General features: G+C 44.9%; 1 protein-coding gene across 2 annotated transcripts; it reads right to left on the bottom strand.

The window, feature by feature from the left end:
- Positions 1 to 834: 834 nt before the first annotated feature.
- On the bottom strand, positions 835 to 29,465 carry LOC112249994 (rho guanine nucleotide exchange factor TIAM2-like). Of its 2 annotated transcripts, none has more exons than XM_042321536.1 (24): positions 29,300 to 29,465; positions 27,398 to 28,699; positions 23,379 to 23,868; positions 22,884 to 23,059; positions 19,811 to 20,035; positions 18,223 to 18,408; positions 17,836 to 17,976; positions 14,928 to 14,990; positions 13,781 to 13,948; positions 13,067 to 13,171; positions 12,830 to 12,908; positions 12,579 to 12,668; positions 12,130 to 12,345; positions 10,702 to 10,805; positions 8,252 to 8,464; positions 7,263 to 7,331; positions 6,701 to 6,826; positions 6,333 to 6,441; positions 5,871 to 6,050; positions 5,509 to 5,627; positions 2,548 to 2,656; positions 2,356 to 2,414; positions 2,079 to 2,257; positions 835 to 1,940 (listed from the first exon to the last, which is right to left on the bottom strand). In XM_042321536.1, the coding sequence occupies exons 2-24, from the start codon at positions 28,691 to 28,693 to the stop codon at positions 1,295 to 1,297; spliced, it is 5,148 nt and encodes a 1,715-aa protein (XP_042177470.1). In that variant the 5' UTR covers positions 28,694 to 28,699; positions 29,300 to 29,465; the 3' UTR covers positions 835 to 1,294. The 2 variants fall into 2 exon arrangements, with proteins under 2 accessions (XP_042177470.1, XP_042177469.1); XM_042321535.1 differs by having other exon boundaries at positions 13,034 to 13,171.
- Between the last annotated feature and the right edge of the window lie 34,367 nt (positions 29,466 to 63,832).

Here is a 63,832-nt window from a genome sequence, read left to right on the forward strand (position 1 = left end):
GATGCTCCAGAGTTCCTCTGTGGAGATGGGAGAACATTCCAGAAGGACAACCATCTCTGCAGCACTCCACTAATCAGGCCTTTATGGTAGAGTGGCCAGACAGAAGCCACTCCTCAGTAAAAGGCACATGATAGCCATTTGGAGTTTGCCAAAAGGCACCTAAAGGACTCTCAGACCATGAGAAACAAGATTCTCTGGTCTGATGAAACCAAGATTGACTTTTTGGCCTGAATGCCAAGCGTCACGTCTGGAGGAAACCTGGCACCATCCCTATGGTGAAGCATGGTGGTGACAGCATCATGCTGTGGGGATGTTTTTCAGTGGCAGGGACTGGGAGACTAGTTAGGATTGAGGGAAAGATGAGTGGAGCAAAGTACAGAGAGATCCTTGATAAAAACCTGCTCCAGAGCACTCAGAACCTCAGACTGGGGCGAAGGTTCACCTTCCAACAGGACAACGACCCTAAGCACACAGCTTGAGTGGCCCATCCTTAGCCTGGACTTGAACCCGATCGAACATCTCTGGAGAGACCTGAAAATAGCTGTGCTGCGATGCTCCCCATCCAACCTGACAGAGCTTGAGAGGATCTGCAGAGAAGAATGGGAGAAACTCCCCAAATACAGGTGTGCCAAACTTGTAGCATCATACCCAAGAAAATGCAAGGCTGTAAACGCTGCCATAGGTGCTTCAACAAAGTACTGAGTAAAGGGTCTGAATACTTAAGTAAATGTGATATTTCAGTTTTTTTTAAAGTATACATTTCAGAAGATTTTGAAAAACCTGTTTTTCTTTGTCAGTATGTGGTATTGTGATGTCATTGTGGGGTATTGTGTGTAGATTGATGAGGGGAAAAAAACAATTTAATATATTTTAGAATAAGGCTGTAACATAACAAAATGTGGAAAAAGCGAAGGTGTCTGAATACTTTCCAAATGCACTGTATATACTGTCACAGTGTGATCTTGAGGCCTTTGCTCCACTAGGAGATAAAAGGATAAAGTCAAGTAACTGTGATCAGAGCTCAGGTCTTCAGTCGTAGCCTACTCACCAGTCAGAGTAAACACATTAAGGAGATTCATCTTCTAGTCCATAGTACCTTGACCAGGCACGAATGTAGTCAGTGTGATTAGGGTCGAGACAGGTACAGGAGTGTATCTTCTATAGTGTTCATCAGCTCTCCGGGTGAAGTTTCCCTTGGTACAGATCTAGGATCAGCTGTCCCCCAATCCTATTGTTAACCATTAGTGGGGAAAACTGACCCAAGAACAGCGTCTAGGGGCAACTTCTAGGGCCCCTATAGTGTTGGAATGGCCGCCTTCTGGATCCCCATAACTGTGTCATAGAAGCAGTTCTCATTGACCACAGAGGTCAGGCTCTGCACACTGAAGTCCCTCCCCAGCAGGGCATTAAGGTCCACACACTGGGGGTCATTATCCTGCCCTCCTGGACCCTGCAGACTGCTAGCCCTCCTCTGGGCAGCAGGATGGGGCTGGTGGGGCCCCGGCCTGAGGTGCTCCTGCTGGGACGCAGCACTCCTCGGCCCGGGCTCCTCTGTGAAGTTGAGTCTCTGGAGCTGGGCCTCCAGGGCGCTGGTCAGGGAGCACAGCCGGGCCCTCTTGCCCAGCGTGGCGCCCTCCAGGCTGGGGAGGCCCATGGTGGAGCGGCTGTGAAGCTGGGGCTCCGAGTGTGTGTCTCCCGGGCAGGGTTGGGTTGCACCACTGGACACACTGCCGTCGTCAGAGTGGTGCTGGTGGCCTGCAGTCCTCATGGCCTGCAGTTCCTGTTGTCTTCTCCAGGAGCCGGCTCTGACCGGTGCAGGCTGGGTCCTATGGAGGGAGCCTAGGTACTCTCTAGACCCTCTCTCTGATAGGAGGGGCCTACAGGTCCAGTCTCGAAGGGAGCGAAGAGCTTTCACTACACTGGCCTTATTCTCCAAACCACTGGAAAAGACACATATAGATCCATCTGAGATCAAGTCAATTAGGCACTGCCATGTTAATTCCAATGTATATATTTTGTTCTTCTGGCTTTTTCATGACAGATAAAACATTCATTATCTCTGTCATTTTCAATGTCACCTGCTGCAGAGCTGGAACACGGTCTCTGGTCTCCCCTCCACCTGAGACTTGGTATGGACCAGCTCCCAGATACATGGGCTCTCCGTTCCTGCTGCGTTCCCCAGGCGGACCTGCACCGCCGACACCGGGACGAGCCAGCGGAACTTGAAGGCCTCCAGGTCCCCTGAGCGTGACGTGGTCTGGAGCACATGAACTCATTAGAACTCCAATGACTTCATATCACATGTATACAGCATGAAGTCACCAGTACAGTTTATCAGATGTGCTTGAGACTCACCATCCTCTTTCTCATCTTGCTGCGCTCACGGTACACCAGGATCACCGCTCTCTTGAAAACTGAGCAGAGAGGAAGGAGCAACTAGATTTTAAGTCAGATATTTTTGATTTTTGTAATAAACACACATTTGAACAACATATCATCCAGTCAGTAATTCTGGTTCAACTCTTCATTGTAAAAAGTCCCACTCACCAAACAGCATTAGCTCAGGATGTTTCCTCATGCGACCCAGGGAGGGGAGAGGGTTGAGCCATTTTAATGAGGAGTGGATGAGGAACTCTCCCATGGAGATCTCTGTAACCTGGAGAGGAGAGAGGATGACACAGTCTGGGACGTTAGTGGTTTAAAGGGTTCACTCTGTGATTCATGTAATTGTATAAAAATACTATAATATAATGTATATACCTACATGACCAAAAGTATGTAGACACCTGCTCGTCGGACATCTCATTCCAAAATCATGGGTATTAGTATGGAGTTGGTGCCCCCTTTGCTGCTATAACAGCCTCCACTCTCCTGGGAAGGCTTTCCACTAGATGTTGGAACATTGCCGCAGGGACTTACTTCCATTCTGCCACAAGAGCATTAGTGAGGTTGAGCACTGATTGTTGGGCGATTAGGTCCGGCTCACAGTCTGCGTTCCAATTCATCCCAAAGGTGTTCGATGGGGTTGAGGTCAGGGTCTGTGCATAGAATGTCATTGTATGCTGTAGAATTAAGATTTCCCTCCACCGGAACTAAGAGGCCTAGCACCAACCATGAAAACAGCCCCAGACCATTATTCCTCCTTCACCAAACTTTACAGTTGGCACTATGCACTTGGGCAGGTAGCGTTCTCCTGGCATTGAAACACAGTCCGTCAGACTGTCAGACGGTGAAGGGTGATTAATCACGCCAGATAATGAATTTCCACTGTTTCAGAGTCCAATGGTGGCGAGCTTCACACCACTCTAGCTGGCGCTCTCCCTGCACATGGTGATCTTAGGCTTGTGTGTGGCTGCTCGGTCATGGAAACCCATTTCATGAAGCTGCCGACAAACAGTTCTTGTGCTGACGTTCCTTCAAGAAGCAGTTTGGAACTCGGTAGTGAGTGTGGCAACTGAGGACAGACAATTTTTACTCGCTTTCAGCACTCGGTGGCCCTGTTCTGTGAGTTTGTGTGACCTCCCACTCCGCAGCTGAGCTGTTGTTGCTCCTGGACGTTTCCACTTTACAATAGCAGCACTTACAGTTTTAAGTGCTCTAGCAGGGCAGAAATTTTACGAATTTACTTGTTGGAAAGGTGGCATCCTATGACAGCGCCACGTTGAAAGTCACTGAGCTTTTCAGTAAGGCCATTCTACTGCCAATGTTTGTCTATGGAGATTGCATGGCTGTGTGCTGTGTACATACCTTTGAATATACAGTTGAAGTCAGAAGTTTACATACACTTAGGTTGGAGTCATTAAAACTTGTTTTTCAACCACTCCACAAATTTCTTGTAAACAAACTTTAGTTTTGGCAAATCGGTTAGGACATCTACTTTGTCTCACACATTATTTGTCTCACAGATTATTTCACATACACTCAGAATTTTACATACACTAAGTTGACAGCTTGGAAAATTCCAGAAAATTATGTCATGGCTTTAGTAGCTTCTGATAGGCTAATTGACATCATTTGAGTCAATTGGAGGTGTACCTGTGGATGTATTTCAAGGCCTACCTTCAAACTCACTGCCTCTTTGCTTGACATCATGGGAAAATCAAAAGAAATCAGCCAAGAAGAAGAATTGTAGACCTCCACAAGTCTGGTTCATCTTTGGGAGCAATTTCCAAACACCTGAAGGTACCACGTTCATCTGTACAAACAATTGTACGCAAGTATAAACACCATGGGACCACGCAGCCATCATACCGCTCAGGAAGGAGATGTGTTCTGTCTGCTCGAGATGAACGTATTTTGGTGCGAAAAGTGCAAATCAATCCCAGAACAACAGCAAAGGACCTTGTGAAGATGCTGGAGGAAACAGGTACAAAAGTATCTATATCCACAGTAAAACAGGTCCTATATCGACATAACCTGAAAGGCCGCTCAGCAAGGAAGAAGCCACTGCTCCAAACCCGCCATAGAAAAGCCAGACTACGGTTTGCAGCTGCACATGGGGACAAAGATCGTACTTTTGGAGAAATGTCCTCTGGTCTGATGAAACAAAAATAGAACTGTTTGGCCATAATGACCATCGTTATGTTTGGAAGCCGAAGAACACCATCCCAACCGTGAGACACGGGAGTGGCAGCATCATGTTGGGGGGGTGCTTTGCTGCAAGAGGGACTGGTTCACTTCACAAAATAGATGGCATCATGAGGTAGGAAAAGTATGTGGATATATTAAAGCAACATCTCAAGACATCAGTTAAAGCTAAAGCTTGGGTCTTCCAAATGGACAATGACCCCAAGCATACTTCCAAAGTTGTGGAAAAATGGCTTAAGGACAACAAAGTTAAGGTATTGGAGTGGCCATCACAAAGCCCTGACCTCAATCCCATAGAAAATTTGTGGGCAGAACTGAAAAAGTGTGTGCGAGCAAGGAGGCCTACAAACCTCACTCAGTTACACCAGCTCTGACAGGAGGAATGGGCCAAAATTCACCCAACTTATTGTGGGAAGCTTGCGGAAGGCCACCCGAAACGTTTGACCCAAGTTAAACAATTTAAAGGCAATGCTACCAAATACTAATTGAGTGTATGTAAAATTCTGACCCACTGGGAATGTGAAAGAAATCAAAGCTGAAATAAAAATCTCTCTCTACTATTATTCTGACATTTCACATTCTTAAAATGAAGTGGTGATCCTTACTGACCTAAGAAAGGGAATTTTTACAATGATTAAATGTCAGGAATTGTGAAAAACTGAGTTTACATGTATTTGGCTAAGATGTATGTAAAATTCCGACACTATACAGTTGATGTCATTTAGCAGACTGCTTTACTTTTATCCAAAACGATGTACAAGCAACTTACAATCGCATACATTTTCATATGGGAGGCCCCAGCGGTAATCAAACCCACAACCCAGGCGTTGCAAGCACCATGCTCTACCAACTGAGCCACAGAGGACCTATATCTTTTGTAATATCACTCATATAATGGTATGACTGGTGGCTATGCTCTACCTCTTTCTCAGGGCCACTCTGCTCTGCCACCAGCTGGTCAAACACAGTTCCGTAGTCCTCGTAGATCTTCTGCATCTCATTGATGTGACTGGCCACCTTCTCCATGGCTCTCAGAGCCTCTGATGGAGAGAGAGAGAGAGAGAGAGAGAGACACAGACAGACAGACAGACAGACAGAGAAGTGTTACAGCACACACCAATAGAGCTCAAGTCTAGCACATCAGACAGACCTGGCAATGGGTGTGTGCTGTGCGACTTATGGTTTCTGTGTGTGTGTGTGTGTGTGTGTGTGTGTGTGTGTGTACACGTCCCTGTATGAGTCTATGCATGCTCATACATAAGCCCTGTCATATGTAGTCCTACCTGTGAGGTGGCTGTGCTCCTCGCTCTCTGAGTCGGTCAGGGAGACCAGCTGTCTGAGCAGCAGGGGGTACTTGAGCACCCTCTGGACTGGCTTAATGAGGTAGGACTCCAGGGTGGATGAGTGCTGCTTGGTGGGGTTTCTCGCCTCCAGGAACTGCTTGAAGGCCCGGTCCGTCTTCGCTGTAAACCGGAAATTAGGACTTAGGCTAAGTGTGTGGATGAATCGCAAAAGCAGGTATTGATTCCCTGCCTTTGCACTGGCTTTTCAGATGGCATTTATGATTAACTGAGTAGACGGGATATTTTGGTCTAGTGTAGATGAGAAAGCAGGCTTTTGATCCTCAGAACTTTCACTGACTTTTCACTTAGATGGCATTTTCTAGCCTGTGGTTGAACAGGGTACTACTGTAAGTGGGATGTTCAGATTTACTGTACATGAGGTAGCATAGCTATCAGCCTTACCTCGTTCCAGAACCTTTTGGACTTTGATGTGGTTGGCACAGAAGCCGCTGTAGAGCTTGAAGTGGTCGGCGTAGTAGAGAAAGGAGCCCCCCAGCGAGAGAAGAAGTTTCTGGATGCAGAAAGAAAAATAAGAGAGAATGCACAGTCACTTCCTGTAAACATCAAACAGGCCTACCTCTGACTAACACTGCAGTCAGTAGGCTAAGTAACATCCTGTTAATGAAACGTGAAGCTTTCCCACTAGACCTTCAATATGTGTTCCAAATGGCACACTATTCCCTAAATAGTGCACTACTTTTGACCAGAACCCTATGGGAATAGGGTGCCATTTCACACATATCACCAGACTTGTTGTGGATATACTGTACCTTGAATTGTTCCGGGGTCTCCAGGGAGCTGAAGTTAGGGGAGGAGGCGATGCGCTCCTCCAGGGTGTGTAGGAACACTCTCTGGAAGTCCAGCATCTCAGGCAGACTGCCAAACAGAGACTCCATCTAGTGGAGGGAGGAGATGACAACAGTTAGAAACGAACCAGAGGACAGAAGATTATTGATCATTAGAAAGCCTTTATGGGCACCATTTAGCTACTGTACATACACTACATAGCAAACTAAAATGCTACAAAAGTACAGAATAGAAGATGGAAAGACATTTACAGATAATGTAACAGAGGTGGTTGGGAACCATGCTCAAGTGATGGATAGACTTGTCTGAGATCTGAAGACTTGAGTTAACTCCCTAACACCCGGGTTCAAACCCCGGTTGTCACATTAACATACAGCTTACTAACAAGTCATAATCAAATAAGCACATACTGTAATGTAATGTTATTGTATTTGACATGTGCTTAGACATGTAAAATTGCCTAAATTTAGACATTTTACATGTAGGCTATATTTTTTATATTGCCCACACCCATCTGTACTGTACCTCATCGTGGCTGAGGAAGGTCTCACTCTGTAGAGGCGTTAGGTAGATGTCAAACAAAGAGCCCAGGTCCTGAGGGACAGAGACAGAGAACAAACTTCATTAGACTGTGACTTCACCACTAACCGACAATAACATCATCACTATCAGAATAAAACATAATCACTATCAGACTGTGACATCATCACTATCAGACTATGACATCATAACTACTAGACTGAAACATCATCACTATCCGGCGGTGACATCATCACTATCAAACAGTGACATCGTCACTATCCGACTGACATTATTGCTTTGACATCATCACTATCCGACTGTGACATCTTCACTATCCGACTGGGACATCATCACTATCCCACTGTGACACCATCACTGTCACATCATCACTGTCAGACTATAACATCATCACTATCAGACTATGACAACATCACTACTAGACTGAAACATCATCACTATCCGACTGTGACATCATCACTATCAGACAGTGACATCATCACTATCAGACTGTGACATCATCATTCTCCTCAGCCTGACACATGGGCGTTAAAGAAGAGGGTAAGTAAATATGCATTACACTAAATGCTACTAGAGATCATTAACAAACAACCACTTAGAGACCATTCATTAACGGGCAGAGACCATCAATTATAAATCCCCAGAGAGGATGTTCCAGCATTCTCTTAGATAGGGCAGCAGAATGTGAGGGACCCATGTTCATAAAGTGTATCAGAACAAGAGTGCTGATTTAGGATCAGATCCCCTCTGTCCATTCAATACTATCTAAAAGGCAAAAGTGATCCTAGATCATAACTCCTACTCTGATACATGTCGTGAATAGGCCCTGACCTCTCTTTTGTGTAGAAGTGCTGATCTAGAATCAGGTTCCCCTTGATCATATCATCTATTCATCCTTATCTAAAAGGCTAAACGGATCCTAGATCATAACTCCTACTCTGAGACACTTGGTGAATAATGGGCCAGGTGTGTACCTTGACGTAGGACTTCTCTGTGTCCACCAATTCCTGTATGACCTTACAGAGCCTCTCAGAGATGGACATGTGTCTGGGGCAGGGGGGCTTCAGGGTCTGGGGAACGGGGGGCTCCATGGAGTAGGGGTTCCTCTGGCCCTCCACCACCACTGCCCCCGCTGCCCCACGGCCCTCTGGGAAGGTCTGGTTCAGCGAGCACACCGTCTCAACATTCTGAGGAAACAGAAGAGAAACGAGTCAGGATATATTCTCATTTCAGCTCTGAATATCAAATGACTGCCCTTTACTCTGGGGAGTTAAGTTACAACTCAGCCCTGAATCTACTGCGACAAGCACCTAATCATAATGCCAGTTAAAATCATCGACCCCTTCTGTAGTTCCGAGAGCATGTCTGTCAAACCTCTGTATTTGGAGAGGCAGAAAGTGCACAGAGAGCCAGGTCTATATCCTAAATTACATCCTATTCCCTAATAGTGCACTACTTTTGACGAGGGCCCATAGGTTTAAGCCAGGCTGCTGTATCATGGGCAAAACAGGATCAGAGAGATTTGGACACTGTGGGTAAACACTGCTATTAAGTTTTTCATAAGACATGAGACAGAGCAATTAACAGCATGATATCTGATACATAACCGGGAGTCTAGTTACTGAAACAGCATGTCACATCATATACTTCCATCCATCCACATTGACACCATTTTCACTCAAAGATCTTCAGTAGATTTACCAAAGAAAGGCAGCACAATCGGCGGTAAACACACACACACACCAGGCAACCCCCAGTAGCAGGAAGGATCCCGAGCCAGAGCTTTGCCCATTTGTCATCATAATTTCTCCTGTCAGGCTATAATAAAGTGCTGACAAACTGATAAATCCCTCTGGTTAGGACTGTTGTGCTGTGCTGCAATCCAGCTTTAAAATACTCTCTAAAATAGAAGCAAATGTGGACAAAGAAGGTGAAAATAAGCATGAACATTTATGGGCTTATTATTTCCAGTAACATGTGTTCTCTGTTTATCTCTCAGGAGCGTGTAGCCTATGTATCCTATAAGTTGTACCTACAGTAAGACCTGAACAGTAAAAACTCTCCTTCCCAAGCAATAACACCAGAACAACACTCGCTTCAGTACCAATGCATAATCAGTGCAGTACAACACAGCAGGTCAATTCAAATTGAAGTCAGTCAATTCAGGAAATAAACTCAAATTCCAATTCAGTAATTGCATCTGTTTTCAATGATTTCTCAATAAACTGAAAAGGAGAAACTACATTACAGTAGCTACAGTAGAGAGAGGCACTACATTACAGTAGCTACAGTAGAGAGAGGCACTACATTACAGTAGCTACAGTAGAGAGAGGCACTACATTACAGCAGCTACAGTAGAGAGAGGCACTACATTACAGTAGCTACAGTAGAGAGAGGCACTACATTACAGTAGCTGCAGTAGAGAGAGGCACTACATTACAGTAGCTACAGTAGAGAGAGGCACTACATTACAGCAGCTACAGTAGAGAGAGGCACTACATTACAGTAGCTACAGTAGAGAGAGGCACTACATTACAGTAGCTACAGTAGAGAGAGGCACTACAGTTACAGTAACTACAGTAGAGAGAGGCACTACATTACAGTAGCTACAGTAGAGAGAGGCACTACATTACAGTAGCTACAGTAGAGAGAGGCACTACATTACAGTAGCTACAGTAGAGAGAGGCACTACATTACAGTAGCTACAGTAGAGAGAGGCACTACATTACAGTAGCTACAGTAGAGAGAGGCACTACATTACAGTAGCTACAGTAGAGAGAGGCACTACATTACAGTAGCTACAGTAGAGAGAGGCACTACATTACAGTAGCTACAGTAGAGAGAGGCACTACATTACAGTAACTACAGTAGAGAAGCACTACATTACAGTAACTACGGTAGAGAGAGGCACTACATTACAGTAGCTACGGTAGAGAGAGGCACTACATTACAGTAGCTACAGTAGAGAGAGGCACTACATTACAGTAGCTACAGTAGAGAGAGGCACTACATTACAGCAGCTACAGTACAACCAGCAGAGTGATCCTGTCGGCTGCCTGCTCGCGGGCCACACAGGAGATTACCTCATCCAGCAGCCCGGCCAGCATGTCCTTCAGGGACTGTCTGAGAGACGGCAGGGAGAAAGTCCCAGGGATGAAGTCCCCCACCCCCACATCATCCTCCTGGGACAGAACCCAGCACATAGCCCCGCTGATGGAGCTAGATAGAAACAACATGCTACACGCCTGGCTGGGCGTTCTGACCTCCGCTGGTAGCCATTCATCCCTGGAGTTTGTTGAACCTGAGCCAGTACTCTCCTGGCCACTCAACTCATTTTAGCAGGTGCCCTGATCACCAACACAGGACACGCCATCAAACACACCACTTGCTGCTCTTAACCTGAGACACACACACTCCATCTCACCTGGCCGAGCTGCTCCGTCCCATCAGCGGGTTGTGGTTGTTGTGACAGCTCCTGAAAGGGAGACGTTACAGAGCATTCTGGAAGCTCCTGGGGCAGCAGCATATCTGAGAGATAAGCAGACAGGACAGTATGATTCAAGATGGGCCAGAATGCTTGTGCACAAACACACACACCAACACACACACACATACAGGTGCTGAGAGGGAATTCCTGGTTTAAAGCACTGGAGGCAGTTTTACAGCAGTCCGTGGGATGAATGGTGGATGTTCTGTACTGGCGGGGAGGTTAAGTGCACCTGACTGGTGTCAACCACCATCGATCTGGCTTCACTACAAGCCCAGCAGGCAGGAGCAATTCATTTGGCCTCACACCTACTCTCGCAGGGGTCTTATACAGCTTACTTGGCCTCACACCAACAGGAATAAACAAGTTTGTATCATCTGTTTGAAACAGAATAGAGACTATCATTATACACTGAGTGTACAAAACATTATGAACACCTGCTCTTTTCATGACATAGACTGGTGAATCCAGGTGAAAGCTATGATCCCTTATTGGATTCCTTATTAATGTCACTTGTTAAATCCACAATCAGTGTAGTTGAAGGGGAGGAGACAGGTTAAAGAAGGATTTTTAAGCCTTGAGACAACTAAGACATGGATTGTGTACGTGTCAAGAACTGCAACGCTGCTAGGTTTTTCACGCTCAACAGTTTCCTGTAACTCAATATTAGGAAGATGTTACCTAATGTTTGGCACACTCAAGTGTAAATTCAGTATCTGTTTTTCAACAATATATATAAACTTTGTTTGTCAGTGATTTAACGATGGCCTATGCTCATGCCAGTAATCAGTGATCTAATCACATACTATTGCATGATGTAATGAAGACAATACTGATCCTAGCTAGCTCCATCATGGAGTGACCGTGCTGCGCTGCCCAGACCAGTCAGACATGCCAGCTGTCTTCACATCCTCTTAATTGAATCAGCATGAGGCATTTGAATGTCTCCAGCCAGGCCTAAACACCCTGCGGAATTGGCTGGGCAGCATGGCATTCCCCTCCACAGACACACTGGCTGATTAAAGATACTGCTGCCTGAGGCCCTCTAGTGCTGAAAAATGAAAACCTGCCGGTAGAAGACACTGAATGCCCTCCAGTAAACCAAATGTTGAGTTAGTTCAAATAGGTTAAGAAGTACCCTAATGTCAATAATAGTATCTGTATGAAGATGAGGAATGTGAACTTTAGAATCTTTAGAACAAGAAGTCCCCGTTTTAAAATGTAGTCAATAAAGCATTGAATTGGGAGCTTTAACAGTGTGAGGGCCTTCTTGTTCTATACTAGTATTCTTTATTAGCCCAGCACCTATGTTTTTAAGGATGTGCGTATGACCACAAACTTTTCTATAGAATGTGCTTTCTATACCTGTAGGCCAGGGGCCACAGTGGCTGGGTGGCGGTGGTGCTGGCTGCCAGGGGCCACAGTCCGACCAGACAGAGGTATGGTCCTCAGTGGTCGTGTCCTCTCGTCTGAGCAACAGATGGAGGGTCTGGTGGCTGAACAACAGGTGTGTCAGACCCATGTCCAGGGAGGACACACTGGTCCCATTCAGAAACAGGATCTCATCCCCCGCTCTCAGACCTGAGGGAAAGAGACATTACTAATCAGGCTGTTAGTGTTTGTCACTAGGTAAGATACATCATCTGTATTGTGTGTTCTATTCCTGAAATAAAGTCTGTTTATTTATGTTAAATAATTAATTGAATTAAGCTGCCTTCTTGAACCACCTTTACTATTGCAGTTTTACATTCCTAGGACAGTAGTGGTACATCTTGGTCAGAGTGCCAGCACACCATAACTATGAATTGACGTACCTTCAGTGAAAGCCTGTCCCTCTGGAGTGACCTCACTCACATAGATATGGCCTTTCCTGGTTCTGTCTACATGGCCCGTCACAGCAAAGCCTACAGGTGGGATAGGTCAGAGGTTAAAACAGTAACACATGATATTATACTGTAATAAGGTAACTGAAGTGTAAATAAGCATTTTTTTGCAAACACACACACACACACAGACACAAACAAACGCACACACACAATCCCCACTACACACAATCCCTATTCACCAAAGTCCACTGCTGTGTCTGGGCGGGACAGTTGTATGGTGAAAACATTGAGCGGGAAGACCTCTAGCTCATCATACACCTTTCAGAAGAAGAACATAGAAGAGTGAAGAAGAACTCATCAACACATAATCAATGGTTTAATATTGAAATGTATTGACTCTGAGATAACACAATAAGTGACTGAATAAATCAATGAATGCTTACCAGTGAATTGCTACTGTATAGCTGGGGCCTTACCAGGTCTCGTAGTGGGTCTGTGAGTGCTGGGGAGCTGGTCTCCGTGTCCTGACCCACCAGCCTTCTCACACGCAGGCAGTGCTGGCTCGGGTCCAGGTGCCTGTCCTAGTTCAAGACCCAAGTGAATGAGTCAATGTGCGACCCAAGTGAATGAGTCAATGTGCGACCCAAATGGCTCCCTAATCCCTATGGGCCCAATTGGCTCCCTAATCCATATGTAGTGACCTACTTTTGATCAGGAAACAATGAGGCTACGTCCAGAATGCCATATTATTCCTTATGTTGTGCACTACATTTGCACTACACCACTGCACTACTTTTGACCAAGACCCATAGAGGGCTGTGTTTAAAAGTAGTGCACTATATAGGGAATAGGGTGCCATTAGTGACTTTGCCTCAGTGTGTCAGAAATGTTCAGTGTCTTCAGCTACGGTAGCTAGCTACACTCCCGCACAATCACCAACACTCTTCATGTTCCCAATCAGCTAAAATTATGCTGTAGTGAATTAACTTTCTATGGAGAGAAAGCATGAATTATTGAGGAATCCAGAGCAATTAAACTAGTAGCTGTTCTGTACAATTCTCTTCTATCGTTCCCAGTTTGCCTTTAACATCCATATCAGTCACTGGAGAATTCACCGCAAAATGCTGACTTCAGAGTTAGGAGAGTGTTGAAATGTATTAATAATGAGGAGATAGATGCAGTATGCTTACCTTACAGGCCAAAGATAGCACATCTGATACGAGGAAATCGGGTTTGATGTGCAGAGTAACTGTTTGGCTTTCGGGCATATTCACACAGACTGGAGGTTCCAAACTGCTGAACCAAGGGTTGCCTTTAGGTGGTGCTATCAACTGCACTTTGGCAAGAGCGTCCAATCTCTGTTACGGAGAGACAAAGAGGGAGGAGTTCATTTAGGTTTCTTAACTGACAATAGGTATTTTATAAATATGTGTTTTATATTAAACAAGTTAAAATAATTAAATCAGGTATAAAACATCTCTCTTGGCATTGTGGTGAAAAGTTCTGAATTCTGTGACTTTTGCCAAAAGATATTATTCTTATAATATTAATACACAATAACAAAAAAAACGGACATTAACAAAATCTGTCGTAGATGTTTAATTAAAACCCCAACAGTGTTTTCATGCCAGTCTCAGCTGACCTGTGACTATCAAACTAAAGCCAAAAGACATTGAAAGCACACAACAACAGGTCTGTGGGGGGGGGGGTCCCATTCTCTGGCCGTACAGAGGGCTGTCACTAGGTGACAATGGAATTCTCCGTTGGCCTAACCCCCATCCCCCAGACCCTCGAAGGGCTCTTTGCCCTCCTCACGCCTGCCTGTTTGCATGAAGCAGGGTCAACATACCAGGATGCTGCTGTGACAGCTGTGCTAACCCCGACCCCGTGTGAATAGAAAGCCCCCCTCCTCCATTCCTCCATCCCACCCACCCTCACTATCCCCCATTAGGCTGAGATTGATCAACAACGATACTCCTCGACTAGGTCCCAAATGGCACCCTATTCCCTATATCGTGCAATACCCATAGGGCTCTGGTCACTATGTGCCCTGGTCAAAAGTAGTGCACTATATAGAATATAGGGTACCATTTTGGATGAACTTCTCCCTAACACCTGGTTCTAGAGCAAACATAGGGGCAGTATTTGGAGACTTTCTTCAACAAAGAGGAAAAAGGTTGATGTATCAAATGTATCCATGACAACCTAAAGTTATTGAATAGAATATTGCAATGTGGTTAGCTAGTGAAAGATGAAGTGTTCCCATATTTCCACTGGTTGCAGAAATGATGAGTTAACATGTTGGAAAAAGTTTTCCGGACAAAGTGCTTACTGTACCTCAGAGCTGCTGTGGTTGAGGACATGGCCAGCAGGCACTCCAACACTTTGTCCTTCAACAACCTGCAACATGGAAAACACACACATTCATAAGTGACCAAGGAGCAGAATGCACACTAAAAATAACTACCTGGTCTATATTTACATATTTTTTGAAATGATCTTTCTAAAACCAAAGGTTTTGATACTATTCGGATCCAGACTGAGACCTAAATCAGCCTCGGGAGGATCTATGGGAAGAAATAATGGGTTTGGTGATGTTGAAATTACAGGTCTGGGAGTCAGGCAGATGGAACGGCCCTCATCAGGCTGGCGGGGATGGAGACTGTCTCCCCTACACCAAGATACCAGTCTGTCCTCAGCAGAGATACCTCTACCACCACCAGCAGCAGGCAGGACCACCACAGAGACAAGATACCTTACCTGTGTCAACAAATGCCAACAGCTTACTGGAACTAAACAACAATCGCAGTACAAAGGACTCAAAATGCTTGAATGAGCTAGTCATTTTACATCTGTACCTTTTCTGACTGGCTGATTTGACTGGCTGATTTGACTCGCTGACATTACAGCTCTCTGGAAGCGATTACAAGGCTCTTAAAGTGATCAACCCCCAATCACCCTACAATAAAAACAAACTGCTGTGCTAGCAGAGAGAAGGGGGTAGAGTAGATCCCCTTTGGTAAATGTGGGGCTGTAGGACGTTTAGTGGGACGGCACGGCGGTTTACACAGACCATCTGTTTGTCGCCATTGGGCTGGCATGCTGCAGCTTACAACAATTAACCACATGTGGCTTCTAATGTCTGTTCCATCTCTGTTCCATTGAGTGGTCTAGCTGGCCTCTATAGTGAGTTTAAGCTTTCTCTGACTCAGCCTCATAACAAAGAACTTCACTGCTGGGAAATCTCTTACTATCTGCCCCATGACTACGGAGGGAATCATGTACGGATTTGGGCACTACTGTACGTTTGACCTGTGTACAGAGATCAGAGGCCGTCATGTTATACACTGAGTGTACAATACATTATGCTCTTTCCATGACAGAGACTGACAAGGGGAATGCAGGTGAACGCTATGATCCCTTATTGATGTCACTTCAATCAGTGTAGACCAATGGGAGGAGACAGGTTATAGAAGGATCTTTAAGCCTTGAGACAATTGAGACAGAATGTGTATGTGTGCCGTTCAGAGGGTGAATGATCAAGACAAAAAATGTAAGTGCCTTTGAATGGGGTATGGTAGTAGGGTGCAGGGCGCACCGGTTTGTGTCAAGAACTGCAACGCTGCTGGGTTTTTCATGCTCAACAGTTTCCTGTGTGTAGAATGGTCCACCACCCAAAGGACATCCAGACAACTTGACACAACTGTGGGAAACATTGGAGTCAACATGGGCCACCATCCCTGTAGTCACTTTTTACACCTTGTAGAGTCCATGCCCTGACGAATTGAGGCAGTTCTGAGGGCAAAAGGGGGTGCAACTCAATATTAAGAAGGTGTCTTTAATGTTTGGTATACTCAGTGTATGTGTGTGTGTATTATATTACATAGTGACCATCTATTACCGTGATAGTTCTGATTACCCAGGCACCCCTGGGCATTACCAACGTATGCTGCCTGGATCAGCAGCATATGGACATGTGAGTTAACAGATTCCAGGTGTGACTGTGAGATGTATCTTTCAGAATGTCAACACAGAGCATGTGCCAGGGGGGTGAAGTGGGCTTACTATGTATATCCTATCATCATATTATACAAGTCAATCTGTCTAATGTAATGTCCCACTGACTGGACAGAACTAAACAATGATGGCGGGCAGAGGGGCCCAGTGTGGCTTGTCCTTCACAGGAGTCCTAAGGATAACAGATCCTATCAACATCCCAAAATAGACCACTCTCTGAAGGCTAGCTGTTTATCAGACAGAGACAGAGGGAGATGCAGGCACTAAAGCTGGGATATGGGCTGGGGGCTTGGACAAGGACAGTGGTTGGGGCTGCAGCAGGGGCTGGAGCTGGGGAATAGTGCTGGGGCTGATGCTGGGATAGGGGCTGGGGAATAGGGGATTGGGCAGGGACTAAGACAGGGGCAGTGGCTGGGACAGCTGGGGGCTGGGATAGGGGCTGGGACAGCTGGGGGCTGGGATAGGGGCTGGGACAGCTGGGGGCTGGGATAGGGTCTGGGGCTTGGACAGTGGTGTTGGAGAGTACTGACTTGACTTCAATGACTGATGATGAGAATTTCAGCAGGTTGCTAACTACTGCCCCTGACCGGGGAAAACAAAACAACTCCCTCAATCATTGCCTCAGTTTGGAATGTTCCCAAACGACGTACAGGAAAGATAGCTTTACGATGAGCAGGAAAATGTTGCAAGTTCAACCCTGTCCGTCTGGCTAATTTATGGGTTGGCGAGGAGTCAGTTAGTGCTTGAAACACATTCCACTTCTTCTCTGCTGGATTTATCAAACATGCTCTCTGTTCAAAAAGAGAAAGCCTCCAGAAACGTGCTGTCGGGTCCGGAGCCAAGAGGTCTCTTGTAAAAGATTGTTTATACAGGTGATAAAAAGGAGAACGGGAAAAAGGCAAACATGGGCGCCGCAGCAAATGGGGTAGCAGGGGGCAACCCGCACAGATCTTTCCCAGCTGACAGGTTCAGTTAACCTAATAAAGGCTTTGGGAGGGTAATCCAGAGGTTTATCGAGTACAGAACATTATCTGTCTCCTCAATTAGTTATTCTTTACTTTGACCACTCACGTGGGAGTGGGAGGTTCTAGGGAGGTTGTAGGAAGGTTGTTGTGAAGTTGTAAATAGGTTGTAGGGCGGTTGTGGTGAGATTGTAGGCAGATTGTAGGGAGGTTGTAAGAAGGTTGTAGGGACGTTTTAGGGAGGTTGTAGGAAGGTTGTATTTTACCTGGGACTGCCTCTTCTCCTTGCTGCGTTTGGTCAGGCTGTCCAGACCCTTGAGGGAAGAGAAGATACCCCTCTTGTTCCGTGTCCCCCGGGAAAGAGATTGGCAACGCCTCCGCAGGGTCGCCTCGTCACGGGTGCAGATCTGAGAACAGACATTAAAAGACATCACTCCTGTGGTTAGAGACTTATTTTATCTGTATAAAAAATCTGACCAGAGAACAGGCTGATGTTTTTTGATCATAATAAATATAGCAGCATTCAATAACATTCTTAATCGCTTTCTTAAACGAGGAAAAATAACGAGTTTTCAATGGAACTGGTCCAGAGAACGTGTGAAATGTCAATGTCCCAAGTGGAGGGTTGATATGGGTGTAAAGCAGTAGATCACCAGGGCATGAAAGGAGGAGACAGAGAAGATCCCCAGGCGTCCCAGGCTGGTTTTTGAGGGCCGTCCGGCCACGGCCAGGAGACTCTTAGGGTTGGGGAGCTCACTGCCCTGCAGGCTGGCCAGGTAACAGCGCATCCGGAACAGGTCGATGTTGAACTTCTCCAGGTTCTGCTCCCATTGCTGGATCTGGGGAGAAATAGACAGACAGACAGGGTCACATCACAGTACACAGGGTTAGAGTCACTCTCAAGGTGACTGGATGACTTCTCCACCCTCTTATTGACAATGAGAGACCAGGCAAGGCAGAAACACATGCTCACAGTCACACCCAGAACCATATACAGTACATAGAGAGAGTTTGGCCAACTATGACACAGTTCACCATGTTAGCAACCTTATTTCCAAAACTGTTGGTGATGTGACATTACACAAAGCAAAACAGCAGCGAATTTAAAAAAACGTTTTTAGTAATGAGATGTGGCTCTGGTCCCACCATAGCACACAGAGGGCGACGAGGTGACTGAATGGCATCAGGCAATCAAAAGGGGCGTGTCTAACTGCAGAACAAGTCACATGGCTCATTGGAGCTATGTCACATAATCAATCACATTAAATCGCCCTTATCCAACACACCCAGGGAAGAGGAACGATCATCTTCATTGGTGTGCTACAGAATAAAACGTCCTCCTCATCTTCATTGGTGTGTTACGCAATAAAACATCCTCCTCATCTTCATTGGTGTGCTACGGAATAAAACATCCTCCTCATCTTCATTGGTGTGCTACGGAATAAAACGTCCTTCTCATCTTCATTGGTGTGCTACGGAATAAAACGTCCTCCTCATCTTCATTGGTGTGCTACGGAATAAAATGTCCTCCTCATCTTCATTGGTGTGCTACAGAATAAAATGTCCTCCTCATCTTCATTGGTGTGTGTTACGCAATAAAACATCCTCCTCATCTGCATTTGGTGTGTGTTCTGCAAAATGTCCCCCTCATCTGGGTTTCCCATTACAACAGACTTCTATGTGGAGTGGACCGAATGTGTTGTACGAGTCCGTTAGACTGAGAACATCTGGAATACAAATGACTTTCCTTATGTCATCTTGCTTGGGTCTGAAAGCATAAAACCCCAGTTTCAACAAACTCTGCTGCCAACACATCTGGGCTCATGTCAGTATGTTCCACAACCACAAGGAACGGTGTAATAACGTAATGATTTCAGCCATTACATGAACGTTCTAACTCGCAGGCTATGCGGACAGAAACAAGAAGATGTCATGCAGGTGTATATGTGTGGCTCTTCAGAGGGAGAATAGTCTGGTTTCCATGGAGCTCAGACACTGATGACTTAATAGGCCAATTTAACTAACTGCTTGTTTGAATGGCTAGAACTAACAGTGGCCTCTGATCTTGACACACACACACACACACACACACACACACACACACACACACACACACACACACACACACACACACACACACACACACACACACACACACACACACACACACACACACACACACACACACACACACACACACACACACACACACACACACACACACACATCCCAGTGCCTCACCTGGCTCTTGATGGCCTTCCTGTTCCTCTGGTCACTGATGACAGACAGCTGCAACTCAGCCATCTTCTTCATCTTGCAGTCCATGTCTATCTTCTGCAGCAGGGCGCCAGTTTGGCTCCTCAGTAACCGCACCGTGTCCTCCTTCCCCTGTCTCTTAGCCAGCAGAGAGGCGCTGGCAGAGTGGATGGCTGTCACCCAGTTCTCCAGGTCTGTCTGATTAGCAGCCTGCGGGGAGGAATGAGGCCAGGTGACACAGTGCCATGGGGCAGGGGAACATGGGGCCAGGTGACACAGTGCCAGGCTAAGGGAAGGGCAGGGGAACATGGTTCCAGGTGACACAGTGCCAGGCTAAGGGAAGGGCAGGGGAACATGGTTCCAGGTGACACAGTGCCAGGCTAAGGGAAGGGCAGGGGAACATGGGGCCAGGTTAACAGTGCCAGCTAAGGGAAGGGCAAAGGAACATGGGGCCAGGTGACACAGTGCCAGGCTAAGGGAAGGGCAGGGGGACATGGGGCCAGGTTAACAGTGCCAGCTAAGGGAAGGGCAAAGGAACATGGGGCCAGGTGACAGTGCCAGGCTAAGGGAAGGGCAGGGGAACATGGGGCCAGGTGACACAGTGTCAGGCCAAGGGAAGGGCAGGGGAACATGGGGACAGGTGCCACAGTGCCAGCCTAAGGGAACTGCAGGGGAACATGGTTGTCATTGCTCTGCTTTCTCTCTCTATTCCCAGATGGGGATCCTTAAGTGCCAAACAAAAGCCTCTTGACACATTCATCAGTTTCGCTATAAGGCTTCACTCCCTCAGTGCCTCAGTGCAACAGGCCAAGGTTTCCCCGTTGCCATGGTGATGTTGGGTAGATACAGCCCTGCGGTGTGATTTGTGTGTCTGGTAAACACTTGGTAACTGAATCAAATGAATGTTACTCTCTGAGAAAAAGAAGGTGCTTTCAACGCTCGTAAAACTGAGTGTAATGCACATTCAAGAGAAAAGACCTTCCCTCTCGAATGTGGAAAAATGAGGCAAACAACCCTATTCCCAAACAGACACACTGGATGCATCCAAAATGGCACCCTACTCCTAACATGCACTACTTTTGACCAGGGCCCACAGGGTACTATATAGGGAAATAGGGTGGCATTTAGGATGCTATCTGTAAATAGCACACCCAACTACCTCATCCCCACATTATTACTTACCCTCTTGCTCTTTTGCACCATAGTATCTCTACTTGCACATCATCATCTGCACATCTATCACTCCAGTATTAATGCTAAAATTGTAATTATTTCACCTCTAGGGCCTATTTATTGCCTACCTCCCAACTCTTTTACTTTTGCACAAACTGTACATAGACTTTTCTAATTTTCTTTTCTTTTGTACTATTGACTGTACGTTTGTTTATGTGTAACTCTGTGTTGTTGTTGACTGTACGTTTGTTTATGTGTAACTCTGTGTTGTTGTTGACTGTACGTTTGTTTATGTGTAACTCTGTGTTGTTGTTGACTGTACGTTTGTTTATGTGTAACTCTGTGTTGTTGTTTTTCTCGCACTGCTTTGCTTTGTCTTGGCCAGGTCGCAGTTGTAAATGAGAACTTGTTCTCAACTGGCCTACCTGTGTCAAGACTTCTACCGAAGTCGATGCCTCTCCTTGTTCGGGCGGTGCTCGGCGGTCGACGTCACCGGTCTTCTAGCCATCATTGATCCATTTTTCATTTTTCCATTGGTTTTGTCTTGTCTTCCTACACACCTGGTTCCAATCCCATTCATTACCTGTTGTGTATTTAACCCTCTGTTTCCCATCATGTCTTTGTCAGAGATTGTTTTATGTTCAGTTCGTGTTGTTTTTGTATTTTGTGCACGACGGGTCCTCGTACCCAGTTTGTTTCATTTGTATTTATGGTTTTGGAGTTATGTTTTGTTTTATTAAATTACTCCATTTTACCAAGTTTAATTATCCTGCGCCTGACTTCCCTGCCACCTATACACACAATTGTGACAACCATGTTAAATAAAGGTGAAATAAAAATGTAAAACATTTAAAAATCATACACGACTAGTCGACTCAGATCAGCCAGTAGGGAGGTTTTTCCCAACACTGCCATTTCACCCTCTTATAGAACATACACTGTAACAATGGAGCTGTAAAGCTGACACTACACCCAGACAGGACATAACCAACACCAACGCAGTCATTACCAAGCAAAAACAACAGCACAGCAAATCCTAAAAAGCAGATGTCCAGCCTAGTCCATACTTGTGCTATTACAAACCCTCTCAACAGACTGCAGTCCCAGTAGAAAGCACAACCCTGTCACCGGAGCCTGTGAGACAGGAGCAGGAAATACAGCAGAAACCCATTAAACCCCCCAAAATGTTTCCTCTCAGCCATTCACACTGTGCTCTAAGAAAAAGAGAACATCCTACAAATAAACAAGAGACAAGCTCAGAGTGTTATAATGTCTCATTTGTAAAGGCTAAATCAACACGATGATGTACTGCAGATTCAAACATGACAGATGCCTCCATTGACGGCACAACAGTCTGTGTGGAACTAACCTCATCCCCAGGCTCACAGTGCATACGATAGCGCAGGGGTATTCCACTACTATTTTGAGAAGGTCCGGTCACACATTTCCTAGGTGGCAAAGGTCCAGATGGATAATGTCATTTAACAGCTTGGCAACAAACCTCCTCACAATCCATGCGACCCCAAACTGTTCACACCCCTCTTGTTGGCGGAGAGAAAATGTTGCAGTTTTAAAGCTAATTTCCAGCAATTCTACACATTTTGCTATGGGACAGAGATGATTTTTTTCTTTTTTAAAGCTAATTTACTGCAATTATATGCAATCTTCCCTGTCTTATGTGTGTTTAAATGATACCAGGGGTCGAAGCCTGACCCAGCAAAAAAATAAAATATGTATATAATAATAACCTTTTTTTAAATCACCCTGTTCTGGGTCCAGATCTGCTCTGCGGTCCGCCAGCTGGGTGTGGAGGCTATAGCTCATATAGCTACTGTACATCCGAGCTTGGGGAGAAATCTGTGTGTGAGCCTCGGGTAGAACGTACCTGCAACAGATAGACATCTCCGTAGCCGTTGCTCAGGCAGAAGACATTCTCCTTCTTGGGGTGTTCAGGGATCGCCTGGACTATGCTGTCCTCAGCAAGCAGGGTGTAGCACGGGGACAGCTCCTGCTCGGGACAGCTACTTTTCCCATAGGTCTCATAGAACAGGAGGGTACACCCTGTATGCACCAGGGAGGAGAGGAGGCTTCAGCTAACACACAGCTTTAATGGGGAATACCTACAGAACATATATCTAACAGCGTGCATGCAACCTTTATTTAACCAGGTTGTCCAATGGTGGTCAGAAGACTTCTTTCCCAAGGGGGACCTAGTCAGCATCCCAAATGGCACCCTATTCCTTTTATAGTGCACTAGGGCTCTGGTCAAAAGAAGTGCACTATATAGGGAATAGGGTGTCATTTGGGATGTACCCCTATTGTCTGTATGTATTACAGGTTATTTCCAGTGTGTGTAGGTGGAAGGCGGGGGGAGCCCTACCTTTGAGCGTGACCCAGTACTGCCGCCACTTCCTGCGGGCCACGAGCTCAAGCTTCCTGTCCTTATGCAGGGCGAGGAGGGGTTTGATGGAGAGCCAGCCGGCCCTGCGTACCACCCCCTGCTCCTTCTCAAACAGCAGGTCCAGCTGTTCCAGAGAGCCCAGGGAGCCACTGCCACTACTCTCTCCCTGTTCCCCCACTCCTATTCCCCTTGCTCCTCCCATGTCCTCCCCCTCTCCATCCTCCGAGGGCTCGGTCCGCTCCGTCCCGCTGTTGCCTCCTGTCTCCAGCTCCTGCATGAAATTCTCATAGATGTTCTGCCGCAAGGCGTCACTGTGGCTCTGTTGGCCCCTGGAGGCCCCAGAGCGGACTGACAGGGTCTGGGTGTGGAGGGAGTTCCATACTGGACCAGTTACCTGGGACCTGGAGTCACATAACCCAGGATCCACTCCAATGATAAAGCCTTCACTGGCCTCACTACCATAAGGCTCCTAGGGAGAGAGAGAACGAGAGTAAGAGAGCGAGAGAGAGAGTAAGAGAGAGAGATCAGGATGGTTTTGAGGAGGAAAACAAGTCTGAATAGTTAACTAACTAGACCTTTGTGTGTAAAGTTAAACGATAGTCTTACAATATCACAAGATCAGGGACACAGAAGAGGCACATTTTCATCTATTTCTCGACTACCAATTCCTGAACAGTAGGCAATTGTTGTCTATTTCTATTAGAAAACAATATGAAATGTATCGTGAGATACTCTAACATGATATTGTAAAATATTTTTGCAACAATCATTCCCCTATAATAACAGCCTGGAATTTCCCTGGTATGGGTAACAGAACACATGGATATTATCCAAACATTCTTGTGACTTGCCCCGCCTAAACATGTTAAAGGTTTCTTGTGACCAACAAATTAACAAAACCAGGACCTAGTCTTAGATTAAGACCCAAAAGGAATCAGGCCCACAGATGAAAGGGTAAAATAGTTCTAGGTATCTTTGGGTGTGAATGAGTACTCTCGAGTCTTGACCCACTGACCTAAAGCTCTTACATGCTGTATCTATTAATTCATTTCCATTCCTACTGGAACAAGACAAAGCTCATCTTAACATCACTGGTTCAGTAGAGCGGCGACCGTAATCTCTCATTAATAGCGAACAATAAACACTTTCTCCTGTCAGAGAAAGGTAGATGGCTCCTCTTACATAGCCAGGAGGCGGGGTCTCAGCCTGCTATACAATACAGAGAAAGGTAGAGGGCTCCTCTTACATAGTCAGGAGGCGGGGTCTCAGCCTGCTATACAATACAGAGAAAGGTAGAGGGCTCCTCTTACATAGCCAGGAGGCGGGGTCTCAGCCTGCTATACAATACAGAGAAAGGTAGAGGGCTCCTCTTACATAGCCAGGAGGCGGGGTCTCAGCCTGCTGTACAATACAGAGAAAGGTAGAGGGCTCCTCTTACATAGCCAGGAGGCGGGGTCTCAGCCTGCTGTACAATACAGAGAAAGGTAGAGGGCTCCTCTTACATAGCCAGGAGGCGGGGCCTCAGCCTGCTGTACAATACAGAGAAAGGTAGAGGGCACCTCTTACATAGCCAGGAGGCGGGGTCTCAGCCTGCTGTACAATACAGAGAAAGGTAGAGGGCTCCTCTTACATAGCCAGGAGGCGGGGTCTCAGCCTGCTGTACAATACAGAGAAAGGTAGAGGGCTCCTCTTACATAGTCAGGAGGCGGGGTCTCAGCCTGCTGTACAATACAGAGAAAGGTAGAGGGCACCTCTTACATAGTCAGGAGGCGGGGTCTCAGCCTGCTGTACAATACAGAGAAAGGTAGAGGGCTCCTCTTACATAGCCAGGAGGCGGGGTCTCAGCCTGCTGTACAATACAGAGAAAGGTAGAGGGCTCCTCTTACATAGTCAGGAGGCGGGGTCTCAGCCTGCTGTACAATACAGAGAAAGGTAGAGGGCACCTCTTACATAGCAGGAGGCGGGGTCTCAGCCTGCTGTACAATACAGAGAAAGGTAGGGGCTCCTCTTACATAGTCAGGAGGCGGGGTCTCAGCCTGCTGTACAATACAGAGAAAGGTAGAGGGCACCTCTTACATAGTCAGGAGGCGGGGTCTCAGCCTGCTGTACAATACAGAGAAAGGTAGAGGGCTCCTCTTACATAGCCAGGAGGCGGGGCCTCAGCCTGCTGTACAATACAGAGAAAGGTAGAGGGCTCCTCTTACATAGCCAGGAGGCGGGGTCTCAGCCTGCTGTACAATACAGAGAAAGGTAGAGGGCTCCTCTTACATAGCCAGGAGGCGGGGCCTCAGCCTGCTGTACAATACAGAGAAAGGTAGAGGGCACCTCTTACATAGCCAGGAGGCGGGGTCTCAGCCTGCTGTACAATACAGAGAAAGGTAGAGGGCTCCTCTTACATAGCCAGGAGGCGGGGTCTCAGCCTGCTGTACAATACAGAGAAAGGTAGAGGGCTCCTCTTACATAGCCAGGAGGCGGGGTCTCAGCCTGCTGTACAATACAGAGAAAGGTAGAGGGCTCCTCTTACATAGCCAGGAGGCGGGGTCTCAGCCTGCTGTACAATACAGAGAAAGGTAGAGGGCTCCTCTTACATAGTCAGGAGGCGGGGTCTCAGCCTGCTGTACAATACAGAGAAAGGTAGAGGGCACCTCTTACATAGCCAGGAGGCGGGGTCTCAGCCTGCTGTACAATACAGAGAAAGGTAGAGGGCACCTCTTACATAGCCAGGAGGCGGGGTCTCAGCCTCCTGTACAATACAGAGAAAGGTACATAGCCAGGAGGCGGGGTCTCAGCCTGCTGTACAATACAGAGAAAGGTAGAGGGCACCTCTTACATAGCCAGGAGGCGGGGTCTCAGCCTGCTATACAATACAGAGAAAGGTAGAGGGCACCTCTTACATAGCCAGGAGGCGGGGTCTCAGCCTGCTGTACAATACAGAGAAAGGTAGAGGGCTCCTCTTACATAGCCAGGAGGCGGGGTCTCAGCCTGCTGTACAATACAGAGAAAGGTCTCCTCTTACATAGCCAGGAGGCGGGGTCTCAGCCTGCTGTACAATACAGAGAAAGGTAGAGGGCACCTCTTACATAGCCAGGAGGCGGGGTCTCAGCCTGCTGTACAATACAGAGAAAGGTAGAGGGCTCCTCTTACATAGCCAGGAGGCGGGGTCTCAGCCTGCTATACAATACAGAGAAAGGTAGAGGGCACCTCTTACATAGCCAGGAGGCGGGGTCTCAGCCTGCTGTACAATACAGAGAAAGGTAGAGGGCACCTCTTACATAGCCAGGAGGCGGGGTCTCAGCCTGCTATACAATACAGAGAAAGGTAGAGGGCACCTCTTACATAGCCAGGAGGCGGGGTCTCAGCCTGCTGTACAATACAGAGAAAGGTAGAGGGCTCCTCTTACATAGCCAGGAGGCGGGGTCTCAGCCTGCTGTACAATACAGAGATTACATCCTGATTACATCCTCTTGTCCACTGTCGACAAATAAAGGCTGTTCACGGCAGTATTTTAACTCAAGTAATGCTGGAAAATGCGTGGTCATGTGTGACTCTGGCCTAATTTAACGTTCTCTGGCGACAAAAGAAGCAGGGAAGATTTCCTTTCTGACCTTTGAAATCTTTCCCCTCAAATTCGACACAAAGTCTTAAGGAGACGTACATAACATCTGTCATAATGATTTAAGGTTCTGAAACGATTGTTAGTATTTAACTGTCATAGGATGATGTTTGACAGAGAGATATTCCTGTGACACTGCAGTGTTCTGCTTCATCTGATTGGTTCTAAGAGTCAACGGCCATCAGCCAATCACGTTGACCAAAACAACCTGAACAATGAGATTACCATCACACATAGTCAGCCTGCAGTCTCATGTCATAGATAACTGGCAACAGATCATCTGATAAAGAGTCTACAGTACATGTCCAGTCTTTCTCCCTTTCCCCCTTCACTTTGTACCCTCCCCTCCTCCTTCCATCTCCCCTTTCTTCCCCTCCTTCCTAACCTGTAGTCTTCTCTTCTTCCTGCTTAGACTTCCTGTCCAGTCGCTGAGGCGCCGGATTCGACTCTTCAGGTTGTCCTTCCTGCTGTTGCTGACGACGATGGCGGTAGGCTCGGTGGCGACCCTCCTGCAGGGCAGCGTGTGACTGTGAGCGGAGGAGTAGCACTGGTCGCCCGACTCTGAGCTCTCCTCCTGGTCGCCCACGTCCAGGGTCAGCACCGAGGCCAGCGACGCCCGGCGCTGGGGGATGTCCTGGAAGTGAGGGGTGGGGTATGTAGCCACCATGCTGAGGTCAGATAGGGACACGGGAGGGGAGATGAGGCTAAACTGACTCTGCTCCGGGTAGAGAATCATAGAATCTCCGATGCCACTGTCCTCAGTGCGGCCCAAAGAGCAAGAGTTATACCCGTTGCTGTTAAACCCTCGGCTTGCATATTGTCCATTACTATCCATGGTCTGGAAGAGGAGGTTGGGGTTGAACCCCGGGGACATGTCCTCAGTACGGGCGGATGAGAAGGTGTTGTAGTCGCAGCCCGTCTCCTCAGTGCGCGTGGAGGAGTAGGTGGTGTAGCCACTACTGTTGTCCCTCGTTGCGGTCTGACTACATGTGAACACATTATCGTTGAGCTCTGTGGTGTTCCCCCAAGGAGAGTCGTACCAGGAGCACTCGGAGCTGAGCGAGCTACCCTTACTGGTCCTAGTCAGAGAGGGCTCTGGGGCTGCTACTGCATTGTGGCTGTGGCCTGACAGACCCTGGGGCTCCAGAGACATCCTCCTGGCATTGGTGAACTCCACACGCATGCTGCCGTCCTTACTGAGGAGCACCTTGGGGCTGCTGCGGCTCTCTATTGGCTCACACAGAGAGGTCATCTCAGGGGTGCGCTGCCCTTTAGCACTGAGACTGTTCACATTCTCCCCGCTACTCTCCAGGAAACCATAGCCGTTATGACCACTGCTTTTCCTGGTCACTTGGGAACTGTCCCCTCCGCCACAACACTGCGGAGAGCTGGACTTCAGCTTGGCTCCTGGGGGCCCTCTCAGTCCCCTGCCCTCCTTGGTGATGTGGTGCTCGTAGTGTTGTGACAAGCCATAAGGCTGGTTGTGAGTGATCTTCTGCTGGGGCAGGCAGACCCTCCCTCCCTTGCCTCTGGTTTTGTACTCCTGGCCGCCCCCCTCGCTGCTCCTCCACCAGCTATTGGGGGACAGGACTTCCTCCTTAATGGAGTGGAACTTTAGAGAGCAGGGTTTGGGTTTCCCAGGGACGTTGAAGTTGCTGTACTGGCTGTCAGTGTTTCCCATTCTGATCTGTAGTAGGGCAGAAGACAAAACATCAGCATGAGAGATAATCAAGAGAGAATGCCAATAATCACACTTTCATCCACAGTAAAGTCATATCGTATAAAATAAAAAAGTCAGGACAGCTGTGGTGGAAACAGGAATTTGTTCGTTCGACTTGGCGGGGTCTTTTTGTGTCGCTAAAATGAATTATGCGGGAAATGGTGGTGGAAATGACTTTTTACGCAACTATTGATATAATAACCATCATATCAAAGTCAAGCGATGATATGGTGTGTGGTCCTCCCACTACGACTCGGAAAACCATGCAGTTTATTAGGCAACAAATGAAATAAGTTATGATGAACTTCACAGGGTGGTGAAAGTGTACGGTGATGAGCTTGATGCTCCTTTCCAATAAATATTGAAGGTGTTATTCTGGTGACATGATGATCGATGCTTGACTGCCGTCTGACCAATAGTTAAATGGTGAAAAAAAGGTTCAATTAAATCAAATGAAATCACATACATTTTAATAAAACTAAATTAAATCACGAGGTTAAATTAAAACAAAAGCACATAAAAACAACAAACTACAGTATACACACACCAGCTGTAAAGTTATCTTACCACTTGGTGTCTATCCTCAGGACAAACTCAGATACTATTCTGCATAGTCCGTCTCAGCAGCGCTAGCTGGGCTCTGTCCTGTTGTGTGAGCTCTTCAGAACTCAGCACCTCTCTCACACTCACACACACAGCTGCTCACTCGCTTGCTCTCTCTATCTCTCTCTCTGTCTCCAGCTCATCTGTAGGGAAACAGAGGAGGGAGGGACTTCAGTTAGTTCCACACACACAGTCTGCCTTGTATGTGAGCCCACTGTGGTTAGGAGGACCCCCTTTGCAACCCCCACTCTAAATCTAAACACCCCTTGTTCCTTGGCTTGGCCACCCCCCCACTCCACTCAGCCTCCTTCCATGACGTACTGCTACTGAGCTGCTGAACAGACTTTTTAAAAGCGGACTTCATTCTGTCGCCTGTTTATTTTGGTTCTCAGGAATTCCGAGCAATTTCCTTTCCTTTTTAAAAACAGAAACCCTCGACTCTAAGACCGTTCAGTTTAAGTTATCAGACAAGGCTATTTCAACATCACCGTGAGCAACGTCTCTAAGTCAGATTTAAACTTTTTTTAAATAACACAAGTTAGAAATCTCCCAACAGCTCAAGATCAAGCCAAAAAGGATGAAAGAGAACATATCTATAAGGTAAAACAATTACAGACATTTTGAAATACAATGACATCAACCCCAGTGTTTCCTGAAATAGATAAACCCTCAGAGTATTGTCCAGAGTTCTCATTTCCTGAGAGAGACTGAGAGGGGTCAGAGGTCGGAGTGGCCTAAGGTGCACCGTGTTCCATCAGTAAACTATAGCAGCACTATTTCTGTCCTGTCCTGGCCTCATTCATACTGAGGAGGAGAGGAGAGAAGGAGAGGAGGAGGAGGACAGAGCCCTTAGTTACAGAAAACAGGGTGAGAATACATCACACCGCTGACCCTAAACACATCCACAACCTTTGACCCCTTCAATTACACCCAACAGGAAGCAACGATCAGGAAACTTCGAATGCCTAGTCTGATGGCAGAGAAAATAGTAACTGGTTGACTCCAGTCATCAGGCTACATTCTAGAATGTTGAGGAGGACAGAAGAACAGCAAAGTCATTATCACATCTGTCATTCAGAGCAGCAGGGGGACAGATTGTATTCGGCACTCGCTGTCTGTGTTAAAAGGCTGATGGGCTGCGCTTTCAGCCAGTCAATGGTCTGCCACTTGGCTGGGACCCTAGACTATGGGCCTGTGCGGTGGGCAGAACTGTGGAACCGGCGCTTTGTGTGACACAGTTGTCGGCTTGCGCTGCAGACAAGGAGGCCATGAATGGTTAAAGGTGCAAGCAGGTGGCGGTCAACACTTTTGTTGTGCCTCTCCTATAGGCCACCTGCTCCCTTGCAGGGGAAGCCCCATCACTCCACAACGGCCATATTGATAAGCTGCGGACCATACTATTTACCAAGAGAGTTTTCATCCAAATTTTACATAGCTGTCTATTTACAACCACAAACCGATGCTGATATTAAGACCGCACTCAATGAGCTGTATAGGACCATAAACACACATGGAAATGCACATCCAGACGTGGAGCACCAAGTGGCCGGTGATTTTATTGCAGGGGAACTGAAATCGGTCTTTTCACATTTTTTTACCAGCATGTCACCTGTGCAACTAGAGGCAAAAACTCTAGATCACCTTTACTCCACACACAGAAACACATACAAAGCTCGCCCTTGCCCCCCATTTGGCAAATCTGACCATAACTATCCTCCTGATTCCTGCTTACAAGCAAAAACTCATACAGAAAGTACCAGTGACGCGCTCAGTACGGAAGTGGTTCGATGAAGCGGATGCTAAGCTATAGGACTATTATATGTTCCAGGATTCATCCAATAACATTGATGAGTACCACATCAGTCACTGGCTTAATTAATAAGTGCATCGACGATGTCGTCCTCACACTGACCGTACGTACATATCCCAACCAGAAGCCATGGATTACAGGCAACATCCACACTGAGATAAAGGCTAGAGCTACCACTTTCAAGGAGAGGGACACTAATACGCTTATAATAAATCGCACTACGACCTCCGACAAGCCATCAAACAGTCAAAATGTCAACACAGGACTAAGATTGAATCGTACTACACCGGCTCCGACACTCGTCGGATGTGGCAGGGCTTGCAAACTATTAAGGACTACAAAGGGAAGCACAGCTGCGAGCTGCCCAGTGACACAAGCCTACCAGACGGGCTAAATGACTTCTATGCTCGCTTCGAGGAAAGCAACAATGAAGCATGCACGAGAGCACCAGCTGTTCCAGACGACTGTGTGATTAAGCTCTCCGTAGCCGATGAGAGTAAGACCTTTGAACAGGTCAACATTGACAAGGCTGCAGGGCCAGACGGATTACCAGGACGTGTACTCCGAGCATGCGCTGACCAGTGTCTTCACTGACATTTTCAACCTGTCCCTGACCGAGTCTGTAATACCAACATGTTTCAATCAGATTACCATAGTCCCTGTGCCCAAGAACACCAAGGTAAGCTGCCCAAATGACTACTGACCTATAGCACTCATGTCTGTAGCCAAGAAGTGCTTTGAAAGACTGGTCATGACTCATGTCAACAACATTATCCCAGAAACCCTAGACCCACTCCAATTTGCATACCACTCCAACAGATCAAATGATTTGTTCTATTTCTATTGTTATTTATTTTAACTAAAAAATATATATATTTTTCAATTTTTTGTATATTTTCTTTATTTCTATTTTATTATTATTTATGTTTTACTTCAGTTTAATTTAGTAAATACTTTCTTAACACATATTTTTCTTAAAACTGCATTTTTGGTTAAAGGGCTTGTAAGTAAGCACTTCACTGTAAGGTCAACACCTGTTGTATTCGGCGCATGTGACAAATAACATTTGAGGGGATGGAGAGCTGGCACAGACAGAGAGCAACCTGGCAGCGTTCCAAATGGACGTTCAAACCTGGCACAGACAGAGAGCAACCTGGCAGCGTTCCAAACGGACCGTTAAAACCTTGCACAGACTCTTCTCTTCATCAACTTTATGTCGTTAGAACCCATCTGCTGCAGCCGAGAACTCCAAACTAAAAATCTACTGCTATGAGCTAATATTGTAATAACACACAAGCTGAAGCTTTATGACTACAGTCCATATGAATCATCAGACTGAGAATGGAATTATTCATTGTAAACGGACACATTCACAGAAAAATGCAAAATGATTAAATAAACTATCAGAAAGTTGTTTAAAATAATACAGTGTATGTAGAGTTGTTAAAAATCATTCTTTAACCAGGCTCCTCCCCTTCATCTACACTACTTGAAGTGGATTTAGTAAGTGGCATCAATAAGCTTTCACCTAGATTCACCTGGTCAGTATATGTCAGGGAAAGAGCAGGTGTTCTTAATGTTTTGTATACTCAGTGTACACCATAAACATTGCAGAATAAATTAATCACCATTTATGGCCATGATGAGTTCATATTCCCGAAGTAGCCATAAACAAATGACCATGCGCATCTCTCATTTAATTGGGCCTATTAGATAGGCTATTAATCTCTCATTTAATTGGGCCTATTAGATAGGCTATTAATCTCTCATTTAATTGGGCCTATTAGATAGGCTATTAATCTCTCATTTAATTGGGCCTATTAGATAGGCTATTAATCTCTCATTTAATTGGGCCTATTAGATAGGCTATTAATCTCTCATTTAATTGGGCCTATTAGATAGGCTATTAATATCTCATTTAATTGGGCCTATTAGATAGGCTATTAATCTCTCATTTAATTGGGCCTATTAGATAGGCTATTATAATTTCTACTTTTTGCTCTCCTTGCTCTGAGAACGGGAGGATGGTTCATAACATACACTAGAATCTAACAGGTAAACAGACAGTTGATATTTTGCAGTGAAGTGTGTAGACTACCACTGTAAGTATAGCCTACGAGTATACGTTTCAGAATTCGCAGGCAATGTTGCATATTTAGGTTCGGGAAAACAGTAAATGCAAAACATTATTGAATTCAAACTGTCTACATTATTGAATTCAAACTGTCTACAAACTGTCTACAAACTGTCTACAAACTGTCTACAATTCAAACTGTCTACATTATTGAATTCAAACTGTCTACAAACTGTCTACAATTCAAACTGTCTACACAACAAATTGTTTTGCACAACAATTTTTTGTTTTTGTCTTTCAGAAGCGGTCAGATGGTTTACAGCAAATGGTACTGCAAAAGAAAACATTCTGCCAACACCTCCAAAGACATTTGATCAAGTTCACCATTGTTATTTATTTTAGATACTGTCTTGGCCTAATTCCAATACTTCTGAAGTATACAGCAATTAAGGACGTAATTGTCAAATCTTAATATTTTTGTGCGTGAACAGTCTTTTCAGAAATGGCACGCGCAGGTATTTAGTATAAATTTTACGCAACTGTTATAAATGAGGTCTCAGGTGCTTTTGTCAGCAGTAGAATGAATGACTAGAGATGTGGCTGGGAGAGGTTTGAAATAACAAACAGAGGTCTGTGAGTAGCAGTTCAGTCACAAGAGTTGAATCAAAGATTATTCCCCAACAGTGAAATAACGAAATGGATTAATCGCCACCTTTTAACTCGAATATAAATGCATTGGTATCACCTGAGTTTTAACCAGGACTATTGTTAGGCTGAGCAGGTGGGTTTTGGACCGTGTACAGTTTATGTTGCTTCTACATACTAGCCTCTTGTTGCCAATGTTTGCTGAATGAGTTAGCAGTGTGCACCGCTCCTCATGAACAGTAGTGAAGCCTCACTTACAGTAGCAGCCTGGTCTCTGCACATAAGACAACATTTTTTTTAAAAAATGTAACAGAGTTGTAGAGTTGATCAGAGCGTCTCATGGTAGCAACACTTTCAGAACATTTTCAGTGTGGGACCAAATCCTTTATATGTTCTTGAAGTTCTCCTACGTGAGAGCTCCTAAGAGCTCCTTCTCAGTCAGAGATGACTTTGAGTGGTACATGTGAAGAGGATAAGATGCATCAAGAGGTGTAGTCCCAGGATAATGGGTTCATTTTTCCACTAGGTAGTCATCACAGGCACGTAGCCCAGCAACCTCATCCAGCCCAGATCCAGTGGTAAACTGCCTTGATGTCTTTGTGGTTCCAGTGCAGAAGAAGGGCCCTCTGTGTTCAGCTGGCTGAACTGCTGCCATGCGGAATGTGCGGTGGATTTTCTACCTAATTATCTCCTATTTTCTCATGCAAGCCGGCACTTTTTCACGATGGAAGAATGCGATATAGGCTTAGCTGTCCTGGGTTTTGTTGTTTTTCGCTAAGCAGTCTCGCGCACAACATTAGGACTGGGTGTACCGAGGATGAAGAGGCCTTGTAATCCCACAATGGAGACCCTATATACATATGGCATTATAAGGCACGAGAACAGCCCTGATACAATCTTATTTCACTCATCTAAAATTCAATTATGGCAGACCGAACTATTCAACTATTAAAATGCTCCTGGCCAATAAACATAATTGGGTTCACATTTTCTTTATAATAAAGAGTTTACTGTTGACCTCGAAGAGGTCAGACATTGAAAATATATTTTTTAATAAATGCTTTGTATAAATACATTTCTCTTTGGGAATCATCTTGATAAAATAACAGTGGTTGATCATTATCTTGTTGTTAACATCATGGACAATACAATATGTTCTACCCAATGTTGATAGAAATTGAGACGAGTGGAGTGCTGCTCTTTTGTGCTGGCCATGCCAAAAACACGTGACTGGCTCGAGGTAGGTGAAAGCCCACATTTTAGGAACGGAAGAAGCCATTGAGCGTCATAGAGTATATGATGCTGAAAGTCAACATGGAGAGGAAGGGAAGGGTGCTGTCTGAGCAGCATACCTTAACCCAAATTAAACAAGGCAAATATTGTTCTTGGCAAAACACCATCTTGTTTTCTTTTTCACACGTCAGGGAAAAGCAAATGGCTGTGAATAAAGCTGAGCAAAGTGTTTGTGTTTCAAGTCATTTCAGGGGCTGACATTAGCCCAGTGGGGACTCTCTGACAGCAACAAAGAGCCAGACTTTAAAAGACCTGAATATGAATTAGTCATACACAATTTATTTCTCACTTGAACAATTTACCCTTTAATGTGCGACAGTCCGGTATCACATCATCAACTTGTATCGATCACATTTTTACTAACATGGCTGGACATTGTTCTAAAGCTGTATCAGTGGCACTAGGTTGTAGTGATCATAACTTGGTTGCACTCATTAGGAAAACAAGCTACCGATGGTCCGACAGAGGGTTCAATCAGGACTCATTTCTGGATGAGATTAAGAATGTGCAATGGTTAGAAGTGTGTTGTAAGGATGATCCTGAAATGTCACTAAGTTTGTTTATGAAATTATTTATGAGTATAGCTGATAAGCATGTCCCTTTAAGAAAATGCACTGTGAGGTCAAAACGATGCCCCATGGATTGATGATGAGCTGAGAAATGTAATGATTCAACGTTATTATGCCAAAAAAGTAGAAGATAAATCTGGCATTCTAGGAGTGCGGCTTTAGAAAAAACGACAGATGATTGGTTAAAGAGTATGGATGACAGGAAGTTAGTTGGTGCAGTGTTGCTAGATTTCAGTGCTGCTTTTGATGTAATTGATCATGAACTGTTACTAGGTAAACTCAAATGTTATGGTTTTATGTCGCAGCTCTGTACTGGATGGAAAGCCATCTATCCAGGAGAAGGCAAAATGTGTCCTTTAATGGCAGCTTTTCAAACAGTAAAGATATCCACTGTGGTGTTTCTCAAGGAGGCTGCCTAGGCCCACTTCTCTACTCTAGCTTTACTAATGATTTACCTTCAGTCATGAACAAAGCAAGAGTGGTAATGTATGCTGATGACTCTACAATGTACAGCGCAGCATCAGAACGTAATGAGCTAACAGATGTACTGAGTAGTGAACTAAGAACTGATATGAACAAATAGGTGTTGAACATTTCTAAAACTAAATGTATTGTATTTGGTTCAAGATATGCTTGCTGATGATACCCAATTGAATTTGTCGATGAATAGATAGCATGTAGAGCAAGTGAAAAAAAACAAATCTACTAGGCGTCATGTCGCACTCATCTTTATCATGGTCAGAACACATAGATAATATTGTTAAGATGGGTAAGGGAATTTCTGTTACAAGAAAAGGTTCAGAGTATGTAACATCTAGCACTCTGAATCAGGTGATTCAATCCCTGGTCCTATCACACTTAGAGTACTGCCCAGTTATATGGTAATCTGCAGCAAAGAAAGATATATAAAAAGCTGAATATTATCCAAATGCATCAGAATCTCTCATGGCTTCACGTTGAAAACAAATTACTATCCAGACTTCTGATTGTCTTTAGGAATGTTATATATATTTTTTAAAACACAGTATGTTTCAGGCAAGGTAGTACATAATAGCAACACGCATAACCACCAAACCAGACAGGCATATTCAGGGCAGCTAAGACAACCCAAGCCAAGGACAAATAGCCTTAAATCTACAGTTTTATATAGAGCCACTGCTGAATGGAACTCTTTACCAATCCATAATTCTCAGGCAACAAGTAAATCCACCTTCAAGAAAAAAATGTGATAGACCATATGACTGGACAGGAAATAGAAAGAACATATAATGTGATAGACCATATGACTGGACAGGAAATAGAAAGAACATCTAATGTGATAGACCATATGACTGGACAGGAAATAGAAAGAACATCTAATGTGATAGACCATATGACTGGACAGGAAATAGAAAGAACATCTAATGAGATAGACCATATGACTGGACAGGAAATAGAAAGAACATCTAAAGTGATAGACCATATGACTGGACAGGAAATAGAAAGAACATCTAATGTGATAGACCATATGACTGGACAGGAAATAGAAAGAACATCTAATGAGATAGACCATATGACTGGACAGGAAATAGAAAGAACATCTAAAGTGATAGACCATATGACTAGACAGGAAATAGAAAGAACATCTAATGAGATAGACCATATGACGGGACAGGAAATAGAAAGCATCAACTGAATGTTAAATGTGTTTCCTGTAATTTTAATTGTCTGTATTGTCTACTTGTTGAATGTTTGTTAAGTCTTGATTTGTGGTTGTTTGTAATGTCTTGTTAATTGGTGTTGGACACCAGGAAGATTAGCTTGCGTTACTGCGTTAGCTCATGGGGATCCTAATACTTTTTACATTTATTTTTACAGCCAATCAGAAATTCTGTTAAACTTGCTGCTCATATTGAAGTGCTTCAAGTTATGTTGTCGTGCAGTCGGTAGCTACACAGTTCATAATATGCATCCTGTCTCAACTATGAGACGTAAAGTCTATGTTGTCATGCAGTCGGTAGCTACACAGTTCATAATATGCATCCTGTCTCAACTATGAGACGTAAAGTCTATGCCTACAGCACTCTTAGATTATCTGCATTTCCAAAACATAGACATGGATTGCCAGGCCAGACATCTGTCTCGTATATACAGTACCAGTCAAAAGTTTGGACACACCTACTCATTCAAGGGTTTTTCTTTATTTTTACTATTTTCTACATAATAGTAAAGACATCAAAACCATGAGATAACACATATGGAATCAGGTTGTACCCCAAAAAGTTTTTTACATTCTTCAAAGTAGCCACCCTTTGCCTTGAAGACTGACAGCTTTGGACACAGTTGGCATTCTCTCAACCAGCTTCATTAGGTAGTCACCTGGAATGCATTTCAATTAACAGGTGTGCCTTGTTAATTTGTGGAATTTCTTTCCTTCTTAATGCGTTTGAACCATATATACATTGAGTCCAAAGAGGAAATCAGCAGCGAATACCTCATGATAATGTGGATTACTGTGTTACCCACAGCTGTAATTTAGGTCGTCCTCTGTCTCCATGGTCTCCCCCACTGGGCCCAGTGAGTATGTTGAAAGCTGATGGGGAAGAGAAGGGAACTAGAGTATAGGGGGGTTTGGGTAAGGGGTAATGTTTTTTTCCTGACTGGGCTGGAAAAAACAGCCTGCGATACGCACTGCGGTCCCCATCCTCCAGCCACACTGGAAACTCGTGGCTTCCATTAGGGTCTCTCAGCGATGCCATTTCACAGAAAATATGATCTTATCAATGTTCCATTTGGGATAATGACGGTCCATTGCAAACCCTTACCCAACCCAACACATCAGTATCCCTTCTTTCTTTTTGAGTGTGCGCATGGCATTAGAACATAATTAAATCCCGTCCAGCCGCAGCGCTGTAACCCCCTCTAAACAAGGCAGCCGCTTACCCAGACCAGACCACAGATGGGCCAGGTTTGTTTCCATCTCTGAAATAAGTGTAAAGTTGACCCCATGAAACATGTTAATTGTTCTATTCCTCAATGTGCATTGGGAGAGCTTTACCCAGGGAAGCGCGTCATCTTTTCATATTTTATCATTTCATTCTGCCAAGTGTCAGAATGATGACATGAGCTCTTTTGTTTTCTCTTGAAGTGCTCTCAGAATACATCGCCTACCTCCATTCTTACTCAAAAGTAGATTGGTGGCTAGCTAACTAACATTGCTTTGTGCGTGGAAGGTGTTGTGGAGAAGTGAGGGACAGGAACAGCACCTACAGTGGCTGCTCTGTTACACGAATCCAGTGTCCTCTGCAGCATTATTGCATCATAAACAGGCTTTTCCCATTCCCATTCCCATTTCCATTCCCAGGCCTCCCCTTTCTTCTGAGAGTCCAAGAACATGGCTTTTTGTTTCCTCATGTCTTTATGGGCCTGACTGGTCCACAGCTGCGTTTCATTACCGATCTAATAGTCCTACCTTTATGCTCTCCAGTCTCGTCTACTCCCTGTTCCCCCACAAGATAATTCCCATTGCTTGCCCCCTCTGATTCAGCCCCCTCACCACCAGCCCTCAAACACGGTGCTTACACACACAGGCACGCACAAAGGCATACAGGCATATGTATATATATATATATACACACACACACACACACACACACACACACACACACACACACACACACACACACACACACACACACACACACACACACACACACACATTTCCGGGAATACCCACACTTCAGAGCACAAAAGGTTCCTCTGCTTGTTTACAAACACAGACATACGCATATATTTATAGCCTCCATGCGTCACTTAAAAATCCACCCTCAAACTCATTTTCTCTTAACGTGGACAATGTCCACGAATGTCACAGTTGTTCTTATTCTGCTCTTTCTGGTCTCCCAGGGGACTCATCCATCTCCCTAACCCCAGCAGAGGCATATTCCCCTGTGAGAGGAACAGGGAGACAGCCATCACTATAGAAAAAAACGAATAATAATGTTGATTCAACATACAATTGTAAGGCAGCCAGCTGCAATAGGATTGTGAGTTTGCTCAACAAAATGTACACAAACTTTTTGTTGTGAGTTTGCCCAAGAACATTTTTGTTGAGTGAACACACAATCCTATTGCAGCTGGTTGCCTTACCATTGTATGTTGAATCGCTATCTTTTTTTCTTCCAATGTATGGAGTGTACTACTTTTGACCAGGGCCGAAATGTGGTTGTGCATCATTAGTTTTCCTCTTGTTATGTCAGTCACTGACAGTCACTCAATTAGCCCATGTAAGCAACAAAAAAATGTGATTGGTAAGTTAGTCTAGCCAGCTATCTAAACTTAGTAGTAATCATGGCCAAATTACCAACCAGGCACGAAGGTCATGTGCCCAGGGGGCCCACATTGATTTTGTTAGTCACTCGCTTAGATATTGTATTGACATGGCATAAATAATGGCAAAATGTGTAGAATTTCAGGAAATTAGCTTTAAAATGACTAATTCTTCTCTCCGCCCCATGGCAAAATGAGTAGAATTGCATGACATTTTTTATAAAATAGCAACATTTTCTCTCCGCCTTATGGCAGAATGTGTAGAATTGCAGAAAACTTGCAGGAAATGTACTTTAAAACGTAAAAACGTTCTCTCCGCCGTCAAGAGGGGGGCCACTAAAATGTTTTGCCCGCTTTGTGGGTGCCCCCCCAAACAAATATGTTTAGGGCCCCCAAAAGGCTGCTTCCCACAATGGATATCTGGGAATCTTCCTTGACCCAAATAAAAAATGCAAGGGTTGGAAAGGGGGGTGCGTGTGTACTGTATGTGTGTTCATGCATGTGTATGAACAAGTATATGAACAAATGTATGTGAGTCAGATACACATCTTTCCCCTGTGTGTCAGTTTTTCCCACTCCCCCACATGCCTTCTTATTTCTTCTCCATCAGCACTGTTCAGTGGTATCTCTCTCAGTTGATGTTTTGTCATCGTGTCCTGCCCCTTTCGGGCTCCAGTCCTTATTGTTTTCCATTCTGTGTGGCCGGATCTCCAGCCTCTCCCAGTGTTGGATCCCCAGCCTCTGCCAGTGTTGGATCTCCAGCCTCTCCCAGTGTTGGATCCCCAGCCTCTTTCAGTGTTGGAACTCCAGCCTCTCCCAGTGTTGGATCCCCAGCCTCTTTCAGTGTTGGATCCCCAGCCTCTTTCAGTGTTGGAACTCCAGCCTCTCCCAATGTTGGATCTCCAGCCTCTCCCAATGTTGGATACCCAGCCTCTCCCAATGTTGGATCCCCAGCCTCTTTCAGTGTTGGAACTCCAGCCTCTCCCAGTGTTGGATCCCCAGCCTCTTTCAGTGTTGGATCCCCAGCCTCTTTCAGTGTTGGAACTCCAGCCTCTCCCAATGTTGGATCTCCAGCCTCTCCCATTGTTGGATCCCCAGCCTCTCCCAATGTTGGATACCCAGCCTCTCCCAATGTTGGATCCCCAGCCTCTGCCAGTGTTGGATCTCCAGCCTCTCCCAGTGTTGGATCCCCAGCCTCTTTCAGTGTTGGAACTCCAGCCTCTCCCAGTGTTGGATCCCCCTCTTTCAGTGTTGGATCCCCAGCCTCTTTCAGTGTTGGAACTCCAGCCTCTCCCAATGTTGGATCTCCAGCCTCTCCCATTGTTGGATCCCCAGCCTCTCCCAATGTTGGAACCCAGCCTCTCCCAGTGTTGGATCCCCAGCCTTTCCCAATGTTGGATCCCCAGCCTTTCCCAATGTTGGATCCCCAGCCTCTCCCAGTGTTGGATCCCCAGCCTCTCCCAATGTTGGATCCCAGCCTCTCCCAGTGTTGGATCCCCAGCCTCTCCCAATGTTGGATACCCAGCCTCTCCCAATGTTGGATCCCCAGCCTTTCCCAATGTTGGATCCCCAGCCTTTCCCAATGTTGGATCCCCAGCCTCTCCCAATGTTGGATCCCCAGCCTTTCCCAATGTTGGATCCCCAGCCTTTCCCAATGTTGGATCCCCAGCCTTTCCCAATGTTGGATCCCCAGCCTTTCCCAATGTTGGATCCCCAGCCTTTCCCAATGCCCCAGCCTCTCCCAATGTTGGATCCCCAGCCTTTCCCAATGTTGGATCCCCAGCCTCTCCCAATGTTGGATCCCCAGCCTTTCCCAATGTTGGATCCCCAGCCTCTCCCAATGTTGGATACCCAGCCTCTCCCAATGTTGGATCCCCAGCCTTTCCCAATGTTGGATCCCCAGCCTTTCCCAATGTTGGATACCCAGCCTTTCCCAATGTTGGATCCCCAGCCTTTCCCAATGTTGGATACCCAGCCTTTCCCAATGTTGGATCCCCAGCCTTTCCCAATGTTGGATCCCCAGCCTTTCCCAATGTTGGATACCCAGCCTTTCCCAATGTTGGATCCCCAGCCTTTCCCAATGTTGGATCCCCAGCCTCTTTCAGTGTTGGAACTCCAGCCTCTCCCAATGTTGGATCTCCAGCCTCTCCCAGTGTTGGATCCCCAGCCTCTCCCAATGTTGGATCCCCAGCCTCTCCCAATGTTGGATACCCAGCCTCTCCCAATGTTGGATCCCCAGCCTCTCCCAATGTTGGATCTCCAGCCTCTCCCAGTGTTGGATCCCCAGCCTCTCCCAATGTTGGATCCCCAGCCTCTTCCAATGTTGGATCCCCAGCCTCTTCCAATGTTGGATCCCCAGTCTCTCCCAATGTTGGATCTTCAGCCTCTCCCAGTGTTGGATCTTCAGCCTCTTCCAGTGTCGGATCTTCAGCCTCTCCCAGTGTCGGATCTTCAGCCTCTCCCAGTGTTGGATCTTCAGCCTCTCCCAGTGTCGGATCTTCAGCCTCTCCCAGTGTTGGATCTTCAGCCTCTCCCAGTGATGGATCTTCAGCCTCTCCCAGTGTTGAATCTTCAGCCTCTCTCAGGGTTGGATCCCCAGCCTCTCCCAATGTTGGATCCCCAGTCTCTCCCAGTGTTGGATCCCCAGCCTCTCCCAATGTTGGAACCCCTAGCCTCTCCCAATGTTGGATCCCCAGCCTCTCCCAATGTTGGATCCCCAGTCTCTCCCAGTGTTGGATCTTCAGCCTCTCTCAGGGTTGGATCTTCAGCCTCTCTCAGGGTTGGATCTTCAGCCTCTCTCATTGTTGGATCTTCAGCCTCTCTCAGGGTTGGGTCTTCAGCCTCTCTCAGGGTTGGATCTTCAGCCTCTTCCAGTGTTGGATCTTCAGCCTCTCTCAGGGTTGCATAAGAGAGGAGTGAGGCTCTCCTGACTTCTCTCCTGCATCCCGATTCTCCACCTTGCACACTTTCTCATTTGAATTTGACAATAATGGAAAAACTCACTCCAGCCAATGTTTACAACAATCATATCCATGACGGGGAGCGTGCAAGTGCACACTTCTGGAAAAGGTTGGAGAATTAGGACTCAGCCTATGTGGTTCCTGGTAAGCACAGCTCTGTGACTCTCCCTCCATGTCTGAACATTCACACTCCCTGGAAAGGCGGCCTCTCATGTAAGCCAGGAGAGAATTGTTCCCATCAAACAAGAGAAGATGTCATACCCTGATCTGTTTTACCTGTCCTTGTGCTTGTCTCCACCCCCCTCCAGCTGTCGCCCATCTTCCCCATTTATACCCGTGTTTTCTGTCTGTCTGTTGCCAGTTCGTCTTGTTTGTTCAAGCCTACCAGCGTTTTGTCTCAGCTCCTGGTTTTCCCTAGTCTCTCTTTTTCTCATCCTCCTGGTTTTTGACCTTGCCTGACCTGACCCTGTACCCGCCCGCCTGACCACTGCCTGTCCCTGAGCCTGCCTGCCGTTCTGTACCTTTGCTCCACCTCTGGATTACCAACCTCTGCCTGACCTGAGCCTGCCTGCCGTCCTGTACCTTGGCCTCTGCTCTGGATTATCGACCCCTGCCTGCCTTGACCTGTCGTTTGCCTGCCCCTGTGGTTACAAGAAACATTGTTACTTCACACAGTCTGCACTTGGGTCTTACCTTGATTCCTGTTAGAAGAGACTGAAGTCAGAGGAGAACTTGGTGAAGTGCTGCTGCACTTTTCAGTAATCAGTACACAGCTTAGAAATACATTTTGAAATCTTTGTATTCCTCAAAGCAGGCAGCAGAAATACGATGCATTTGGAAATAATGTTTTTCATCAAGGATCTCTCTGTACTTTGCTCCGTTCATCTTTCCCTCGCTCCTAACCATATTCCCCTTTGTCCTTCTGGAAGGTTCTCCCATCTCCACAGAGGAACTTTGAAGCTCTGTCATAATGACCATCGGGTTCTTGGTCACCTCCCTGACCAAGGCCCTTCTCCCCCAATTGCTCAGTTTGGCTGGGTGCCAGCTCTAGGAAGAGTCTTGGTGGTTCCAAACTGCTTCCATTTAAGAATGATGGAGGCCACTGTGTACTAGGGGACCTTCAATGCTGCAGACATTTTTTGGTACCCTTCCTGAGAGCTATGTCTCGACACAATCCTGTCTTGGAGCTCTACGGACAATTCGTTCGACCTCATGGCTTGGTTTTTGCTCTGACATGCACTGTCAACTGTGGTCTCTTATATAGACAGGTGTGTGCCTTTCCAAATCATGTCCAATCAATTGAATTTACCACAGGTGGACTCCAATGAAGTTGTAGAAATAAATTAGCAAACATTTCTAAAAACCTGTTTTTGCTTTGTCATTATGGGATATTGTGGGTAGATTGATGACGGAGAACATTTACTGAATCCATTTTAGGATAAGGCTGTGACGTAACAAAATGTGGAAAACGGAAAAGGGTCTGAATGTTTTCTGAATGCACTGTATGTGTATGACACTGTGTTTACTGTGTCTGATAGCTCTCCTGACGTCTAGGCTGTAGGCTATTCCGATGAAACTTCAGTTGGATGTTCATTCCCAGGTTTTACACTACAGTACTACAGCGTCACAGGAACACATGTGGACGGGATGTTTGACCTTCTGAAACCTGTTAGTCAGATAGGAATGGAGCCCTGCTATTGGTGAGACCAGCTGAGAGGAAATAGCCCTACCCCGACACAGGAAGTGACCTCGTCCTGTGTGGGTATGTTTTATGTACAGTGTATTATAGTCAGTGTGTGCGTGTGTGTCTGTGTGTGTGTGTGTGTGTTCGTAAGTCAGCAGTGCTATTGAGAAAGTCTCAAGAGAATGTATTTGTCAGCCCTCCCCTCTCAGTGACTGGTCAACAGTATTACTAAGCTGTGTTCACAGTCAGAGGTGTTTCAAACAAGTTTATTTTCATGGCTGTGGACCTCTGGCAGCCATACTGCCATGTTAAGGCTGCACTGTCTACAATAGAAACTAGGGAAATAAAACAGAGAATACAATTGGTGGATGTGGTTTTTAGCTGCTCTACACCACATTGACACATCTACTTGAAAAATGTTTGTAATTCCTCTACGCCTAAAATGACCAGTGACCTTCTGGACAGATAGTATTCAACTTTAAGCCATTAAATCCAGGAATTTTTACACCACTTGGTCTTACAGAGCCCTTTCTCCTGCTTTGGGTTGGTTGCACAGGAATGAAAACACTTTTCTTTTCATTTGGCATCTAAAAGGCAGATCAATATTGTTAATGAAATCCTTTCGTTTTTTGTATCGCTTTGAGACCATTTTCACAAGAATGTGGTCAAATTTCACAACTCTTAGTACAATCATCAAAAAGGCAGTTTTTTCTAAACTTTAAACACATGATCAATTGACGAAGTCCAACACACAGAATCACACGGTAACTTTTTCAGCAAACCTAATCAGTGTTTCATCTAGAAATACCTTTCATATAAAGTAATTGCGTTTTACAATGAAATGCTCACAATACTTTTCATATGATTCTCTTCTCATTTGTATAAATACATTTGACCATCACTTAATCTAACTGCGCTCTAAAACCTATAGATTTTAAACTGGTTTGTCTGCTATATATGGATTTTGAGATGTCCGATCGATGTCCAATCCAGAGATGTCCGATCGGGTTCAAGTCCGGGCTCTGGCTGGGCCACTCAAGGACATTCAGAGACTTGTCCCGAAGCCACTCCTGCGTTGTCTTGGCTGTGTGCTTAGAGTTGTGTTCCTGTTGGAAGGTGAACCTTCTCCCCATTCTGAGGTCCTGAGCGCTCTGGAGCAAGTTTTCTTCAAGGATCTCTCTGCACTTTGCTCCATTCATCTTTGCCTCAAATCCTGACTAGTCTCTCAGTCCCTGTCGCTGAAAAACATCCCCACAGCATGATGCTGCCACCTCCAGACATGACGCTTAGCATTCAGGCCAAAGAGTTGGCCAAGACTCTTGGTTTCATCAGACCCAGGGAATCTAGTTTCTTATGGTCTAAGAGTCTGTAGGTGTCTTTTGGCAAACTCCGAGCGGGCTGTCATGTGCCTTTTACTGAGGAGTGTCATCTGTCTGGTCACTCTACCATAAAGGCCTGATTGGTGGAGTGCTGCAGAGATGGTTGTCCTTCTGGAAGGTTCTCCCATCTCCACAGAGGAACTCTGGAGCTCTGTCAGAGTGACCATCGAGGTCTTGGTCACCTCCTTGACCAAGACCCTTCTCCCCCGCTCTAGGGAGAGTCTTGATGGTTCCAAACTTCTTCCATTTAAGAATGATGGAGGCTCTGTGTCCTTGGGGACCTTCAATGCTGCAGAAATGTTTTGGTACCCTTCCCCAGATCTGTGCCTTGACACAATCCTGTCTCGGAGCTCTACGAACAATTCCTTTGACCTCATGGCTTGGTTTTTGCTCTGACATGCACTGTCAACTGTGGGACCTTATTTAGACCGGTGTGTGCCTTTCCAAATCATGTCCAATCAATTTACCACAGGTGTACTCCAATCAAGTTGTAGAAACATCTCAAGGATGATCAATGGAAACAGGATGCACCTGAGCTCAATTTCGAGTCTCATAGCAAAGGGTCTGAATATGTATGTAAATAAGGTATTTCTGATTTTTATTTGTAATACATTTGGGAAAATGTGAACCTTGTATCTTGCATTATTTGCTATTGGATTAACTGGTAGTTAAAACAACTAAATTATATCATTATGTTGTGTTTTGGTGATTAAACCAATGTTCTCATTACATGTCACAATAAACGTATATTTTGAATCAATGGTTGTGTGGAGAGATGTTTACAATCCAAATGAATGCACAAGGACAGGTTTTGAATGAAAGACTGGCTGTGTTGTGTGACCAGCTTGGAGTTTTGTACTCTGAGTTGTGAAAATGTACCACATACTTGTGAAACTAGTACCAAAGCAACAAAAAATAAATACTGAATTGACTCCAAGCCCAAAGTACTTACGTGCATTCTTGTGTGCGGATCTGTGCGTGAGGGAAGGCATCGGGTTTGCCTGTGGTATCCCTGTGTTTACATGGGGCTTAGCCTTAACCAGCACATCCTGCTCATTAGTGTGTGTGGTGTTGCACAGCGGTACACAGCTCGGACTCAAGTGCTAAGCTATTGCTGGAGCAAACCCAGCATGCCTCACTCTGCCTCTGACTAGAGATGAATGGCCCAAATCTAAACGTCTGAAAACGTGTGCTGAATACACACCCACAGTGTTAACTCTTCCCCACCGTATAGTAACTGACAGACTGATCATGCCATCATGGATGCGTTGAATGCCTGAATAAAGTAATTAATAAATTGCATAACATAATGTCGAAAAATCACATTTTTTGGGGTTGCAAATGAATCTTCTGTTTTGATTTTGGTCAACACATCAGTTCTGAATGCAGTGGTTTCACCGGTTCCCTGCCGGTAACTGTTATCAGCACTTCACAATCCTTTTAAGTTGCACACTCCACTCCCCATCCCCCATATGACCAGAGCCTGAGAGACTGGGGGGTACCATAAACTGGCCTCTCACATCTTTCTTTCACCAGTACTTTTGTATACTTTTTATCTAGTAGTTCTGAATTTAGTGCTCACGAGCCAAAAGGGTCCCCAAAAATTGCATACTACTTCACATGTGGAGATATGTGCACCCCACGCCATTGCTCTCTCTCTCTCGGTCTGCTGTGTGTGCATCTTGCTAGCTGTCACAGAAATGGCAAGGGGCTGAAGCTCATTGGCTAGAACTCTAATTGCTAGGGGTCAATTTGGTTTGACATTCGATATCCCTATGGGGCTAGTTAGGGACCATCAGTAAATTACACAATGTACATGGGACAATATTTTTAAAGGACAATATTTCCAAATTTCAATTAATTAAAAACCTAAAACCAACTATACATTCTAGAAATTCATATACAATTATTGAAAGCTTTTAATGAGACAACTAGATGTGCAACATGCTAATATTGTCCCATTTACATTGTGTCATTTATTCACGGCTCCTAACTAGCCCCAGAGTAAGGCTACCAAACGTCAAACCAACTTTGCCATGGTTGCACACCAGCCATTTGAAGCTAATTGGCGAAAAAAATGGCTAGGACTAGCTAGCCTAGACCTTGTTAGACTGCTTTTAATTATCTAGAAGGGTGAGTGACTGTAACTGTGTAATGTTTTGGCAGAGTGAATGTACAAAGGCTTGCCAGGTGTGAACACACACACACACACACACACAACAGACACTCACAACTACTTCCACTATAAGACATACAGATGCAGTATAAAGAAGTGAGCATCACTATGGAGACTGCTCTATCAATCATCAGAGAAAGTCAGAATGCATCAGAGAAAGTCACAGCACAGGACTGGCCAAACATTGATGGGCCCTGGTAAAAATGTGTGCACTAAATAGGGAATAGGGTGATATTTGGGATGCTGTCTGTGTCCTCACCTCAACCCCCATCATGTTTGCTAACAACAGAATGCTCAGGTACAGTGATGGATCGATGAGGTCCAACGCTAAATGACAGCTAACTTAGTTAACCATTCATTAACTGGTGTAGGGTAAATTGACAGGTTGAGGCCTAGGGTGGAAATGGGCTGGAGGTAGCTAAAAAAGAGTTAGATTACATTTAACACCAGGTCAAATATAGTCTGGTTTGTAGATACGGGTTCAACTTTGTTTTGGGAACAGATGATGAATAAGTGAATAAGAGAAACACTGCTTACTCGTTAAATATATGGGCAGTATTTTAATTGAGATCCACTAGCTTAACTCATATTTAACTCCCATTGACATCAATGAACGATTTACGCAAAAAATCTGAGTTGCATGTGTTTATCTGAATCTGTCCCTTTATGAGTATGAATAAAAACACCAGGCCACATTTGGCCTCATATTCAGACTTATGGACAAATCAAACGGGACCAGACCACACCACACCAACACAGTTTTATCAAGACAACCAGACCACACCAGACCAACACAGTTTTATCAAGACAACTAGACCACACCAGACCAACACAGTTTTATCAAGACAACTAGACCACACCAGACCAACACAGTTTTATCAAGACAACCAGACCAACACAGTCCTATAAATAGACCCTCGGGTGCATAATATTACACAGGTCTCCATACTCAAAGTCTCCCCTCTGCCCTTCTGAGTGGTTTGATGGGGTCCAGAGGAGGAAGCAGCTGTGGGACCACACCAAACGTAACATGGGATTCAGGGGCCCCACCCATCCCACGCTGGGAGCACGAAGCCCCCTGTCAGGCACTGCCGGGATAGGGAGGAAGCAGGCACTCTCCCTCTTTCTGACAGAGCTGTTCCCTGGTTGCTGGGTTGCTGGTTCCAGGCACCCAACCTCCCACCCTACCTGCCTGTTCTACTCATATCGGAGCTCCTTTGTGTTTTCCCATGCTGCTGCCCTCTCAGTCCTCATCCCACCCACCACAACCCAGGTTGTGTCCCAAATGGCAACCTATTCCCTAGTGCTCTACTTTTGGCGGAAGCCCTATAGGTCCTGGTCAAAAGTAGTGCACTATATAGGGAATAGGGTGCCATTTGGGGGACAACCCCAGTCTAACATCCCCCCATGTAACCCACCCCCAGCATGTCCCACCCCAGCTACCAGCCTGGGAGATGAGCTAAGGCAACATGTCTTAATGATATTTGAAGAACTCTGTTCATACACAAACTGTCTGCCGACACTGACAGCTAGGCAATTGTTTTGAAATGAATAGATGTACTGGCAGAGCGCAAGGGGAAATAATTTCCGGGAATGTCTAGTGTTATTTGATCAGGCACTGCAAAGTAGTCAGTCAGTCACCCTCGGGCTTGGGAGAGATACAGCAGGATCATGTAAAACCAGTTTCGTTGTGTCTGAATAAAGAAGCTCAAAATAACACAGACTAATATGTGTGAGAGATGAGAGATGGATGTTAGGAATGTCCTCTTCCTGTCTGTACCCTTTCACCATCCCAGGCAGCCAGACACCTGTGGCCAACAATGGGCCCTTTTTCTTCTCTCTCTGTCGTTCTCACCCTGTTCCTCTGACCCTGATTGTGTATGTGTGTGTGTGTGTGTGTGTGTGTGTGTGTATGTGTGTGTGTGTCTGTGTGTGTGTGTGTGTGTATGTGTGTGTGTGTCTGTGTGTGTGTGTGTGTGTGTGTGTGTGTGTGTGTGTGTCTGTGTGTGTGTGTGTGTGTGTGTGTGTGTGTGTGTGTGTGTGTGTGTGTGTGTGTGTGTGTGTGTGTGTGTATTTGGGGTCTCCCAGCCCAAGTGTTGTATCATGGTCCTCTGTAGCTCAGTTAATAGCTAATAGAGTATGTGAGAGTATGTGAGTAGAGCTGAGCGAGGAGTGGAGCATGCCCAATTTGACTGGAGCGAGGAGTGGAGCATGCCCAATTTGACTGGAGCGAGGAGTGGAGCATGCCCAATTTGACTGGAGCGAGGAGTGGAGCATGCCCAATTTGACTGGAGCGAGGAGTGCATGCCCAATTTGACTGGAGCGAGGAGTGGAGCATGCCCAATTTGACTGGAGTGAGGAGTGCATGCCCAATTTGACTGGAGCGAGGAGTGCATGCCCAATTTGACTGGAGCGAGGAGTGCATGCCCAATTTGACTGGAGCGAGGAGTGGAGCATGCCCAATTTGACTGGAGCGAGGAGTGCATGCCCAATTTGACTGGAGCGAGGAGTGCATGCCCAATTTGACTGGAGCGAGGAGTGGAGCATGCCCAATTTGACTGGAGCGAGGAGTGGAGCATGCCCAATTTGACTGGAGCGAGGAGTGCATGCCCAATTTGACTGGAGCGAGGAGTGCATGCCCAATTTGACTGGAGCGAGTGCATGCTCAATTTGACTGGAGCGAGGAGTGCATGCCCAATTTGACTGGAGTGAGGAGTGCATGACCAATTTGACTGGAGCGAGGAGTGCATGCCCAATTTGACTGGAGCGAGGAGTGCATGCCCAATTTGACTGGAGTGAGGAGTGCATGCCCAATTTGACTGGAGCGAGGAGTGCATGCCCAATTTGACTGGAGCGAGGAGTGCATGCCCAGTTTGACTGGAGCGAGGAGTGCATGCCCAGTTTGACTAGAGCGAGGAGTGCATGCCCAATTTGACTGGAGCGAGGAGTAAGATTCCCAAAAGCTGGAGTGTCGCCCGCTCCAATAGAGCTCACTTCATGAGCTCAGGGGATGCATGACGCAGCATGCATTTATATTCAGTCTACTTGTGTGCTGCTATAGCCCCTTGCTTTAGCTACTGTCATGGAGTTTGCGAAATATTTTCATAAAGAAACTGATAAAACACACAGGTGTAAAAATCAAGGTGACTTAGAAAGATGAGGACCAAGAGTAAGAGGGGGAGTGCAATGATGTTGTAACGGTTGTCGGTGGAAGAAGGTGAGGACCAAAGCGCAGCGTGGTACGTGTTCATCTTATTTATTTTAACTGAACAACATCAAATAAAGAAAGAAAAAAAAAGCACAACCGAAACAGCTCCGTCAGGTGCAAACCACACTAAACAGAAAAAGTAATCACCCACAACTCAAGGGTGAAAACAGGCTGCCTAAGTATGGTTCTCAATCAGGGACAATTGTGGACTTCAGGAAACAGCAGAGGGAACACCCCCCTATCCACATCGATGGAACAGTAGTGGAGAGGGTAGTAAGTTTTAAGTTCCTCGGCGTACACATCACAGACTAACTGAATTGGTCCACCCACACAGACAGCATCGTGAAGAAGGCGCAGCAGCGCCTCTTCAACCTCAGGAGGCTGAAGAAATTTGGCTTGTCACCAAAAGCACTCACAAACTTCTACAGATGCACAATCGAGAGCATCCTGTCGGGCTGTATCTCCGCCTGGTACGGCAACTGCTCCGCCCACAACCGTAAGGCTCTCCAGAGGGTAGTGAGGTCTGCACAACGCATCACCGGGGGCAAACTACCTGCCCTCCAGGACACCTACACCACCCGATGTCACAGGAAGACCATAAAGATCATCAAGGACAACAACCACCCGAGCCACTGCCTGTTCACCCCGCTATCATCCAGAAGGCGAGGTCAGTACAGGTACATCAAAGCTGGGACCGAGAGACTGAAAAACAGCTTCTATCTCAAGGCCATCAGACTGTTAAACAGCCACCACTAACATTGAGTGGCTGCTGCCAACACACTGACTCAACTCCAGCCACTTTAATAATGGGAATTGATGGGAAATGATGTAAAATATATCACTAGCCACTTTAAACAATGCTACCTTATATAATGTTTACATGCCCTACATTATTAATCTCATATGTATACGTATATACTGTACTCTATATCATCTACTGCATCCTTATGTAATACATGTATCACTAGCCACTTTAACTATGCCACTTTGTTTACATACTCATCTCATATGTATATACTGCACTCAATACCATCTACTGTATCTTGCCTATGCCGCTCTGTACCATCACTCATTCATATATCTTTATGTACATATTCTTTATCCCCTTACACTTGTGTCTATAAGGTAGTAGTTTTGGAATTGTTAGCTAGATTACTTGTTGGTTATTACTGCATTGTCGGAACTAGAAGCACAAGCATTTCGCTACACTCGCACTAACATCTGCTAACCATGTGTATGTGACAAATAAAATTTGATTTGATAAACAGCTGCCTCTGATTGAGATCCATACCAGGCCAAACACAGAAATACCAAATCATAGAAAAAAGAACATAGACTGCCCACCCCAACTCAAGCCCTGACCATACTAAAACAAAGACAAAACAAAGGAACTAAGGTCAGAACGTGACAGATGTATTGTCCACAACTAAAGAATAATTGTGGAATCTGTAAAGACATCCCAAAAGTATGATGCTGTACTTACTACATGCTAACAGAAAGGAACGGGGTGGGTTGATAACTAAGTGTCATTGTAGCAAAGTATTTATAAACTGAGATCTCTTAAAAGTTCAAAACCAATTGGTAGGTCCAGGTAGTCACAAAAATAGATGGGTGTTGGTTAAATTGTGACTTTAATTCATGTAATTCAGCGAGGCAGTTTTTTTTCTGTGAGCTAGGAGCAGTTTTTTGCCAAGCGGTTGGAAAGGATGTGGAGTGCCGGGGAGCATTGTGCAGCGCTCCATGAGCTCAACTCTCATCACATACTCTGGTTGGTAGACCATGGCGCCTGCAACACGAGCACTGTGAGTTTGATTCCCGGGATAGAAGGAGACCGCAGCTGAGTGTCCTGAGGAAGAGAGAAGGAGAGAGAAGGAGAGAGGGAGACCCCAGCAGAGTGTCCTGAGAGAGAGAGAGAGAGAGAGAGACACCACAGCAGAGTGTCCTGAGAGAGAGAGAGTGAGAGAGAGAGAGAGAGAGAGAGAGAGAGAGAGAATGAGAGAGACCACAGCAGTGTCCTGAGGAAGAGAGAAGGAGAGAAAAGGAGAGAGGGAGACCTCAGCAGTGTCCTGAAAGAGAGAGAGAGAGAGAGAGAGAGAGAGAGAGAGAGAATGAGAGAGAGACCACAGCAGAGTGTCCTGAGGAAGAGAGAAGGAGAGAGGGGGCTCTGGGCTTTGTCTCTGTCAGTAGTACACATACTGCTACTAACACAGTGTGGATATTTGAAACCAGCGAATCACTGCCTTCTTAAGCCTTGAGACAATTGAAAAATTGGATTGTGTATGTGTGCCATTCAGAGGGTGAATGGGCAAGACAAAATATTTAAGTGCCTTTGAATGGGGTATGGTAGTAAGTGCCAGGTGCACCAGTTAGTGCCAAGAACTGCAACACTGTTGGGTTTTTCACGCTCAACAGTTTCCCGTTTGTATCAAGAATGGTCCACCACCCAAAGGACATCCAGCCAACTTGACACAACTGTGGGAAGCACTGGAGTCAACATGGGCCAGCATCCTTGTGGAACGCTTTTAAAACATTGTAGAGTCCATGCCCTGACGAATTGAGGATGTTCTGGGGGCAAAGGGGGAGGATACAACTCAATATTAAGAAGGTGTTCTGAATGCTTGGTATACTCAGTGTATGTATGATGAATTATGTTTAGAAATGAAATATAGCCTATGAGAAATTTGACATTATTAGGACATAGCCTACAAACGACAATGGAAAAGGTGAACCGTCAGTTCTACCGTTAAACTTCGCATCGGATCACCTAATACTTGAAATAGCTTATCTATTTACTATGCTACTGTGAAGTGGGTCCAGTCAAATGAGAGGTGGGACAAATGGTAGCCTATCCTAACTTGTTGTAGGCCTATAGGCTATTTTCGCGAATTTGAAACCATCACAGTCAGAAAAGGTGAGGATGCTATGATCATGGAAATGAAATAAATAACAGGAAATAGATGCCTATTTCTAAGTATTTTAGAATGCAAAGATAAAATAAATTGATCTTAGCTGTTCTCACTAATGGCAAATGACTGCATCTTGTTATTATTTTGAAGAAAAATTTAAACACAACATTCAACAATTTCAACGATTTTACTGAGTTACAGTTCATATAAGGATATCAGACAATTGAAATAAATTCATTAGAATGTTTATGGATTTTACATGACTGGGCAGGGGCTCAGCCATGGGTGGGCCTGAGAGGGCATAGTCCCACCCACTTGGGAGCCAGACCCACCCACTGGGGAGCCAGGCCCAGCCAATCAGAATTAGTTTTCCCCCACAAAAGAGCTTTATTACAGACAGAAATACTCCTCAGTTTCATTAGCTGTCTGGGTGGCTGGTCTCAGACGATCCCGCAGATGAAGAAGCCGGATGTGGAGGTCTTGGTCTGACCGGTTGGACGTACTGCCAAATTCTCTAAAATGATGTTGGAGGCAGCTTATGGTAGAGAAATTCACATTCAATTCTCTGGCAACAGCTCTGGTGGACATTCCTGCAGTCAGCATGCCAATTGCACACTCCCTCAGCTTTTGAGACATCTGTGGCATTGTGTTGTGTAACAAAACTGCACATTTTAGAGTGGCCTTTTATTGTCCCCAGCACAAGGTCCACCTGTGTGATGATCATGTTGTTTAAATCAGCTTCTTGATATGCCAGACCTGTCAGGTGGATGGATTGTCTTGGTAAATGAGAAATGCTGATGTTAACACATTTGTGCACATTTTAGGGAAATAAGCTTTTTGTCCGTATGGAAAATTTCTGGAATCTTTTATTTCAGCTCGGGAAACATTGGACCAACACTTTACATGTTGCTTTTATATTTTTGTTCAGTATATATTTAGCTACCTGTTTTATTGTTATGAATAAGAGTCATCATATATTTAGCTCCCTGTTTTATTGTTATGAATAAGAGTCATCATATATTTAGCTACCTGTTTTATTGTTATGAATAAGAGTCATCATATATTTAGCTACCTGTTTTATTGTTATGAATAAGTGTCATCATATATTTAGCTACCTGTTTTATTGTTATGAATAAGAGTCATCATATATTTAGCTACCTGTTTTATTGTTATGAATAAGAGTCATCATATATTTAGAATAAATAAGAGTCATCATATATTTAGCTACCTGTTTTATTATTATGAATAAGAGTCATCATATATTTAGCTACCTGATTTATTGTTATGAATGTGTCATCATATATTTAGCTACCTGTTTTATTGTTATGAATAAGAGTCATCATATATTTAGCTACCTGTTTTATTGTTATGAATAAGAGTCATCATATATTTAGCTACCTGTTTTATTGTTATGAATAAGTGTCATCATATATTTAGCTACCTGTTTTATTGTTATGAATAAGTGTCATCATATATTTAGCTACCTGTTTTATTGTTATGAATAAGAGTCATCATATATTTAGCTACCTGTTTTATTGTTATGAATAAGAGTCATCATATATTTAGCTCCCTGTTTTATTGTTATGAATAAGAGTGTCACAAGGCTACTACTTGGCTTTTGCTTTCTTGCAATGCAATACATCAACCACTAGAAACAGTATGTACGCATAGTCTACAGTTTGCGGGAGGATAAGCACATTTTCAAGTTTAGTTTTTATAAATGCCAACTTTTGCATGAAAACTGTATAAATGAGGCCCCTGCTATCTTTTGACTGCACCACACCATTCACTTACCTGTTCACATTGACACACGTGTTCCTCCTTCTGTGTGCATATGATGGCAAGGTAATGAGGATTCTTGTTGCTTGCAATGCTTGTCTCTTTTACTGATTTACAGAGCAAGAAATTCAGCAGGAAAGTCACGTAAAAACGTCTCTTTCTCTTCAGCCTCTAATAAACAGCTGGAAATCCCCCCCCAACGTGGCTTGTTGTGCTGCTGAAGCTGAGTGTGTGAGGGGCTTGGGCAGACTAAAGAGCACACAAAAGGCCAACTGGAGTCCTGGAGTGCAGTGGTAGACAGAGCAAACACAGCACACCACCACCAGCACAGGGTGGAAGGCTGGGGCATGCTGCCAACTGACGGGCACAAAGAGAGCGCTGTCATGGAAACCCAAAGCCCATAGTGACTAAACACTCCACTGCCTTGGCTTTATCCATCTGTAGGTACACTGCATCTGCACACACACAGACTTGTATTTGGATGCCGCTAGATTAGAGGGTTTACTATTTCTGGAGGGTGTTGTTCTTAGGAAAGAATGTATATAATGATGTGGATTAGTCAAGGATTTATGCTGAGAAAATAAATGATGTTTTTGTGCTTAGGAGTCTGGTGCCAGCTTTACATTACTAAAGCAAATTTGCCTTAGCGAATTGGTCGATGTTATCTATTGATTGCAGCCAATTGGACCCCGTGTTTGACTTCAATTGAGCGTGAACGCAGACCATTTACATCTGGTTATCTGGGAGCAAACCTGGCTGGCCCAGCGTTGACCAGGCCTGGTTGTTGATGTTGGTTGGTTCACCTGATTATTGTTGTCAGTATGTAAGCATATGTTGGTCTAGCATAGCTGTTGGAATGTTGCATGGGGTCCAATATCCCCTTCTTTGACTGGTGTCCAAGACCAGGGACTGGCTCTTCGTTTGCTTTGGGCTGACCAGTTTTCTGACTGGGTTCAGCTGTCAACAAGGGACCAGGGAGTAAACAGTTTGGTTTCCAACTTCTAGCATGTGTCAGAGAACGCAACAATTATGTCAATCAGGGATTCTTCTGCAATTGAAATCTTGGGCAAGCCGCCTAAGCTTTTTTTCAGGTCGCCTAAGTCCCAAAAATGTTGAAATACATTTTTGGGATAGAAAAAGAGCTTCAGTGTAAATGTTAATGACTAAACCAGATATAAAGTATATAGAAAAGATAACGGACCTAGATATTTTAGCTCCAAGAGAATTCAAAATTCCCAAAACAATGAATTTAGCAGTACAGATGTTGTTTTATGTTTGAGCAAAAGAACATGGTAGAATATGTAGCATCGCGGGAAATTTGCTTTAAAACTGCAACGTTTTCACTCAGCTGCATGGCAAAATGTTTAGAATTACAGGAAATTGGTCTTAAAAATGCAAATATATGTCTACACCAAGATGGGGGCATCTAAAATCTTCTCTCAAATTTAGCCTCGCCGACCGCTCCCCCCTGCCACGCCCACCACCTAAGCCCTTTTTTGATCCAGAAAAAAACCCTGGTCAATGTTTGTTATTCTTGTGTAAAAATGTAACTTTTTGTTCTTTTTGTTATGTCTACTTTCTTCCACCAGACCAAATAAATATTATAATGAAATGTGACCCAAAGTTTCTCTGCAAAGTTACGATAGCTTTGACCACAAGTCACCCAATATCCTTACAAGAGGTTTCTTTTCACGTCGAATGAAATAAGGTTGGACAATGGCCCTACTGTCATGGCTGTCATGGAGTATTCAATAAAAGTGTTCTGAATTGCTATTATCTCAGAGGGTCACACATGAAGACTTTCTCTTGTTTGCTCATTTGACAGCAGTCTTTATGGCCAAGAAGTCACCACCTCAATGGCCATATGGTCAATGACCAGCTGTTACAGCCTTATTATACACTGAACAAAAATATAAACGCCAATGTAAAGTGTTGGTCCCATGTTTAATGAACTAAAATAAAAGATCCCAGACATTTTCCATACACACACAAATATTATTTATCTCAAATTTTGTGCACAAATGTGTTTACATCCATGTTAGTGAGAATTTTAGGTGTGGCATATCAAGAAGCTGATTAAACAGCATAATCATTACACAGGTGCACCTTGTGCTGGGGACAATAAAAGGCCACTCTAAAATGTGCAGTTTTGTCACACAACACAATGCCACAGATGTCTCAAGTTTTGTGGGAGTGTGCAATTGTCATGATGACTGTAAGAATGCCCACCAGAGCTGTTGCCAGATAATTCCATGTTCATTTCTCTACCATAAGCCACCTTCAATGTCATTTTAGAGAATTTGGCAGTACGTCCAACCTCATAACCGCAGACCACGTGTAACCACGCCAGTCCAGGAGCTCAAATCCGGCTTCTTCACTTGCAGAATCGTCTGAGGGGAGGGGGGAGATGCTGAGGAGTATTTCTGTCTGTAACAAAGTGATTTTGTGGGGAAAAACACATTCTGATTGGCTGGGCCTGGCTCCCTCTTTGGGTGCACCCTTGCAGAGTCATGTGAAATCCATAGATTAGGGCCTAATGAATTTATTTCAAGTTGCTCATTTCCTTATATGAACTTCAACAGCAAAATCTTTGAAATGGTTGCATGTTGCATTTATATATTTTTCAGTATAGACAGACCAGGGGCTTTATGTATCAAGCGTCTCAGCGTAGGAGTGCTGATCTAGGATCAGTTTAGCCTTTTAGATCATAATGAATAAGGTGATGTGGACAGGAGGGACCTGATACACTTATACACATGGCCCCAGCTATATCTTACGAGTGAGCTTCTCAGCTCCATGATGTCTCATTGAGTGTTTGCATATCAAACATATTTGGCATTTTAGATAGAAACTGTTTGATCTATAAAAATAAAAAAAATGTTCCCACCACATCACAACATTCTGTAGATGCATGTGTCATGAATAATTCCTGTCTTGTGCTCTTAATGATTAGGCCTACATGGACAATGGGATCTTTACCTATGAACAGGAGGAGGTACCTTCAGTCATGTGTGAAGACTTGTTTCCCCATATGTAGTCTAATGACTTAACGACATTGTGTTGGAGCAAGTTAATGAATAGTGGGCTAGATGGTTTGTTGGTTTCTAAACCTGGCTTCATGCTCATGTGCTTTGCTAATGACAGAATTAAGGGTGCGTTAATGTTATCTGACCGCTACAATTCCATTGATCGCAGTCTTATAAGGTACCGACGGGCCGCAGATGGTTCTATTATTCTTTTTACGTCGTTTGTCATCTGAGTCCGACTGGACTTTGTGCAGCTGGCTGTACACTCCTGTCCCCCGGCGAATGGCTCGTACTTAAAATATCCTCCATTCAGGTTGCAAAGGCGTCGATTTCCTCTTTAACTAGCTTTAATGGCGAAACACCAAAAGAAGAACTGGAAAAATATGCGTACTGTCTTAATAAAGCACAATTTTCCACCACCATGCTAGAGTGGCTAATGATACTTCCTGATGTTCGGTCAATCGGGTTGCAGCAGTCTGTTACCCCTGGCTGAACGCTATATGCAAGATCTGGAAGTAGCAATAGCTACTAGCATGGTGGTGGAACAGTTTTTTCCTGCCGGCTCGCCATTAAAGCAAGTTGAGGAGGAAAACGATGCGCCTGCAGTCTGAATGAAGGATGTTTTATGTACAAGCCGGTCCCCAGGGACACATGTGTATAGCTAGCCGGCTGCATAAACGCATGCTTCCCAGACTAAAAAGTTGGGAAGAGTTTGTCCATATATTATGACATTTTGTGACGTTTTTGTTCATTTTGGAATTCGGTGTCGTTTTTTTCGGCTGTTCGGGCACACATTTTTTTCTGGAGGCAAGCCGAAGTCTTACGCCCCTTCTTCTGTGACTGGTCAACAGTAGGGATTATTCAATAATGTCTTTGTTGTCATTCAATGAGAGACGACTACTTTTCATGCTAATTTTTTAAATGATAAATACGGCACCAAACAGTTAAGTTAGATGTAAAATTGAGTGACTAAAATCTCCTCGGCAAAAACGTAAAAAGAAATGACCGATTTCTTGAGGTAGTTTAAATGAATTCTGACTATTTTGAGGAATTGTATACTGGCTATGGCATCTTTTCCCTTGTTTTTCAAGCAAAGGTCTTTTAAGGGAGTGTGCGACTCCGTCGGTTCGGCTAGGCGCCTGCCTAACTGAATCATGCTGACGCTTTCAATAATCCAGTTGGACACAGATGACAAACGACTGGTCGGGCTACCTTATGTGTCATAGAAATGCATTGCTAGAGCTTGTAAGTATCTCTTTAGTGAGCATAAACTATCTGAGTATAGTTGTAATGGCATCATAACATGTCATATTTATTGCATCCATTCAGACAAATAATTCAGACTGTCAGACGCAATAGCCTCACTGTCCAAAAACCACAGTAAGACAAGAGCCACAGTTATTCATAGTAAGTCTTGGTTTGGCCCCTACAATTACATCCATATCACCCACCAGGGCCACAAGTGCCGCTATGCCATCTCCTCTGCTCTCTGCTCACACACAAGACATAAAGGTGTTACAAAATAATCTTCCAAAGTCTTTTTGTTGTATGACCATTTTATGATTCTCACTAAGTATTTGACAGTAACATGCAGACCACACCACTCACGTCACGTGCGCGAGCATTGCAAAATAAATGTACACATACATGTTATTCAATCATTGCACCCACACTGCTCGTGCATCAACGAGCATATGCGTAGTAGCCAGGCACTAAAATAGAACTTTGTTCTATTTGTGACGTTGACTCGCTGCAAGTCCCGCCTCTCCCATCTCCTCATTGGTTTTTAGGAGCATATACCCACATGGGTGATTGAAAGGTGAACTGAGGTCCATACTCCAGTCCAGTTGGTGGTGGTAAATGCACCTTAAAGTTGGTTGCCAACCGCCATATAAAGTCCAAAGAAGATGAAGAAGCCTGGAGGAGAGATTACTAGAAACAAACTCTGTCTACCCTTTTACCTGTGGATTAATTGTCAGAGTAGAGAACTAGCTAGCTAAAATGCCATAATGTTTAATGGTTTTCGACCTGTGTCCAAATTAACATAGTTGGTTCAGAGTGCGTGTCCTGATCTCATCTGGTGTGGGTGGAAAAATCCACACGAACACACGAGCGGTCTGGTCAGCATGTCAAGTGATTCTTACAAACGGGACCAGTCACATGCAAGCCAAGCGCACTGTGACATGTCATACCACGCTGAAGTAGCTCGAGGAGTAAACACTTTTTGGGAAATGTTGATACATTTAATTGGAAGCCTTTATTTTATCCACACACGTGAGAATATGGCTATGCTGCTAATTTGTGGATACTATTCGACAATTGCGTGAAAACAATATAAATACTTCTAGACTAACCAATAATGTGTCCGAAAACAAATTCCGGAGCGACAATACAATTGTTATCTGATCAACGCTGAAACAATAAAATCAAGATCATTTACCAATAGTTAAACTCACCCGTTTTAAACCCACGGTAGCCTAAATCCGGAGGTTGCACGGTTGGGAACAATTGCAGTTACTCCATAATTTCTGCACGAATTACAGATCTTCAAAAGACACAACACTTTACTGGAGTCCTAATCAACAAAACTCTTGAGTGTTCGATCTAAACAACTCCTGGAAATGCAAATGCTGTCCAAGCAATGAACAGTAGCCTAGCCTATCCTTCAACAAATGTACAATAGTATGCTCATCAATACATTGAGGGAGGAGTACCTCAACCATAGTAGTTGTATTGGTGGAAACCACACCCCCGCCAGTGGGACGGATGCGCGCTTCATTTTTCTATGGAGCATGAACATGCCATAACATACATTTCCTAAGGAATAGTAACAACATTAATAACATATCGTTTCTCTAATTCATATATGCCTCATTCTTAATTCTTCACTTTTCTCCATGGTGTGGAATCCTGCTCCCACAAACTGACATAGTCCTAATTCGTCTTCATTACCTCTTCCAAAAGTTTTAAGAAAAAAGATTGCAGCCAGAGTGCAGTATAACTGCAGTATGCTGCAAATACTATGTTCAAAATAAAAAAAAATGTTTTACTGTGTAACTGCAGTTAGAGTGCAGCATAACTGCAGTACACCACAGTTGACTGCAGTTACTGCATTTTCAAAACTGGAATATTTTTTTGTAAGGGTTACTAAGTGTGAGGAGAAGCTTCAAAATATTCCATATCTTCACTAGACTACATTTAAAAGATACCTGCACACAGGATTCTACATAGTGCTATTATTAATGTGTAACTCTTACAGCATGGCAAGTTACAATACACAGTAATAACAAAGGAAGCTGTAATCTAAAGCCATTGAAGTGTGACCAAGTGGACCCTACACTCTTAGGGAAAAAGGGTTCCAAAAGGGTTCTTCAGCTGTCCCCATAGGACATTTTTTGGGGGTTCCAGGTAGAACCCTTTTTGCTTTCAGGTAGAACCATTTTTGGTTCCATGTAGAACACTGTGGAAAGGGTTCTACATGGACCCAAAAGGGTTTTACCTGGAACCAAAACAAGTTATTCAAAGGATTCACCTATGGGGACAGCTGAAGAACCCTTTTAGGTTATAGAAAGCACCTTTTTTCCGAATAGTGTAGAACTGAGTTACCCAAATCAAGTGTTACATAGGGATGTATTAATATGATCCAAGCTAAGAAAAACAGGGGAAGTAAGTCATGAACTGTTCTTCTAATCAGAGAAGCCTGATCTCAATTAGGGCCTGCTCCTCACAACAGTTCCTATCAACAAAACATACACAGAGGAGGCAACTAGAATCATTGTAACTGAGTTCTCATCAATTCTGGGCACATACTTTGATCTGTCATTTATTTGATTTCCTCCTATCAAAGACAAGATTTGTCCTTTAAATGTCCTGTTTTTAAAACGAAGAGGGAGGATATGGATATGGAACCATGACTGACGACTCAAAACAGAGCACTGGAAGTTTTTATTGCCAGTATTTAAATAAATGTTTTCATTTTCAACATTTTACAATGTCTATCTCCCCATCAGGTACAACAATGCTCCATCTATCTGTACCCTACTGTACCTGCCTGGAACTGTGTCAGCCTCCCCTTCTCTCAGCCTCCCCTTCTCTCTGCCTCCCCTTCTCTCTGCCTCCCCCTCCAGTCCTCAGTTCACCCAGCTAGGTTGCGAAATGAAACCCTGCGGGTGGGTGTCCACATGAGCTCTCGTTTCCTATTTACAGTGGAGTTCCCCGGGCAAGGTGAGTGGTGGTGAGAGGTAACGGACTGGGCCCAATGATCCAGGATGTAATTTGGTCCAGCCAGAGTGTGGATGGTTCACTTATTGAGTGGGATACTTTATCCTCACTCATCCCGTCCATCCATCCCACCACAGAGTATAAGAGCCGTAAGGACAGAGGATTTATTTTTACTATCTGCTGTGTGACTTGGTTCATCAGTCCCAGTCCCTGAAACCACCCAAGTTCAGACATCGAAAAACATCTTATCTGTGGTGTTTTCTGGATCTATTTCACCACCCTGTTTTTTTCCACCCTCAACACGGCTGTCATTGTCAAGGATATAATCGTTTCCAGCCTAAGGTAAGACCCCCTCAGCCCTGGCTGTCAAATCCACATGTATAATTTCAGTACATAGCTTCCAAGCAAGCCACAGGGCCTGTAATAGTCTAGCCATCAGTGGTGCTGGCTTTGTCTGTC

This window comes from Oncorhynchus tshawytscha, linkage group LG05, assembly GCF_018296145.1.
Source record: "Oncorhynchus tshawytscha isolate Ot180627B linkage group LG05, Otsh_v2.0, whole genome shotgun sequence".
Lineage (NCBI taxonomy): Eukaryota > Metazoa > Chordata > Actinopteri > Salmoniformes > Salmonidae > Oncorhynchus > Oncorhynchus tshawytscha.

Excerpts from the sequence above, each read along its gene's own strand:
- LOC112249994 (XM_042321535.1), bottom strand. The coding sequence starts at position 28,693 with ATGGGAAACACTGACAGCCAGTACAGCAACTTCAACGTCCCTGGGAAA. Across the intron at positions 8,465-10,701 it reads GGACGGAGCAGCTCGGCCAG|AATGTTGAGACGGTGTGCTC; the intron begins GTGAGATGGAGT and ends CTGTTTCCTCAG. Across the intron at positions 2,657-5,508 it reads AGAGTGGCCCTGAGAAAGAG|GTTACAGAGATCTCCATGGG; the intron begins GTAGAGCATAGC and ends TCTCCTCTCCAG.